Source organism: Mytilus trossulus, chromosome 13 (assembly GCF_036588685.1).
Source record: "Mytilus trossulus isolate FHL-02 chromosome 13, PNRI_Mtr1.1.1.hap1, whole genome shotgun sequence".
In the NCBI taxonomy this organism is placed as follows: domain Eukaryota; kingdom Metazoa; phylum Mollusca; class Bivalvia; order Mytilida; family Mytilidae; genus Mytilus; species Mytilus trossulus.
The window spans coordinates 57,493,273-57,565,361 of NC_086385.1; the positions used below are offsets into that span (position 1 = coordinate 57,493,273).

At 32.0% G+C, this 72,089-nt stretch overlaps 3 protein-coding genes across 3 annotated transcripts; 2 read left to right on the forward strand and 1 right to left on the reverse strand.

Annotated features, from left to right (window-relative positions):
- The first annotated feature begins 5,538 nt into the window (after positions 1-5,538).
- On the forward strand, positions 5,539-12,540 carry LOC134694863 (uncharacterized). Its single transcript, XM_063555962.1, has 3 exons — positions 5,539-5,759; positions 8,276-8,483; positions 9,023-12,540. The coding sequence occupies exons 1-3, from the start codon at positions 5,562-5,564 to the stop codon at positions 12,538-12,540; spliced, it is 3,924 nt and encodes a 1,307-aa protein (XP_063412032.1). The 5' UTR covers positions 5,539-5,561.
- Positions 12,541-25,463: 12,923 nt separating this feature from the next.
- On the forward strand, positions 25,464-34,646 carry LOC134694771 (uncharacterized). Its single transcript, XM_063555824.1, has 5 exons — positions 25,464-25,815; positions 26,681-26,907; positions 27,931-28,138; positions 28,859-29,971; positions 31,828-34,646. The coding sequence occupies exons 1-5, from the start codon at positions 25,539-25,541 to the stop codon at positions 34,047-34,049; spliced, it is 4,047 nt and encodes a 1,348-aa protein (XP_063411894.1). The 5' UTR covers positions 25,464-25,538; the 3' UTR covers positions 34,050-34,646.
- Positions 34,647-58,615: 23,969 nt separating this feature from the next.
- Positions 58,616-71,516, reverse strand: LOC134694855 (uncharacterized). The gene is made up of 2 exons (XM_063555934.1): positions 71,513-71,516; positions 58,616-60,223 (listed from the first exon to the last, which is right to left on the reverse strand). The coding sequence occupies exon 2, from the start codon at positions 60,196-60,198 to the stop codon at positions 59,386-59,388; it is 813 nt and encodes a 270-aa protein (XP_063412004.1). The 5' UTR covers positions 60,199-60,223; positions 71,513-71,516; the 3' UTR covers positions 58,616-59,385.
- Between the last annotated feature and the right edge of the window lie 573 nt (positions 71,517-72,089).

Consider the following 72,089-nt stretch of genomic DNA (forward strand, 5'->3'; position numbering starts at 1 on the left):
AACGAAAGACGGAAATGGTATATCTTTTTAGTGTATCTCGAAATGAATGACAAAAATATAATACAATAATCATACTATGAAAGTCTGGAATTTAAAAGCACATATGTTTTAAATTACATTTTTAACAAAGCATAAAGTTAACGATAAATTTATATTTGTTATCTGAAATAATGAAGAACTATTAATTAATTATGGTTGTAAAAGTAATTGTATACCCCCCTTTTCATGATAGAAGAAAGTGGGGCATTATGTTTTCTATTCTGTGCGTCTAGGTTACGTGTTTTTTTATTAAGTAAATATAAGATTCATGATAAATTGAACTCTTGATATTATATCGCAGAATACTGTTATAATTACATGGTTTACTGAACATACAAATGTGCTAAATACATTCTAACAATTCATGACATTTCATTGATTACAATGTTAAATGAATTTTGCTCATTGTTGAAGGCCGTACGATGTTTTATAGTTTCAAACTTCTATACTATCTGGTCTCTGGTGGAGAGTTGTTTTATTGGCTATCATACCACATCATGTTTTGATGATTAAAAAAGTGTTTGCTAAAATGTAATGCGTTCACGTGATTTTATTAAATTCCTATTTGCCATCTCAGTTACAAAGTTAAGTAGTGAATTGAACGAAGACTACACCGATGTGTGTTTTCAGTTCATGCAGCTACACACTGAATTTGAATAAATTTGAGAACTTGTTGACAGAACTACAACACAATTGTATAATCTTTTCCCTTAATTGGCCTTCAAAAATTCAGTGGAAAACTATAGGGTATAATAAACCACTTCTTTCCTAGCCTTAAAAGCTGAAGCTATTTCAAGATGATATTTTATCTTTTACATTTTTGATGAGCCTTCACATTCAAGCAACCTCTTATATTGCATTATTCAAAAAGGAAAATATTTGTTATTCCGTAAGGTAAAGTGCCCAGTTTCTTATTATATAATCACTGTTCAAAGTTGATCATATTACATGTATATTTATACACAATAAAGAGTTATTTCCCCTTAATTTCTTATATATGAATGTGCTCTGCCCTCTGTGTCATACACACACACAAATTAGCTTTCTCAAAAACTTACATGAGAAGTTTGGCTAATCCTAGCTGTATGTTAAAATGAAGTAATTATTTATACATGCAGGCGACAATAGAATTAAATAAAGAAAGGAAATGGGGAATGTGTCAACAGCAGAGGTCACCAACAGGTCTTCAATGCAGCGAGAAATTCCTGCACCCTGCGGCGTCCTTCAGCTAATATTGAACAAATTGTTTGATAAGAATCACAAGTTAACACATCAAATACTGATGATAAAAAGAAGTGACCACAATGCACTTACACGTGAACTCGTGCTGACCCGCAATGCCATTGACCAATAAGAAAGATAATATCCGGTCATGCATTGGACATAAAAGAAATTTCTCTGCACATGAAAACAAGTTATCTAATTTCAACAATTCATCGTTTAATTAAGTAGGACACTCTGACCCTTTGACCAGACTAGAGACATTATACATTTACAGTAATAATAGCTCACTCTTTTATTTAAGTCGGTTAGTAGTAACCAATTAAACAGAATTATCTTCTCTGCTGTCTTAAATTATTTTATTCCGCTTAATTTTCAATTAGCAAATAAAATTGGTTATTTTGAATCCGATTAAAACCCATGCGTAAAGTATTGTACCAAAATGTATTTTCAAAAGGATCTATAAAATAGATAAATTATTTTTCTGAATTTAGACAATGAAAACTTAGAAAGGAGTAGGTCCGGTAAGGACCGATTTTGGCCCCAAATTTCAGGTTTATCTGACGAAAGATTTTGACCACTTTTTAAACACTTAAATGGCTATTTCATTTGATTCAATTAGTTTATGTGAAATATTTTAACTGATTTAGTCATTAAAAACGATCCGATTCAAGCTTAAATATGAAAAATCTACCAAATTGAATTATGCCGAAAAATGTCACTTTTCATATGTTTTTTTGTCAAAAATGAAAGTGGTAGCATCCACAACAATTATATGTGTTATGAGTTATCATCAAATACAACTTACATTTCCATATTAAGGATGAACACGAATGCGACCACTTTCGTTTTACACAGAAACCATCTTAAATTTAACTAAAATGCTAGAATTGTGAAGATTTTAGTAATTTAGCATGACTTAATGGTGCTAATACCCGATATATGCGCATTGTTTTGTCAAAAACAGCCCGTATTTATGTAGCAGAAGCATTCTTCTGTCAAATAGATTACTTAAAGTTTACATTTTAACAATTTTGTAAACTGCCATATTTTGGGGCCAAAAAGAGGTCTTACTGGCTCCTTTTTCTACGGACATGTATGTCACAAAGACAGCAAAATATTTTATAATGATGCAACTTTATTTGGAACATAACAAACAAGACTGTATAGGGAAATTCACAACTTTCATGATCAGAAAAGAGGCAAACATTGAGCTATTTTTTTTGTTATAGCTGTAATCCTGTCATGAAGAATAAGACGCGATTTTATCATCAAAGTTTTTTTTAAATTAGTTTGATGCTTAAACTCATTGTTTAAAGATCTTACAGTTAGTCAAAGACACTACACTTTTTTCTAAAATCGCACAAACGAAACACTTGACACTTTTAATATCCTTGGAATCTTTGAAACACTATTGGGTTTAAAACTAAACGGGTCAAAAACAAAAAGCATTTGGTTAGGAAATATAATGCATCGTAAAAATCAATTAGAAAATGTTGTATGGAATAACAGATCAACTAAAAATCCAGAAAGTTAATTTGGAACTTAACACATTGGCGGATTCAGGACTTTGCAACGAAGGCCCACTGACTGCCTAAGATGGGACCGCTACAGTCTTGCTTCAGTGATTCCTTATATAATCAACAAATAATTTCCCACCAAAGGGGGTCAAGGGTCCCTACCCCTGGATCCGCCTATGAATCAAGCTGAATGTACATTGTAATAAGCTGAATACTGAAAACATGATACAAAATGTGACAAATTTATACATTACTGTAAAGGGAGAAATCTTACAATGATAGGTAAAATAACAATTGTAGAATATCGTATTATATCAAACCTTACAGATCTAGCCTCAGTTACAAAACTTCCACATGAATTTATTCAAGATTTTCATATATTTCAAAGTCGAAATTTAAAGCTTTGAAATGTCAAAATATCGACTTTGAAAAAATGCATATTTCGTTTTACTATGTCCCTAATACGCTTCTGTATGAGAACTCAAAATTTTTAAATCCGTCTGTCATATGCATTTGTTTAAATATACATGTAGCTGCTTTTTAAGTGGGTAGGTTTGCATCATTACATAATTTCAATTTTATTTTTTGCCTGGGCTTTCATTAAAATTTAAAGAATGTTTTAGAAATAAACAAATATTTTACATTTCAAATAGGTTGTTTATGATAGTATATATGACAAGCGGAGTTCCTGACTAAATACTGTGAATCCTAATTGTTAAACAGAGGTTATAAAGTGTAATCATGGCTTCGATTTCACAACTTACAGAAGAAGAGGGAAATTTCACCAGATTTTTCTTGCTCAACTTTAAAGTGTCACCTGAGATTGCAAGGCGATTCTTTGATGGACTATTTCCACCAACACACCTGGCTCAAATCATCAACAATAGTATGAGTGCCATCATGAAGTTGAACAAATCAAAACGAATCAATGCAGCCCAATTAGAAATACTAAGGGGTGTCCCAGGAACGGTATGGTCTTCATATCTCCCCTCATTGACCAGAACAACACGTAAATATTTATAGTTGTCTAACGCATCTATTTTAATTTTTAAAATGAAGTCTTGATATCTTTTTTGATTGCAGTTTTAATACATCTCTAGCAACTTACAATCACACACCACAATCGGAAATACATGAAATGTTGTTCTACCTCAAATTATGCATTAAATGGACTATCAGTCTTGATGATATCCTTAACCCAGGAGTGAACGACATGATTTGTAACATACCTTTATACAATTATCCGTTTTTTAATGTTTAAACTATAGAGAAACAAAGTGAAGCCCTCTCAGGCCGTAGGTCTTGTGAGGTTTTTCTCTCAGTCGGCGTTCGTCGTCTGTCGTCGTCGTGCGATTTCTTTTGCAAAACAATCTCTTCTGAAACAGCCCTGCCAAAACCCACAGTTGGCCACACTTGTTACTTGGTTAAATAGATTTAAAATGTATCTGACGACCCCGCTTACCAACCAAGATGGCCGACATGTATAAAATTAGAACAGGGGGATAAGATATAAGTTTGGTCTTTTATTTTGAAAACCGCTATCAATAGAAAAAAAATCTCATAGGGGCAGTAATGTTCTGAATGGAAAGCTTCACTAATTATCAATCGTCAAATCTTTCAGACACTCTCCTAGTGGAGTAAATGCCCTAAAATGACGATTTATTCCCCTTTTCTCATTTTGTCTTTCATCTTGGAACTATATCATATAGCTTAATAGAGAAACTTTAAACAGCAAAACTGATCAACAAGACACGATATTCAAATAAGTTAGTATAGCAAAAATCTTTAATCGACTCCTTATAAGAGTTTATGCCCTTTAACGACAATTTTATATATATTTTTTATTTTTGACTAAAATATTAAAAGCTACAAAAGATATATTAACGCTTTAAACAGTTTGAGTTCTGTCAAGGACTGTTTGTCTATATCTTAAAACCGTAATAGATAGATAGAAACTTAAAATATGATAAAAAGACAAGATCCGCAAACAGGTCAAATTCTGCCTGAAGTTAGAAAAGAGGATTGATGAAGATTTTGTTTTACTTTTTTTTTTTTATTGTTTTTAGGAAAAACTAAATCAAATGGTAAGAAACTTTAAACAGTAGTCGATACTGTTGAAGGTGAACGTAGACCTAGTTTAGCCCCACATGTTTTAAAGAGCGTCTTGTTTTTTTGTTCTGTTAAATTGTTCCTTTTAAAATTGTTACACGATGATGACTGTTGTACCCATATTTTGACTATCTTATTTATTATGTCTATTTAGTTAACGCATCATTGTAAATATAACGGAATTTGACGAGACTGTCAACAAAGTGAGAGGTTTAGCGCTATAAAACCAGGTTTAATCCACCATTTTCTACATTTGAAAATGCATGTACCAAGTCAGGAATATGACAGTTCTTGACCATTCGTTTTTTATGTGTTTTGTCATCTGATTTTGCCATCTGCTTATGAACTTCCGATTACATTTTACTCTGAGTTCAGTTTATTTGTGATTTTACCTTTTATGTCCATTTTTTATCTGTAGAACTATTGCGGTCCTTGGTCACACTTGGCTTGCATATAATCAACTGTGACCCTTCCTAATGAAGGAACATCCAGAAAAGGACTTCCTACGCTCGAAATTATTAACGGGTTGTTTTACTTTTTTAATATTGTAATGCTGTAAATTTTGTTAGATGAAAGAACGTTTTGAAAATGTCACTGGTGTGAAATACTTCAGCAGATATAGACATTTTTGGTTTTTTTCTAGCGACCTGTTCCAAGGACTTTGATCTGACAATGATGATATGTCTGTTACGTAATATTGGAGGTTTATCAAAACCCTCCAATGGATGGGATCAACTTCCGCATCCGACTGATACGTCACCGGGGGCGGCTCTTGCTATCCTGAAGTGGTACAGAAACCAGTTGGCCCATACAACAGTTTCCTCTATGGATAAAAAAGAATTCACACTCAAATGGACGAAGGTTGATAACGTATGTTGTAACAAGTAATGCACATTTCTTTGATTTGTTTAAATATAATTGTAATTTAGACATAACATTAACCATGAGAAGTGTTTTAATACATGGGTGAACTATGTTAATTTAGATCATCAAATAAAATATATAATAATAGTTTTATTTGCAAAAATACACCCATATGGGTCAAGCAAACACAAATACAACATTTAATACAGACAGTGAAGAATTACAAATATAAACATAAAAAAAAAAAACATAGTTATAAATGGTAATTAATGTAGCCTTTGATGGACATGAACCTCATTTTCGCAATTCTAATGATTGCTTTAGAAAGTCACCAATTTCTGTAAAAAGCTCAGATTAAGGATTTAAAAGTTGTTTTAGCTTTAAAAGTGGTTGATAATTTGTAAAATCAGGATTTAAATTATTAATCTTTAAAAATAAGCAATCTCTTAAAGTTGAGTTTAGTTTGCAGTATAGTAAAAAATGGTATTCATCATCAATTTTATTACAAAGTTTACATAACCTTTGATCTCTGGGTACATTTTTATATCTTCCCATTTCAACTTCTAGGTTATGGTCACTAACCCTTAATTTAGAAATTAATTGTCTGGTTTTAAAATTTGATTCTTTTAATAAATAATTTTCAATTTTTATCTCAGTTTTTAATTGACTATATAGAAATAATTTCGAACTGTCTGTTATAGAAGAAAGTTTATTCAAGACTTTTTTTGTATAAAATTCATGTGATACCTGTTTAAACTTCATCTTTAAGGAATATTTAATTTTATTGTATGGTTTATCACAAGTTTCAAAATCTTTAGCATTTAATCCAGTCTCTTTAAAAATATTTAGAGCAAATGTATACCAACTATGAAAACCATCATTATGCAGGGACTTATTTAATTCATAGGCTTCTTTTAACAGAGGATTAATATCATTGGTATGAAATCTACAGAAATATAGCATAACTTGTGGTTTAATAAATGAAGCCATAGAAAATCTGCCCAGTTCTGTTTTGGCTGAAATATTACATGCAGTTTTTCTAAGTCCTAGGACAGATTTACAGTATTTATTATGAATCATTTCATAGCAAAATTTATCTTCTAAGGACAAAGTATCACAAACAGAACCATGTTGTTCTGAACGTTTCAAAGATTTAAACATGGATAAATAATCTTCCATTAACCATACCTCACTATTATATAATAAAACAGGTCTTATTAAGACATCAAAAAGTTTGCATGATAAATTAACAGGGATGGATTGAAATGTTAGAAAATCTACTTTTTAAAGCAAATAGGACCTTCAATCCCTTTTTTGATAACTCTTGGATAGCATTTTTAAAATTACCCGTATAGTTTAATAATAATGTTTCCTAAAAAATTGTATTCTTTAGTCTCATTTAATTGGATGTTTTTATACCATACCACAGGGGTGGGAGAAAATTTATTCTGAAACGTCATTACTTTAGTTTTTTTAGTATTAACTGTTAATTGCCAGTCATAGCAGTACTTCTCTAGTTTATTTATTGCATTCTGCAGTCCTATATGTGAACTTGACATTATTACCAAATCTTCTGCAAAACTCAAGCTGGACAATTCAGATTTTTGAAGGACTAAAGGTTTACAAGTATTGTCAAAAATCTGATGTAGATCATTAATAAAACAATTAAAAATAGTAGGGCTTAAACTATCCCCTTGCTTAACACCTCTTTCCAATATGAAGGATTTAGAAATTTTATTATCAATTTTAATAGAAGATTCTGTTAAGTTATACATATCACTAATTACCTCAATATACATGTAGGTAAAATGTTTTTCTTAAGAACAAATGTAATCACTGCAGTTTGGATGGTGCCAAATGAGTATGTTTACATGTCAAAGGATATACAAGGAAATATAACCTATGCTTTCTTACGCGCGCTTGGCGTAATTATAAAATTTTAATCCTGGTATATATGATGAGTTTATTTGCAACCACTTGGTCGATACCACTGTAGGTTGAGATTTATTTCCCCGAGGGTATCACCAGCCCAGTAGTCAGCACTTCTGTGTTGACCTGAGTGATCATTGATATGTTCATAAATATAAATAAACTGTTGACAAAACTTTGAATTTTTGAAAAACTAAGGCTTTTCTACCTCAGAAATAGATTATCTTAGCTGTATTTGGCAAAACTTTTTAGGAATTCTTGGTCTTCAATGCTCTTCAACTTTGTACTTTATTTGTCCCTTTAAACTTTTTTTGATTCGAGCGTCACTGATGAGTCTTTTTGAGACGAAACTTGCGTCTAGCGTAATTATAAAATTTTAATCCTGGTATCTATGCTGAGTTTATTACCAAGCAAAAGTAGTTCAAAAATATGTAATGTTCTCAAAATATGAAAGATACATTATTCCTCTTTAAACTAACTAAAGGCTCTTAAACATAGAAAGACTATGATATATCTGTATAGGGATAGACTATGTTATGTACAATTTAGAGATAAGATTATCTTTCATTACTTGTTTACCTGTCTTGTTTTAGGCACTGACATCTTTAAATAATGGTCAAAGACCACAACAGGTCACTGAAATCTTGAGTTACGATCTTGATGGAGAACAAGCAAAAACATTAGCGAAAGAGGAACTGAAGCAACTGACAAAAGATTATCTGGATTGTGAAAAGGAAAAAGAACAGATAGAATATGAATACACCTACTACAGGGAGAGAAATCTTCCTAAAAACATTGAAGGTTTGTATTTTAATAGAATAAAAAAACACCAGCTTGAAGTTGAAGTGACTAAACACAGATTGAGTTACAGTTAGTTTGATACAGTTTATTTTTTTGCTTCATTTAGCAGTAAATATTAGGTTGATTAATGTCAGTTCTACGTCCAATAACTCAAGTAGGTGTCGACAAAATGAAATGGTGTTTGTTATAACTATACATTACACTTACGACATATACGTTTGCATGTTCAATTAGTATCTTTCCTCTTCTTTAACAACAGACGAGTTTGAATTATTCAAATTTATCATTCTAAGGTTTACCTTTTACGAATTCTGGAAAAAAAAACATCAATAACTTCTGCATACTTATATATGGACCTATTTAAAATTTCAACACTATCAGGAAGTTAATAACAACTAGCAATCTAAATTTACAAATGTCTTATTTGTTGTGCTTTAATTCCTTACCTTGATAATGTTGATTTTTTTATATTTGGAGTTTCTGTTCAATTTGTCAACGACAATTCTACTGAATATACATATGTATATCTAATTTTACAGAAGCAAATGCAGCTTTCGTTGAAACATGGGTAAAAGATGATGAAAATTTTTGTGAGACAATGGGATCAAAACTTGTTTATGATAAAGTTAAAGATTGTAACTGTATTGTGGTAACATCAAATTTAGGATTAGGAAAGACGGCCACAATCCGACATATTGCATTGAAATTTCAACTGGAAGGATTTGAACTTGTCCCCGTAGAATCCCCGATTGATATAATCCAATATAAAACAAATAGAAAACAAATGTTTCTTATTGATGATGTCCTTGGCAAACACAGTTTAAGTCCGACCCTCTTAGGTAAATGGGAAAGATTCAACGATAAGCTAATGAGTTGTTTAAACACAGAAAATGGTTCGAAAAAAATATTGTGTACACTTAGATTACAAATAGCCCTCCAAAAACGATTTAAAACTGCATTGACAATTTTAAACAAAGAAGTCATAAATTTAGAGCACGAATCTAATGCTCTTTCGAAAGAGGAAAAACAGATAATATTATTGAAACATCTACGGAGTAGTACTATAGAAAAAGAAATCAAAACAGAGGAGCTAGAGTCAATGTGTGAAACGAATTATGCATTTCCTCTTCTTTGCAAATTAATTTCAACTAATGAGGAAAGATTCAAAAAAAGAATGACATTTTTTAAGCAACCATTATCGCTTCTAAATGAGGAACTAGATAAACTAAGGAATGACGATAAAACGTTATATTGTACTTTGGTAATATGTATGTTGTTTGACGGTTCATTAAGTAGAAGTATGCTTGATATTGACTCGAATGAAAGTGATGAGAAAATATACAAAATAATGCAAACTTGCGGACTTCAGAACATGTCTAAGAAGGCACTTGGGGAAAGCGCATTTTCTGCTTTAGGATCTTATCTAACAAAGGACAGTTACAATTTCAGGTTTATTCACGATGCTCTTGAAGAGACTGTGGGTTTTCATTTTTGCACTTTCAATCCCAAAGAAATGTTTGAAGACTGCAATATCTTGTTTATTCGAGATAGGGTCAGAGTTAATTCCAATGTAAACACAGATGGCAATTTTGAACAAAATATTGTGATTCTTCGGGAAGATGATTTGAATGAGGATCATGTTAAACCATTATATACTAGATTGCGGACCGAATTAGAACGGGGAAGATTTTCGAATTTGTTAATGAGTGGCCTTTGTAAAAATAGAAACTTTGTAGAAATATTTGGAAACCATATTAAAACAAATCAGAGAAAAATGGAATTGACTGGACCCTTCATGGGGAATAGTTCTGAGCGGAATCAGAGCAACGATCAATCTTTTTTAAAAAGAATTTTCGATATTGCATCAAAAAATGAATTCCAAGATAACAAAGATGCAATAAGTCGAGTAATAGAGGCTTCAACTAAAAGAAGTAAACTGCTGAACTGGATTGTCGCCTTTGGCTGTTATGAATTCTTTACACTTGTCTGGAGCGCGATAACACATTCAGATCGTAAAGGAATTCTAGGTAGAGATGATGAATACAACACCGATTTGTCGCCAGGCGTCAAACAATCTCCCAAACCCTTTTCAAAGTCATTTTTTCCTTTATCTGTTCTGGGTGGTAGTTTGGATATTGTGAAAACATTAATTTCTGAAGCCGCGGATGTAAACTGCTTTTCAGAATTTTTCGAAACACCTTTATATATAGCAGTTAAATCAGGGCGCTATGATATGGTACACTTACTTTTGAACCACGGAGCACAGATAAACCGACGATTATGGTTTGACATGAAGATTCCAGTTTTAGTTACTTCAAACAATTACAGACTAACCAGTTTGATTCTTCAGTATGATTTGAATCAGACCAAACTTCATAAAGCAGTCCGACATAATGACCTGCATATTTTGAGATCAAATATTTCATCCGATATTATTGATCATAAAACGAAGAGCGGATGGACTGTCCTCCATTATGTTGTATTATTAGATAATTTAGAAGCTTTGAAGGTTTTATTTGATGACGGATTGTCACAAAGTGATGATTCTTTTTTTAGCAGAAGACCGACACCGAGTGTAAACTTAGTTGACAATAACGGACATACTGCTCTATATCTAGCAGTAATAAACAACAATATCGAGATACTTTCGCTTTTGCTTCGTAATAAAGCCGACGTCAATATTCGTGATGATTTTAATAGACTCCCTTTACATTACACAACTAGTCAAAGTGTGACACAGTTATTGCTAACTCATAATTCTCAAAACAAGTATGGAAAAGGACCAATATCAGTTTTCAAGACCGCATGTTTAAATATTACTCTACAAACTGCTTTTAAAAATGTTTGTCGCGATAGTGTAAACATGCCAGACAATGAGGGAAATACACCCTTACATTCCGTTATAAACAGGTACCTCATAAAAAAGGAAAGCAGTGATTGTATAGAAACATTGTTAGAGAATGGGGCCAACCCTTGTTTATTCAATAACATGGGCATTTCAGCTTTAGAGTTAAGTAACTGTTGTGATACAGAAGGAAGATACATAAACAATATTGCAAAGTATAAACAATCACTTGATAAGACTCATATTGTATTTGCTTTTGCTACGTTCCTCTTTATTGCATTCGCTATTGGCCTGTTACTGAGTTTTCCATACCCTTATATAATTAATACGGAAAACCAGAATGCCTGTTATTGCAATGGACAAGTCACAGAATCGGACAATATTACCTTGATACAGGTGACGAGAAGCATATACGGTATTATACTAATTTTGTTGCCTTTTTTGTTATTTTCGTTGATAATGTATGACCATAGGTATTCAGGTCACCTGCGATGGTTTTTAATTTTGTTGTTAATAGAATGTGGATCTTTCGTATCGATTGGTGTATTTGTTTACGTTCACTTCATATACAATTTTATGTTTACCTTGACTGTAATAATTATTTGTCATATGTTATCTATAAAGATAATGGAATCTTCAACATATGGGATATTCAAGATATTCAAAGATAGGAAAATACTTAATATGAATTGCTCACAGTTGTACGAATGGTGTGTCCTCTATGTATTTCTTTTTATTTTTGTTGTAGGTTTACTGCCGATAGTTTTTTATGTAAAGATCTTCAAGTATAATCTATATGCGATGCCCGATATAAATACGCTGAAATTAACAGCTTTAAATTGTACAGAATTCAGTCCTCTAAATATATCATGTACTAGTTCTCCCTATAATATTACTTACAAAAGAGATGTCGATTTTTCTGTACAGTGTCGTTATGATCCCAATATTACAAGTTATAACGGTACATTTATAGTAGAATCAGAAGTTATAGACTGGTCAGTAATGGTTCACATCAATTTATTTTGGTTACATGTTATATGTATGTACTTTTTTATATACTGTATATCAGTACTTGGTAAGAAGGTAGTCACATTAACATCTAATAATTTCGTACATAAACCGAAAATACAGATGATTAATTATTCGGTAATATTTTTGTTTTTGTATTTTATCATGCTTTCTGTAATTTATGTTGACAAAGAAAATAAGTAAGGTGTACATTATTTCGAATTATTTCGACAACAATCTATTGATTTAACTGCTTTGAAATGAAAATCAAAGTTGCTTATACCTTTTTATACTCGATACATTGATATACTTACACCGATTGAATTTAAATAGTCAAGTCACAAATCAATATATAAGTCAGAACTAGACGAAAATAAAATAGATTCGCTAAAAATGTCAACGGGAAGAGTAGTCTCAATGTGACGATTCATTACAACAACAACACAAAAAAATCATTAATGCAAACCATGTACGTTTAACATTTGACGGTGAAAAGGATTAGTTGTAAAAAAAATCAAGAATTAGCTAACTTTCTTCATTAGATTATATCACTTACAGTTTGTTGTCTCACCAAAAAGTGAACGTAGCAAAACGCGAGACAAAGGGATATTTTTTTTTTGAAAATGTTATATTTTTGGACAAATATTAATGGCAGGGTCCATAACTGTTTATTTTCCATTTTTAAGTTCATCATTGATCAACAACAAAGACTATATAATAATTCATAGAAAACAAGAGAGAAGACTTCCACATGCTTGAGATGCGATAATTTTTAACACAGCGATAATAATCATGAACAAATACCTGCATTACATTTAGTAAACTACATGAACTTGTAAATGGTTTTAAGTAAATAATTATCGAAGGAACCAGACTTATAATTAAGTACGCCAGACGCGCGTTTCGTCTACATAAGACTCATAAGTGAGGCTCATATCAAAATATTTATAAAGCCAAACGAGTACAAAGTTGAAGAGCATTAAGGATCCAAAATTATAAAAAATTGTGCCAAATACAGCTTAGGTAATCTTTGCCTTTGATAAGAAAATCCTTAGTTTAGCGATGATGTCAAGAGTGTCCTTACTATGTGCAAAATGTTCATTCATTTAGATATTCACTGTGAAAAATTTTGCAAATTTTATAGTTGGTTTAAGTGAACCTAAGAATCAATGATAAAATGTGTCATTTGTTTTCTATTTTTATTATATTGCTGTAGACCTTTATAAGCACATTTGGAGATGACCTTATGTGAGGTTTTGGAATTTGGGTTCATGTTCGGACTTCTTGGTGTTTTTCCATACGAAACAATGTGAACTATTTTGTCCCATAACACCTATTTATCTTTTCATATAAGACTTAAAAGCTCATAAAAGGTCATTTGCCAAAAATTTAGCAGATTATTGATTTTTCTTCTTTTGATTTTAGACCCAAATAATGCCAATGCAACTATAAGTTCAAAGTCCGAGTCAGCCTTTACCTGCAATATTTTTAATTTCAAATATTCCGAAAAGAAACATTATGACCTATCAAGATTTTTAGCTGTTTTTGTTCCTTAACTAATTCTCTTCCGACTTATAGTATAAATTTTAAATTCTTGTTTTTTTTTAATTTCACCTAAATACCTCCTTAATACTAAGTATTCCAAAATTATACATGCTGTGCTTACTTTTGCGATTTTTACGATTTGATTATTTGCATTTAAATTCATATGGGTCAGAAACAAATGTTAGATAAAAGCAACAGTATCATAAAGCTGTTCGAAATTCATAAATCAATTTGAGAAAAATCAGAACAGTTGCCAAAATAGTTTGAATTGCTATATAGACGTTACAAATGATTGAATAATTGTAAGTTGTATACGTCTGTCTGGCAATTTTCATCCGATTTTGACCCGTTTTAAATGTTCTTATAAAAACATTACGTTTTTTTGGTTAGGCCTATTACTCAGGTTTTTAAAAGAATATGTTCATCTGATCGTAATCTTATTTTGATGGTGTATTTGCCACGCATAGAAAGATGAAAATCACTGGTCTGTTATTTCATGATTTATTTCTCCGTAAACCTTATTATTATGTAATTTTCAGTGTGTTATACATGTTATATTTGTCCCTTGTTTTTGAAGATAAATATTTGAAAAAGATTTAATCAGTTTTTACTTTTTCCCACTATTGTCTTCCATGAAAAAAAGTTTAGTTCGATTTTTAAAAGACGCATACCCCGAAATACTTGGGCGACCATACCAAGAATTCTTATTGCGTTAACATCTATGTATGAATGAATGTTAAGTAAAGATGTTGCATGATCTTTTAAATGCATTGCCAACATAGAAAAAAATCGTATGTAAAAAGAAATATACGGATTAATTTCAAAAAAAATATAAACACACATAGCCCACCTTTCGTATTATACAATCAATAATTAGATTACACTCATGCGTTGTCAAATGAAGATCTTCATAGTGTTAAATATATAATACGATGTAGTTTCATTACTTAATAATTAACATAGAAATGTACATAAAACGACATCATGTGTCAAATTGTTAATTTATTTTAAAATATTTCAAATTTACTTTGCTCGTTTAGCGTTTTTCACAATTTTATCTCCATTGTATATATATATCGCATATTGTTAAATGAAAACAAACTATGGGAAGTTTGTCGATTTCGATTCGATATCTTCGCTGCCGACAACCAAGACAGAGGTTTAAGGCCGTTGTTCCAGTTATGGAATGTTTGTCGATATCGATTCGATACGTTCGATGTCAACAACCAAGACAGAGGTTTAAGGCCGTTGTTCCAGTGATGGAATGTTTGTCGATATCGATTCGAAATTGTCGATATCGACAATATAGACAGAGGTTTCAGGCTGTTGTTCATGTTATGGGATGTTTGTCGTTATCGATTAGATATCGTCGATGTCAACAACCAAGACAGAGGTTTAAGGCCGTTGTTCCAGTGATGGAATGTTTGTCGATATCGATTCGATATTGTCGATATCGACAATATAGACAGAGGTTTCAGGCTGTTGTTCATGTTATGGGATGTTTTAACGTTATCGATTCGATATCGTCGATTTCGTTGATATCGACAACAAAGACAGAGGTTTAGGGATATGGAATGCTTGTCGATATCGATTCGATATTAACATTCAAGACAGAGGATTTAGGCCATGTGGACATAACAACATGCATACGAAAAGTCGTGTATCAATATTGACACAACATCGTGTCTTGAACAGACATCAGCACAGGTGCAAACATTTGCAGCGTGAATAAACGTTTTAATGTACCAAACCTTCTCCCTTTTTCTGAAAGAATAGTATAACATCACAACATGGAAAAACACACGATAAAATATCAATTGGAAGGCTTAACTCAATCAAAAAACGTAAATTTACACACTACGAATGAATAAATTTGATCTGCGATACCTGAATGCAAATACATAATCAATCAAATTATTAGGGACAAACATTCAAGGCAAAAAGCAAAAAACCTGTTTATCATTAAAACATGTATATAGAACATAAAACTGTCTTACCTCTGTTAAAAATGAAATATAACTGTTATATGTGTAAACAGCGATGTTAAGGTATTAGATGTAGGCTTCACATATCGGACGTATGAGCGTGAGCTCCGCAGATATGAAAAGACTACATGTGATTTACGTAGAAACAATAATAGAAAGGCGAATAATATCAAAAAGTATATTCAAGCTCATAAGTTAAAAAAAAACCTTTTACTCAATTTATTTTATCTTTTCTCTTGTTCTAAAAAGAGCATTTAGTTTCAATAGAATAGGAAATGTAATCATCTTAAATTTCTAGATACAGTAACACTTTTAGAAAAAGGAGTGATTTATTAAGAATAAAATCTTAATTGTGTCTTTTTTTTCTGTCATCAAATTGATTCCTAATCACTGCTTCTATTTTTTTGTAAATTATTTTATAACTGTTTAGTTTCAGGAAAGGTTCACAGGTACTTTGGAACAGGACAATGTTTTAAGCCCTCCTCCTTTTTTCCGAAGACTGATTTTTTGGTTTTCTGTTTTTCTGTATTTTCTGTATACCATAAACATGCATATACTATAAATACTATCATGAAACAGTCAGCGATATATTATGTCATATTTGAAATAGCTTATTTACAATGTATGATTTTATAATATGAGGCAGGAATTACCTGTGAATGGGGACGAAGACTATGATTTTTTTTGTTTAAAATCAACAATGTTAAAAAGAGAAACGGAAATACCGTAACGTTTCCGGTTTTGGTTCAGTTGTTAGGGATTTTAGTTGTGATGTTATTTAAGTTATGACGTCATATTCAATGTAAAGAAAGAAACGCTGTCATCAGGTAACGTTTTTTCTAATAACAAACCTTTTTTTAAAGGAATTAGTATTAGTTCCTATTTTAGACTGATAAATATACATTTTATTCAAAGTCTCATGTAAACAAGACCAGAAACGGAAGTAGATTTCTACGCCGATCCGGAAATTCATAAACGCGACAAAAAAAAATGAACGATTTTGAGTTTATTAGTACAATGAAAAATTCGGGAAATGTTCCCGATTTTTTTTAATTTTTTTTTAATGAATTTTCTACTGTTATAGGGGACTTCGTCCCCATATAAGTGACAAGCAATGGCTAGTATACCTTTGGAATTGATAATAAATAGCAGATGCACTTTATTTATAGTACATGTATCTTCATGATCATGTTGTACAGAAAAACGCGAAAAAAATTCTCCCAATCTACAAGTACTTGTAAAAGAGAGGACGATACTATTTATTCTGCCAAAGGCGATAATACTTACATTTTTAAAATTTACATTTTTTTATAATAAAAACCTGGATCGATAGTTATGTATGGTCTTAGAACTTTATTATTCTATTTCAAAATTGAAGCCAAATAGTATCATGACCAACTCCAAACGGAGGTTGTTCAGGTAAGCCATGACCACCGTCATTTTACACCAAATTTATGGAACTTTGGAAGTTTTCTCGAATAATTCTCTAAAAAACATTTCTATAGGTTTCAAAATTTATATTGTAAATATACACACTATTTATTTATAGATACATAAAAAAAAATATTTTGTAACCTTTCAACCAGTAACAACGCCCCTAATTTAGCTTCCTTTACCTGCCTTGGGTACACAAAAGACCAACCTAATGCTGGGAAAATTTAATAGTACCACTTTCCCTATACGGAAGTTTTTTTCTTTAACGTAAGTCTGATGACGAAAAAAATATCCGGACGCCAGTATTCTCTTTTTTCTCCAAAATAACCTAACTGAATAATCATAAGCAAGGATGTGCATTCTACCTTAAGGACACAGAGGCATGGTGATTAATTAATTGTGGGAGAAAGATAAGCGACACACACAATGATGTCATCTTAATTAATAGTATAGATGCTGAATGATTTATGGCAAAGGAGTTTAGTGTATTTGTATTTTTTGTGATGGATTGCCATAAATCCGAAATAATCGTTTTTATTTCATGCACGGAGAAACTTACTATATACATGATATAGCCATTTAAGAATAGAAAGTGTAAACTTCAGTGTCCATAAACCACGTGCTTGTAGTCATTAAAAACCAACTGTTATATATGAGTTAATACATATTTCTGAACTCATTAGTTTTTAATAATGATTTGTGAATATTTAACATTATGCAATAACGAGTTTTTTGACAAACTTCCAAAATCAATGATGTTTTTGACAGTTTCTCTTGAGCTCTCTTTGATTGTTTTTTTTGTTAAATTGCTGTCTAATTCAAATAACCCTCATATCATTTAACTTTAGTATTAGAAAAGGTTTCAATGTATTTAAATAAATTCAGACCTTGTGTAAAAGCCTTTCACTCTCAGCTGATGACTTTAAAATAGTTGTGAAAATACAGACCAATGAACACAAGGCTGTCCAGGAACTTGAAGGAGAACATCAAAATCGTAAAATTAAAATCGCATTTAAGTCTAAAATGACAAAATCGCAATAATAAATGCACGCAATAATTTCTGAATTTACAGTATCCTACCTTTTGATGTTCTCCATCAAGTCCCTGGACAGCCTTGTGTCCATTGGTTGCCACTAGTAGGAGGGATTTTGGGTTAGATCAAACCCCACCAGTTAAAACCAATCGTCATTGGTGTTTCTATGCTAGACTAGAGACTTTGAGAGGTAAAAACAACCTTGTTTAACGTGGAGTCACTCGAAATTGCACTTTTTGTGAAGTTTTTTCCCTACGTTTATTTCTGATCCAGAAGAAAACTTTTATTTACAATGTTGAGATCACTGGTAATAACGTGGTCAGCCGGATTATATGTGAAATAGGAACTAGCACAGGTGTAATCAGGAGGTTTCGACTCGAAGTCGTCAATATTGAGATCCTGCAAAACCTGTTTGTAATTGAAAATTATAGTTGCAATAAGTTTGGTATCGGTATAAAAAATGATTGGTACAGACCGATTCTTGAAATAAGGAGGTATTTCCGATTGAACTAATTTATGAAGAAGGATATTGCCTGAGTTGACGCCATCGAGACCTTTGTTGGCAAAGGAAAGATTAAGAACAGATATTTTCTCTTTTTTATCTTTTCCAATGCGGACTGGCTTGCAAAGTCTGTGACTTGCAATATCCGAAATGATAGCTGTAATTTTGTATTAGTTTGAATGAGGGTTTAATACAGTGGTTTCCAAACATAAATTGAACAGAGAACGAAGTTTAGAAAGGGGTAAGGAATAAGTTTCGTGCGAATTTGATGAATACCTAGCAGCTTTTGTATAAATGGCAGCGAGTCATTGATAGAGAAATCATGCAGAGTAGGTGATGTATTATGACGATGACCATGACTGCGTCTACGTCGAGGAGCATATTTAAAAATATTTATCACATTCACCGAGCTACACGACGGACTAGACAGAATACCTATACCATTAATTTTGCCATTGCAACCATGTGGTGTCGCAGTTCCCAATTGTCTAATCCAGTCCTCTTCTTGTCTACGGACAGGCGTCTTTAGATAAGAACGGCAATTTTTATACGTGTCCATGTAACAAATTTTGTTGTAGAAGGGTCTACATACAGCACAAAGATGTTCAAAAAGACCAAAAGAGTGAAAAAGTATAATTTAAAAAATTGCATTTGACTAACGAGTTGAACAACTGATGTTCTTAAACCGTGCTGACTGCCATTGACAATTGCCAAATAATTTGATCACAAGGTGTAACAAATCTGTATTAATTTAATATCAAGTAGAAACAATAAACTTGCGGCAAGGATGATAAACCACAACATGAGGTGCAAATTTGTTTACACCATATCCGGATTCGACAATTAATGTCTCTTCAGTGATGAAAATCTAAATTGAAAACAATGTTCAAACCTATGATTGCGTTGGATAAAAATTGCAATTTTTATACGTGGGCATGTAACAAATGTCGTTGTAGAGGAGTCTAAATACCGTGAGCACAAACAAACATTTTCCAAAAGAGTGAAAAAAAATAGTTTACCAAAAGGTTTTGACTAATAGGTTGAAATGCATTTTCTAAATTTATGGAAACAAATGTAAGAAATTTTACAAAATGCCTAAAAGTCTATAAAATTGAATGCAAAGTACCCAAAATTGAACGACTGGAAATATCAAAAAGACCATTTTATGTCATCTTTAAATATTGCATGCAATTTAAACAGTTAAAGTTTGTTGTTGTAATAGATTATTTACATTAACACTGAAGATGACAATTATTTATTACTACACTTAATGTTTGGATAATAGCGGCTGTTACAAATTTGTCCCGATTTTTTGCAAAGACGAAGTTTAGTGTTAAATCAGGTCTTACCACCAACACTAAAACCACATTTTGTGTAACCCTGACCATCACAAAAAAAATCTTTTCTGACAGCTTTTCTTAAGGATATTTCATTATCAAATTTCACAGATTCAATAGCAATTACGTTACTGTAAAACAGTTCAAACTGATTACTGGTGTAAAGTCTTAGTAGTATTTAAACAATGTACTTGAAACTAAACCATGCTGTTGAATTCTCAATAAAAAGTTCAGGCACTTTACAAAATGACCAGGTTGTTAAGGCCTTTCATAAAATGCCTGTAAACTTTAGGCATATCAAAAGATGCTTAAAAATTCAGTCATTTTACAAAATCCCCTAATATAAAAAATGCTTATAACATATTTCTTGACAATAAATGGAATGAAGGGATAATAAAATTAATCTGATTAGTTTCATATACTAATGATACAATTAACAACCGTGTAATCATTTTCTATCTTATTATATATGATAAAATTTGAAAAGGTGACATTCTAAAGCGGCACATTCATAATTGCAAAGTAAATGCATTCTTCCCTCAGCGTTCAAGTTTTTATATTTTTAATCATTATGTATTGGAAAATGATTTTATTTAGGTAAACAAGACTAAAATGCTATTTTTCTTAACGGTCAGGATGAAGATTTATTTACACACAGGTACTGGTTTAATCTAGGAATAATGTATTTACTTGTAAAAATCGATAATAAAAAAAATATTGACCACTTTCACACAAAACAACAATGACGTTTATGAATATAATTATGTATGTGTTTCAGCCCATATGAGTTTTGGACCATGCGCGTATGATCATGATCATATATAGATATATGAAGATGTGGTGTGAGTGCCAATGAGACAACTCTTCATCCAAATAACAATTTAAAAAGTAAACCATTATAGGTTAAAGTACGGCCTTCATCACGGAGCCTTGGCTCACACCGAACAACAAGCTATAAAGGGCCCCAAAATTACTAGTGTAAAACCATTCAAACGGGAAAACCAACGGTCTAATCTATATAAACAAAACGAGAAACCAGAAACACGTATATATTACATAAACAAACGACAACTACTGTACATCAGATTCCTGACTTAGGACAGGTGCAAACATTTGCAGCGGGTTAAACGTTTTAATGGATTCAAACCTTCTCCCTTTTTCTGAAACAATAGCATAACATCACAACATAGAAAAACACACGATAAAATATCAATTGGCAGACTTAACTCATATGCATATATACTCGAATGTTCCACCCAAATACAAATGTATAGTCCAGGTTTCAAATGGACATGTTCAAACAGACGTCTACAAAGACATTTACAACGATACCGATACCTATATTGACTATTAAATAAATTCATCATAGATACCAGGACTAAATTTTGTATATACGCCAGACGCGTGTTTCGTCTACGCGTGTTTCGTCTACGCTCGAATTTAAAAAAAGTTAAAAAGGCCAAATAAAGTACGAAGTTGAAGAGTTACTAAAAGTTTTGCCAAATACAGCTAAGATAATATATTCCTGAGTTAGAAAAGCCTTAGTATTTCAAAACAATCAAAATTGTTGTTAACAATTAAGTTATAAATATAACCATATCAATGACAATTCGTGTCAGCACAAAAAGTGCTGACTACTGGGCTTGTGATACCCGCGGGGAAATAAATCTCCACCAGCAGTGGCATCGACCCAGTGGTAGTAAGTAAACTCATCATAGATACCAGGACTAAATTTTGTATATACACCAGACACGCGTTTCGTCTACAAAAGACTCATCAGTGACGCTCAAATCCCAAAAAAATTAAAAAAGGCCAAATTAAGTACGAAGTTGAAATATAGGGACTGTATCAAAATGTCAAAACTTACTGAAATAATGCCCTTGTAAGACTTGGTTTCAGAAATAAAAAAAAACATATTCTCAAATCAGGTACATTGTAGAATTGTATACTATTTAAACCCTTGTTCACGTACTAGGATGTTTTTAAGATTAAGGAGTACAATAAGTATAATAGTATATATAATTTATTGTTTGGCCATTTTTACTATTTACAACTTGGACAGAATGTGGACGAATCTTTTTACGGATTATTATTGGCTGCTCGTAGCTTTACCTAAGAGTCAAATGTGTACTTTTCTGTATATTTTGCAAACAACTTTTGCTTTCTTTTGTTTAATAGTCAAAATATGCTTACCTGCTTGTTGCACTTTGGTCAATGTAAAAATAATATTAAAAGAAATATAATACATGTATGTTAAATGATATGTTTGGTGTGCATGTCCATGGTATGAATTACATTGCATATACTATTGTTCTGCTAATATTGTTCACGTTCTATATGGCCTTATTTGATAATTCAATATTATTATTTTTTTAAGCAGATATTAAAAAAAAAAAAAGAACCGATGGTGGACATCAACACATTTATTCACAAGAATGTATTTTGGATAAAAACTAAATGTTTATTTTCATATGTAAATTAACATGTTCATAAAGTCATAACATTCATAAATTTCTCCATCTTGAACATGTTGAACATTTTATTCATGGCAGGACGAGGAAAATGTAAATCAATAAAATGGCAAGTTTTTATTTTTAGAAAAGCTATTACTTGTTTCCTTTTGATTCATTACTGATGTGTATAATAACACACACATATTACACATGTTTAGAAAATGGATTCATTCTTTTTAGTTTTAAAAGTATACCCATCAAAAAAGGCTGTTGATAACAACTATTGTGTCGCATATTTATACAAAATCAATATGTGTATTATAAGGAGATCGTATTATTTTACACGAATTATTTGGTAAATTTGTTGATATTAAGTACAGCATGAGTGTGTTTTTACGGAGGAATATCTGATACGTGTAGTTGAAACTGTTAATTCATGTAAACACGAAACACTTAGAACAATTAGGGATTTTGGTTAAACGTGAAGATTATGTATTTTTTCTTCGATAAGTGATGTTTATCATCTATCATATTAATGAGACATTAGTTCATATATATTTACTTCTCCTAATGCTGATTCAAATGATAAGATAGATACAGGTAAGTAAATTTATTTGCATTTTCTTATTCAACTGTCCAACATAGACTAGTATACTCAATACGCAGAGAAATATATAAAATATGAGGGTCTGTATTCTTTTATTCTAAAATGTATAGGGCCTTTTGCTATTTTCTTAATACTCAAAGAACTAATATTCTCAACCCATTATTTTTTTTGCCTATGTTTCTTACTATTTTCTAGACATGTTTTTGCAGTATAAGCATACAATTCTATATTCTGTATTAAACCCCTTCCAGACCCTCAGATATGAGTAATATGTAGTATCATTACAGTAGGTAAGTTAACATATTAACATATTTTATTGTTATTACCTATGTATCTGTATGAATATGTTGTAAAGCGCTTAGGGTATTTTTGGTATTATATAATGCGCTGTTATAAATACTGTATAATAAAAAATTAAAATAATAATAAGTGTAAAGAGGCCAATTTAAACAAAAACAGAAATATAGAAAACATACAGGTTGTAGTACTTCTCCTCCAGTACCCATACAGGTACAACACCACTTAATGGCTCGTCGTTTAGTACCAGTTACAAATATTTATAAAAAAAAAACGTTTATCACCAATACTGGTTTTCCTCATGATTAATACACAACAGAAAAGAGTTAAGCAATGATAAATGTCCTGTTCAAGAATCCCACCGGACGGCGGTCTTTTTTTATACCTTTTTCACCTTTTTTATTGATAAATATATATGTAGGACTCTAAAGTGCGAAGGGGCGCTAAAATTACGATGATCACGCTAAAGTCCGATGGTATGCACTAAAGTAAAGTGACTCAATACGTTAAAGTATTATAGATCATTATGGTTCGATAAAGTATAGAGGTAAGAAACGTAGTTGGATTATGATATAAAACTGTCGTTTATGCATACTAAAAATGTGCATGCCAGAAAATATATTAACAATATTTGGTTATCAACTTTCAAAACAAATTACAGAGTAGTCGAAGGAGACTTTAGGTTTGCACTCCGTCCGTCTGTCATTCCGTCCGTCCGACTGTCCAACCCTCAAATTAGTTTTTCAAACTTTTTTCTTCGTTCTTGAAGATAACTGATTTGATATTTGATACATAGTTTTATCATGACAAGTTATAGATCAAGGTTGAATTTTATTCTGGTCTGATGATTAAGTCCAGAGTTATCATGGTCCATATCCACTGTTAGAATACTACGTTTTGTATGTTAAACCATATTTATATTCAAAGGGAGGTAACTTACTTTTAAAAGGCATTATATGGTCAATTGTTTGAAGAATTTTGTAATTTTGAATAAACAAATTTTCTGAATGCTATATATATATATTCCTAAACCAATAAAGATGAAATTGGGTGTCGCGATTCTTCTTTTAGATGAAACCCACGAATATTGTTCCACAAAGTGGTAATGACCAGCGTAGTTTATTATGTGTTCATTTCAAAATTACTTGGGGTTATGTGGGGGCTTTAATCGGAAAAACGCCATTTCGGATAAACCGTCCTTCACGACCTTCGGCTATGACATTTTGCAAAATGATGTCCCTTAGACAATTTTTTAAAAACATGTCTGCTTCTTCACTTTTACTTTACTGTGAAGTCTAAACGTTTACAGGCATAATAAAAAGTAAAATAAAATAAGGCCATAATAAATAATAGGTTTGTTTGCCCAAACGCTACCTACCCAGAAAAAAGCTGCCTACTCAAGTTCTTTTATTGTCCTGATTTGAAGAAGTTTTTTTTTAATCAATTAGGCATGAAGACTAATAAACATCTGATACTTCAATTTCTTTTTTTGAAAAAAAAAAGAAAATGCCTACCTACCTACCCACTGTCTCAACCTTTGGGTAGGGTTTGGGCAAACCAAAATATTTTTAAGTGTGGCCTTTAAAGTTGGTTTATTATATACCGAAATACTGAAAAAACGGAAAGTCTATTATCAAATAGCAAAATCATTCGTAGTTGATTGTTCATGGAATAAGGTTATACTAATTCAAAATCAGCTATTATCCCCACTATCATCTTTATTAGACAATCTGAATAAAAAAATATATGATATCTTGGACCCCAAAAAAGACATTCTGACATCCACTCGAAAATTCTAAAATTGTTGTATTTCTTCCTTTCAGCCAATTTCCAAAGCCCTTTTATGTGAAAGGATATACTAGTAATATAAAAAGATGATAACATCATCTTGATCAGGGTATAATAAAACCACAGTTTATATTTAAAACAGGTGATTAATGCTAGCCAATATGACAAACAAAGTTCATTGCTGAATACTTTTTATACGTCAGAGGTATCCACGTTTTATAATGACGTCGATTTCACAACTTACAGAAGAAGAGAAAAACTTCACCAGATTTTTCTTACTCAACTTTAAAGTATCACCTGACATTGCAAGGCGATACTTTAATGTCAAATTTCCACCAGCACACTTAGCTTTAACTCTCAACAATAGTATGAATGCCATCATGAAGCTAAACAAATCCAGAAGAATCAATACAGCCCAACTAGAAATTCTAAGGGGTGTCCCTGGTACTATATGGCCATCATATCTTCCACCTATGACTGCTGGAGTCGGATCAACAGGTACACATGCATTAAAGAGATACACATTACCTGATGCATTCACATTTTTTCAGAATATTTTTAAAAGGTAGACTTAACTAATGAATGTGACAAATTACACTTGTTATGGAACCATGATAAAAACTGTACTCTTCTTTGTTGTCTGTATGAAAAAAAATAATGCTCTAATAATAAAACAAATATAGCATGGAAATTAGTATGGCTGCCAATGAAACAACAATCAACCAAAAAGCACACACACAGATATAAATGCTTCAATTATTAGGTCACCGAATAATGACCTTCAGTAATACATGCAATATGCACACATCATATCATTATAAAAGCTATATGTAGACATTAATTATCATTGGTATGGTCATTATTATGAATTAACTGTAAACCAAAACTCTGCATTTTGGAATTACCAAGGCTTTTCTACCTCAAGAAAAGGTAATTACCCTAGCTGTAGGAACTTTGGGTCCTGCATTTACTTAAACTTCGTACTTTTTTGGCCTTTTTAGATTTTTTTTATCGAGCATCACTGATGAGTCTTTTGTGGACGGTATCTATCATGAGTTTGTATACGCCAATAATCTTATTGAATGACTTTGCACCAGAAAGATGGTAGATATTCCGATAGAACTGTTTTGTTAGGTACATCAATCATTGTTTTTTCAAATAAATGTTCGGAATTTGTGAAATTATATTTTAGTTACAGTTACTACTTATGTCGAAAATCGAAATAATGTTCCAACTCTACATCTTATAGTGTGATACGATAATCATTTTTGAAAGATTAGAGGTTTTTTTCTGAAAAATATCAAAAGTTTGAAATAATTCCTTTGAAATTGACCCGTTCTCTTTTTATTATTTTTTTTTCTAGCGACCTCTTCCAAGGACTTTGACCTGACAATGATGATATGTCTGTTACGTAATATCGGAGGTTTATCAACACCCTCCAATGGATGGGATAAACTTCCGCATCCGAATGATACGTCACCGGGAGCGGCTCTTGCTATCCTGAAGTGGTACAGAAACCAGTTGGCTCATACAACAGTTACTTCATTCGACAACAATGAATTCAAAGACAAATTGACTATGGTTGAGACAGTACGTTTTTTTTAAAGCTCATATTCCTTTTCTTTAGTATTCCTCATCGTAATTGTTATAACCAAAGTACACGTACTCAGTGGCGGATCCAGCTATTAGAAAAAAAAGTGGTTCCCAACCCAGGACAAAAGTGGGATTCCAGCTATATGGCCCCATTCAAATGCATTGATCGTCCAGAAGAAGGGGGGTTTCCAATCCCTGGAACCCCTCTCTTGATCCGCCGCTGCGTACTTGTTTGGTTCAGATAATCTTCATTGTAATACTAACATCCAAAGCACATTTTTTAATGTTATTTATAGATATTTCCGACATGAAACTATAAAAAAATGTTTCAAACAGAATAGTATCGAAGAATACCGAAAGATGTCTCGCATATATATATATATATATAATTAATACGGTAGGGAAAGTTTAAAATTTATTGTTGGACAAATGTTTTCTTCACCACAATTTGGATGCGAGTTTATATGTCACAGGTCATAAATTGCATTGCATATGTAACATCATGCAGCTCCTCGGCTTCTATTTCATGTACCAGTAGTCTAAGATTAATTCACATATTCAGAAAATGACAGGTGTACTATCATGATCTCAGAAACGACTTATGACTAAAGAAACACTGCGAGGAGTACTCGAGAGCAGATAGATTCTGAAAAAAACGACAGACGATATTATGTTAAATGTATACCTTTTTAAATGCACTTCAAACAAGAGCGTCATCAACCTAAATATTTAAATATTTTTTTTTACTTCTTGTCACCTTCTACAGACGGTTTATAACATATTTCTTTAACGAGCCAATCAGAGTTGATGTGTGATTTAATTTCAAGGCAGATTGCGTAAAATATCAAAAGTTGCCAGGTACTCATTATAAACGTGGTATCCTGAATCATGTGATTAGTAATTAACAGTTGATGTTTATTTTAAAAAAAAAAACATAAAATCTGATGTTTAGGGAGATATTTTCCATTAGGAAATATTTCATCATCCTCATCAAGTACGTGTATACCGTTCTCATTTTAGGCTTTGAACATTTTAAATAATGGTCAAAGACCAAAAGAAGTAACTGAAATCTTGAACTACGATCTTGATGGAGACCAAGCAAAATTATTAGCCAAAGAAGACCTTGAGCAACTAAAAAAAGTGTATCTGGATCGTGGGAAGGAAAAAGAACAAATACAAAGTGATTTTTCCCATTACAAGAAAGGCAATCTTCCGAATCTCATCGCAGGTTTGTGTCAGTGTTTAACAGTATAAAAAGTTTGAAGTCGTTAAACACAGGTCGAGTTACAGTTGCATATAGTCCTATGCATATATTTCATTTATAAAAGGAAAACGGAAAATACAAAAAAAGTGTTCATGGTCAGTTGTATGTTCAGTAACTCAAGTATGACTGAATTTTTAAATGTAGTACTAGTCATTACTAAAAATACAAAAATACAGAAATTACCGAACTGAGAGGAAAAGTCAATACGAAAAGTCCGTTATCAAATGGCAAAATCAATAGCTCAAAAACGTCGAACAACGGGTATATTCCTTACTTGATATAGGCATTACATTTTTCTTATGCAGAAAATGCTGGATTAAACCTGATCTAATAACAAGCTTAACATCTCACTTGTATGATAGTCGAACATGTTGTCAACTGTGTGTACAAAGCACCACAACGTGTGAGTTGAAATTGATCATTTTGAAAAAAGACAATGCCCCTTGAAAGTGTGGAACATATTATAGTTTTATGTTTTCATTAATAACTTGAGAATACAGCATATTAAACTATTTGACATGTCAACTTCGAAGATGTTAAAAACAACCAAACATTCTAATTATAGATTTGTTTTCCATTATGAAAGATAATTTATAATCTTATTAACGTTAAAATATGCTTATATAAAGATTTTGCTCAATATGTCAGTACCAAATGCATTTGAATGTATATTTATTTTCACAGAAGCGAATGCAACTTTGGTTGAATCATGGATAAAAGACGATAAATATTTTTATGAGACAAAGGGATCTGAGCTTGTTTATGATCAAATGGACGATTGTAGCTGTATTCTGTTGACATCAAATTTAGGATTTGGAAAGACCGCCACCATCCGACATATCGCAATACAATATAAACTGAACGGATTTGAAATTATTTCCGTAGAGTCGCCAGAGGACATAATCAAATACAAAACAAATGAGAAACAAGTCTTTCTTATCGATGATGTCCTTGGTAAATACGATTTGGATCTGACACTGTTGGATAACTGGGAAAGAATCAACGAAAAGCTAATAAGCAGCATAGAAACAGGACAAGGTTCAACAAAAATATTGTGTACACTAAGATTAAATATATCACTTCATCAGAGATTTAAAAATGCAACCACAATTTTGAACAAAGTAGTCGTAAATTTGGAACAAGAGACTACAAGTCTTTCAAAAGAGGAGAAGCAGAACATATTAAGAAAACAGCTAATGAGAAGTAATTTAGAAACTGAAATTGAAACAGAGGAAGTTGATTTAATGTGTGAAACGAATTATGCATTTCCTCTTCTTTGCAAATTAGTTGTAAACAATGAGGAAAGATTCAGAAAAAGAAAAACATTCTTTAGGCAACCATTATCACTTTTAGATGAGGAACTTGATAAAATGAGTAATAAGAATAAGAACTTATATTGTATTTTACTGCTATGTATGATGTTTAACGGCTCATTTAGTAGAAACATGTTTGACATTGACTCTGATGAATGTGATAAGAAAATATACAAAATGACGCAAACTTGCGGACTTCAAAGAAACATTTCTAAGATTGAACTTGAGAATGGCGCCCTCTCTGCTCTAAGATCTTATTTCAGAAAAGAAAATAACAATTTCGAGCAAATTCACAATGTTATTGAACAAACTGTCGGTTGGCAGTTCTGTACTATGAATCCTAAAGGAATATTCGAAAAGGCTTTAGAAAACGCTGAACAGAAACATCGTCAACACGTATACCAGGATAGTGAAAAGGAAAAAGATCAGATAGATCATGTTTGCTCCATTGCCTCGAACGGAAATCTTCCAAAAAACATCACAGGTTTGTTTCAATATTTATCAATAAAACCAGTTGGAATTGACTAATCGCTCGTCGGGTTACAGTGTAATAAGTTATTTGTTTTTTAACTTCACATTAATTTCCAATCATAAAACGGAAAACACCTTAACGTTTGTGCATGGTAACTTGTTCGTTAAATATTCAATTTAACCTTGATATATTTTTATACAAACGCACACATTTCCGTAAACTGTTGTGACGTTATCATCGTCGTCCTCGTCGATCACAAATATTTGGTTTCTAGAAGAATAAATGTGTGGATCTTTAGAAAATTGTTTCACAAGGTTACATATCACAAACATAATATTATGTGGTATATTGTCTTAGTTGGTGTTTTTTTTTATTAGAGGCCATAAAGATGCCATATAAAACATTGTTCTTGTTTCAAAACAATAATTTGAGTTTAACTCAGTGACCACATATAAATTATTTAGTATAGGGACATGTTTTTTTACAAATGATTTTAGAATGTAGTGAACTAAAAAAACATTAAAACTCCTGACCCTTTGGGTTTATGGGTCACTTTCTTAAATAACAACGGTATGACGGATAAATAAATCAATTATATCGAATATTTTCATCTCACCTTTTGTTTACCTTTGGGAAGTTATGGTCCTATAAACCATTATTGAAAAGCAATACTTGTATAATACTTTCTACAAATCGCATATTGTTTTACTAATTCCAATGCGGTCAAAATTCAAATTCTTTATCTAATATACTTTATGAAACGGAATATAATCTTGTATATATATACTTATGTAAGCCCGATATTTTAGTTAGTCTACATTGAGGTCTAAAGGGTTCAAAATTATTCTTTTTTTTATTTCATTTAAAATTGAAATCTTTGGGATCTTTAATATTACTTTTCCTACAATCAACTTAGACATTTCAATTATGAGGCATGTTTTCGAGTTAGTCCATACTAAGGTAAAAAAGGACCAAAATTAAACTATTTTTAGATTTTGACATTGTTCTTTGATATATCGAATCTAACGATAGATTTTCAATTTAAGAACTGGTTTTTAAATTTGTTCACATTAAGGTCCAAAGTGTTTAAAATTAAACTTAGTTTGGTTATAATAAAACATAAATGCAAGGGGTCCTTTTATATGCTGAATCTTCTCAAGTTTTAAAGTTTGGTCAAATCGGGGTACAAAATTTACTTTTCCTTGATTCTAACCAAAATTGAACACATGGGGTTCATTAATATGCTTAATCTAAACGTATATTTACATTTTGGATTTTACATTGAGGTTAAAATGTACACAATTAAATTTTGTTTGATTTAAAAAAAAAGAATTATTCTGATATGCTTATTCGAACCATGAATTGTAATTATTTTTTGGATATTGGTCCGTATTTAATAAAAATTTAATTTTCAATTTTCAGTTCTTTGACAACATGAAACCTGTGCTGTGTCAAATATGTACAATCCAAACACAAAGCTTAATAAATCTTGAATGTTGTGTCCATGTCCCATCTGTTCATGGTTCGGTATATGATGAGTATCAAGCTGCGTCAAATAAGCTATTTTTTAGTCATTATTATACAGTGCAACGCAGACAATTTGAATTTTTCAGAGTTGTTGTACAGAGATTTGCCCCTTGAAAATGTGAATTACATTGTGTAACCATATTTTGGATTACCATTCTTTACTTGAATATACTTTTATATCGAAATGATTAAAACTTCAACACGATCAGGATGTAAGGAACAACTAACTATAAAAATGCATAGTTATTGTGTATTGTGTCAAATATATTAAAAGCTTGATAATATGAAAACAATCCTTATTCAGAGGCACAACTAAGTTATTCAATATATTTTTTTTTCAGATTCAAATGCAACTTTTGTTGAAACATGGATAAAAGATGATGAAACTTGTTATGAGACACAGGGATCAGAACTAGTATATGAAAAAATAAAGGATTGTAGCTGTGTTGTGGTGACATCAACTTCAGGATTAGGAAAGACTGCAATAATTCGACATATTGCTTTAAAATTTAAACACGAGGGATTTGAAATTATTATCGTAGAGACACCAGATGATATACTCAAATACAAGACAACTGATAAACACGTTTTTCTTATTGATGATGTTCTTGGTAAATACAACTTAAGTCCGACAATTTTGGACACATGGGAAAAAAATAACGAAAATTTAATAACCTACTTTGAAAACACGGGTACAGGTTCAAAGAAAATAATGTGCTCAATGAGATTACAAATAGCACTTCATACAAGATTTAAAAAAGCTTCCACTATTTTAAACAAAGGAGTCATCAATTTAGAATGCGAGCCTTATGCTCCTTCAGAAGACGAAAAACAAAACATATTATTGAAACATCTTCAAAGTCGTAAGCTAGAGGGAAAAATTGAACAAGAGGAGGTCAACGTGATGTGTGAAACGAATTATGCGTTTCCTCTTATATGCAAATTAGTTTCAAGTAATGAAGATAGATTCAGAAAAAGAATTGCATTCTTTAGGCAACCATTGTCACTTTTAAAGGAGGAGCTGAATAAGATGAGTAATGAAAATAAACAGATGTATTGTGTGTTGGTGCTATGTATGCTGTTTAATGGTTCATTTAGTAGAGACATGTTTGACATTGACTCAAGTGAATGCGATAAGAAAATAAACAAAATAATGCAGACTTGTGGACTTCCAAGAAATATGTCTAAGAGAGAACTTGGTGATAGTGCACTTTCTGTTTTAGGATCGTATTTCACAATGGACAGTAACAGTTTCCGATTTATTCACGATGCTCTGGAAGAGACCGTAAGTTGGCATTTCTGTACATTAAATCCCAAAGAAATGTTTTCAGACTGTAATATCTTGTTTATTAGAGATCGTGTCAGAATTTATTCTGGTGAAAACATAAATGAAAGCTTTGGTGAAAATATTGTGATAATTCAGGAAGATGAATTGAACGAGGATCATATTAGATCGTTATATAATAGGTTGTGGACTGAAATAAACAATGGCAGATTTTCAAATTTGTTGATGAGTCAATTTTTAAAGAATAAAAACTTTGTACATGCGTTTGGAACCCATTTAGAAAAAAAAAAGAGCACACTTGGATCCAAAAAAATCTTTTCTAAAGTTAGTTCGGAGCGGAGAAATAGCTTCCATCCGTCTATTTTTCAGGAGTTTTTTAAGACTGTGTCCATTGATGAATTTCGTGATAAAAAAGATGCCATTAGTCGAGTTTTAGTGGCTAAAGTCAACAGAAGTACACTAATGGACTGGATAGTTGCCTTCGGCTGTTATGAATTATTTCAATTTGCTTGGAGCTCGATGACATCCTCAGAACAGAAATGTATTCTTGGTAGAGGTTATATGTCTAAGTCATTCCTTCCTCTGGCTGTCCTAGGTGGTAGCTTTGGTATTGTTAAAGAATTAATTCGCACTGGAGCAGACGTTAACTGTTTTTCCGAGTTTTGGGAAACACCTTTATTTATAGCAGTTAAATTAGGTCGCTGTGATATTGCAAGCTTGCTTTTACGCAATGGAGCACGTTTAAATCTTCGAGGATGGTTTGACATGAAGATCCCAATTTTAGTCACTTCAAACAATTACCAATTAACCCTTTTAATTCTTAAATATGATTTAAATCAGACCAAACTTCATAAAGCAGTCCGACATAACGATCTACATATTTTGAGATCAAATATTTCATCCGATATTATTGATCATAAAACAAAGAGCGGATGGACTGTCCTACATTACGCTGTATTATTAAATAATTTAGAAGCTGTTAAGATTTTATTCCATGACGAATTGACCCAGAAAGATGAGTCTTATCTTGACTGTTTGCAAGTTGATCAAAGAGAATATGTATGGAGAAAGCCGACACCTACAGTAAGCATAGCTGACAATAATGGACTCACTACTGTCCATCTAGCAGTTATCAACAATAATACAGAGATACTATCTCTGCTGCTTCAGCATAAAGCTGACGTAAAGTTCCGTGATGTTCTCGGCAGAACCCCTTTACATTACACAACTAGTGAAAGTGCAAAAACATTATTACTCACTTATAGCGCTCAAAATTAGTGTTTGCACACTAACTATTATTATAACGCAGATGAGAGGAGAGAATACACAAAAAGACTTAAATCACCTTTCATGACAAGATGTTTTCATATTACTGTACTAACTGCTTCAGAAATAAATGTATGACTGTATAACACATACAAGACAGTGAGGTGAAACATCTTTACTTCTGTTATAATAGTCATCAAAGGTACCAGGATTATTATTCAATACGCCAGACGCGCGTTTCGTCTACATAAGACTCATCAGTGACGCTCATATCAAAATATTTATAAAGCGGTATTTTATACAAGCGGATACTAGTGATTGCATAAAAACATCAAGAAGAGAGTCAAATTTATTGAATGACATGTATATATTTGAGTTAATTATGTCTTTCGACTTTCTGGTGGAAAAACCTTTTGATTTTGTTGCATATTTTCCTTCAATCACATTTTGTATGCTGTGATGTTTTTTTTTCAGTTTCGCAAGATATCGAGAGAAAAAAGGTACATGATATCGAACACTGAAGACGCTTTCGAAATTGACCATGTGTAACCGTACAATTCCTCCTGATATCTCCCTGTTCACGCTTTCCTTGCTTCTACTTCACCTTTGCAACCGTAAAAAAAATATTTTTTTCAAATCCTTAGAATGTTTTGTTAAATTTGTGCTGAAATAATACAGCAATATGAGAGCTATACATGTATCCCCAATTATGTTATTGACATATTAATATATAAATTTTATTCATGCGCTGTAAGTTACAGAAAGGTATTTTGATCTGATGTCCTTTGTCCCCCGTCAGAAATTTGAGGTCACGGTCAAGGTCAGGGTCGTGATCGAAATTTTTGATGATTGATTTTGCTCTTCTAGTAACTATAGTAGATTAGTCGACCAAAAAAGTGTTTACTATATAAAAAAAGATGTGATATGATGACCAATGAGACAACTGTCCACAAGAGACCAAGATGACACAGAAATTAATAACTATACCGTACGGCCTTCAACAATGAGCAAAGCCAATACCACATAGTCAGCTATAAAAGGCCTCGAAATGACAATGTAAAACAATTCAAACAAAAAAACTAACAGCCCTATTTATGTACAATTTTTTTTGATGAACAAAAAACAAAAATATAAGACACTAACAAACGACAACCACTGAATTACAGTCTCCTGTCTGACTTGGGACAGGCCCATACGTACCTGATGTTTAAATTTGTTTGAATAGTTTACTGAATATATGAATAAGTTAGACATTTTAATGCGTCACATTTGTGTGTTCCCCTATATTAACTTGTGTTTATGTGTGTTTTTTTTCTAAATTTGTATTCGTTATGTAATTATCAAAAGAGGAAAAACGCAAAAAGAAACATAAAGTTGTCATTGTTTACATCTTTCATATCGATGCATCTTTTCTTTTAGATTTAATAAATACCGACAACAGTATAAAAATGAGGAGATCGTTATAATTGCTAATGAGATAACTATCCACATAAAAGTCATCCATACAGTCTATTGTTGTTATTTGTATTTTTCTTTTAAAAAGATGATTTTGAATTGCTAAAAACATAAGTTGTAAAAATGGTGAAATTGTTGAATATATTCCGTAAACAGTTATTATAAGTATTGTATAAAGTTGTTATCTATAAATAAATTTAAAAAAACTTTTAACTCTGCGTTAAATATGTGATATTTACCACTGGTGCAAACCTACATTCACAAATTAAAATTCACTTTGAAATCTGCGATAAGTATATGTGATAGTTGTCACTGATTCAAAAATACATACATTAATTAAAATCTGCTTTGAAATCTCCGTTAAAAATGTGATATTTGTCAATGATGCAAACAGACATCTCACCAATTAAAATTTGCTTCGAAATCTGCGAAAAATATGTGATATTTGTCACTGGTGCTAAATTACATTCACAAATAAAAACTTACTTTTAACTCTGCGTTAAATTTTTTATGTTTATCACTGGTACTAAAATACATTCTCGAATTAAAGTTTACTTTGAAATCTGCAATAAATATATTTTTGTCACTGATGCAAACCTACATTCACAAATTAATTCACTTTGAATTCTACGTTCTAGTTGTGATATTTGTCACTGGTGCAAAAATACATTTACAAAAACATTTTCTTTGAAATCTGCAATAAATATGTGATATTTGTTTCTGATGAAAAAAAAACACGTTGAACTTCATAAATTAATTTTACTTTGAAATCTGCGTTAAATTTGTGATATTTGTCACTGGTGCAATAATACATTCACAAATTAAAATTTTCGTTGAAATCTGTGTTTAATATAGGATATTTGTCACTGGTGCAATAATACATTCACAAATTAAAATTTTCGTTGAAATCTGTGTTTAATATAGGATATTTGTCACTGGTGCAATAATACATTCACAAATTAAAATGTTCGTTGAAATCTGTGTTAAATATTTGATATTTGTCACTGGTGCAATAATACATTCACAAATTAAAATTAAAATACATTCACATCGGTTGGTTCCAAAATAAGCTGCGGTTAGGTTATAAAATACATAGTCAGATATATTATTTCTAATACAAGTTCTTTTGTGGGTGATGAATAAATGACAGGAAATCAAATCTCACCGTTATAAGTATTACATTTGTGTATATTGTAGTGATATATTTATTTCGTAGCAGTATAGTCTAGGTTTTTTTTATATATGTTATCAATATTTGTATTACAGTTATATCTATATATAGCAGATTATCTCTCGACATATTCTTCCTCATGCGTAAACACAAATTTTCGAATTTTATGATTTGTTACTGATATATATTTTTTTCAGCACAAAACATTTTCTTATCGTTTATCTTTTTTCTTAAAAATATTTTCATTAATATTAATTGATGAAATTAATATAAAAAAACAAGTGATAAGGAAGGTTATTTTGCACTCGATAATGTCTGCGTATTTATATGATTAACTGTGTGCAGGATTTCTTCGCCAACATAACACCGGAATTATCGCTCAAGTTCGTCCACTTTAAAAAGAAAAAGAATAAAAAGGCACCTACGTTTTCTCCTTGATAATTGTCCAGTGTGTTGAAGTGGCGAATTCAAAGGAGACCAGCGGGCGTACGCCCCTAGTTTGATTGGGAAATAAAATAAATGTGCATGAAATAGTTTAACAAAATCTATTCGCTTTGCTCGGCTGTATGTTTTCACTTCGTGGCATTACGCCTCCTTTAAATATCCAGGATCTGTCGCTGGGTGGTACTGCTTTTGGGGCAAATCATATCAAAATCATAAAATATACAAAGTGATACTGCACTCAAATCAAATAACAAAGTCAATGTAGGACGTTTTATTTAGATACTATCGTGTCTCAGAGACGAAGATGATGCCCCCGACGATGCCACATGTTCTTTTAAAATACACAAAGTAGTGCATAGGAGTACATAGGTCTATAGTTCACTGAAGGAGGATTTATCCGGAAATGTTATGTACTACTTATGCTAGTATAAACTACAGACATATCTCACAAAAGAGCATATATTTATAAAATCAAAACATTGACAACATGCACACCTTCAATATATGTACAAACAGATAGAAAACTGAAAAATTCCTAGAATTCAAACTGTAGAATGAGCTTTTCGGAAAGGCTATGCGTTTCTTATCAAACTTTGAAATTTTCGAAAAACTAAGGATTTTCTTATTCCAGGCATATTAGCCGTATTTGGCACAACTTTTTGGAATTTTGGATTCTCAATGCTCTTCAACTTTGTACTTGTTTGGCTTTATAAATATTTTGATATGAGCGTCACTGATGAGTCTTATATAGACGAAACGCGCGTCGGGCGTACTAAATTATAATCCTGGTACCTTTGATAACTATTTGCACCACTGGGTCGATGCCACTGCTGGTGGACGTTTCGTCCCCGAGGGTACCACCAGCCCAGTAGTCAACACTTCGGTGTTGACATGAATGTCAATTTTTTATAAAATTCTTGTTTACCAAACTTTGAAATTTTCGAAAAACTAAGGATTTTCGTATTCCAGGCATAGATTACCTTAGCCGTATTTGGCACAACTTTTTGTAATTTTGGATCCTCAATGCTCTTCAACTTTGTACTTGTTTGGCTTTATATATATTTTGATATGAGCGTCACTGATGAGTCTTATGTAGACGAAACGTGCGTCTGGCGTACTAAATTATAATCCTGGTACCTTTGATAACTATTATGACAGTAAACACTCTAAAAGAATACAAGTTCAACAATTTTCAAAAAGAGCAAATATTTAAAAAAAAATTGAAACCTTGACCGCATGCACACGTACAATATATGTACAAATATTCACCAAAGTGAAAATTTCCTAGCATTCAAACTGTAGCAGGAGTTATCCAGAAAGGTTATGCATCTCTTATGCAAGTAAATACTTTAAAAATGACAAAGTTCAACTGTCTTCCAAAAGGGCATGTATTTATAAAAATCAAAACACTGACTACTAGTACATACGCACTTTCAGAATATGAGCAAACAGCAAGGCAAGTGAAAATATCAAGCAATAAGACTGTAGGACAGACGGACACAGGCAGAACAATAGCCCTCTAACTTACAGTTGGTGGGGGGGGGGGGGGGGGGGGGCATTAAAGCGTTATCAGCTCCAACACAGGAATGGAAAATTTTATGTTAAAGGGGCCATGCATTTTTATGCCCCCGCTGTCGCAGAGGGGGAATTAAATTTTAGCCTTGCCAGTACGAACGTACGTCCTGATTTCCGTTCAATAACTTTAGTTTGACTCAATCAAATGATATGAAACTCAAACACAATGATTATTGCCACAACACACAACCCCCCCCCCCCCCAAAAAAAAAATGTGTCCTTATCCAATATACCCTCATTTTCCAGTGGCACTCCAAATTTCTCATACCATCATCCCGGATGGCCTCTGTTATGGACAAAACTTCTTATTCTATTTATTGTTAACTTGTTCTCGTCCTTAACATGCATGAAATATTTGCCACTGGACGTTGAGCAACCAACAATCAATTTAAATCCTTAGATGTGGATTTTTAACAAATAATGCATGGAACAAACAAATATTTTCTTATGTTACTGAAACTTCATTCAGCAAACATTACATCATTCTTTGTCATTTAGTTAAAGAAAAGGGAAAAGTGATCGAGACGGGAAATTTTGTAAAATAAAATATGTTTTGGCAGAGATGCGTCTTGAGCATGTGACTGTGTAAACATGACTAATGAAATAGGTTTATAATGTAGACTATATTGTGTGCAAATCCTCAGATAAACAACATGCAGAAATGACGAACATGAAAATATGCAGAAAATAGGTCTATTTTTCTAAATACAAACATGCTGATTTAAGATTGAACACGAGGTCTATACCCGATCCTAATATTAAAACCGATCAATTCATTCTGACAACACTGTGTTAACCGGGTCAAATTCAAACTCAATATTTGATTCATAAAAGAATTAAACAAGCCATGCAAGCATTAAAAAAGGTTCAAAATCACTCTAATATAAAAAAAAAAAAAAAAAAAAAAAGATGAAATTAGAGTCTACGGTAAATTTCTTTCATTTGCGGTAAATTTATTTACAAACTTGCATTTTCTTTTGCGACAGAAATATTCTTTAAAATTAGTTAGTTTATTTCCTTATCAATTTATAACCTAAGATCATTTGTAATACATAGGAAGATGGGAAATACACACGCACGACATCGTACGGTATAATAGAGTTACGACGTAGAAGTTGTGGCGACGTTACTGTAGACAATGACGTCGCCGTATTATTTTAATGTTCCGGCCAAAAAAAGAAACTTCAACAAAGAGTAGCGTAAAAACTAGCACGGTTGCTAAGGACTTGCTTTGCACCGATGGATTCGTCTTTCAATTTTGAATCATATATCAATTTAAAAAAAAAAATCTATTGACCAACAAAAAAGAAAATCTTGATAATGTAAAAATATCTGCTAATTTTGATGATTTTCCCTATATATCCTTTGTATTTTTGGAGTGTCATGCTGTTAATTTCAACGGCTCGTATCTCAAAAACGAAAACGGTTACCCCCTTTTTTTATTTAATTTTCTGGTGTAATTTTACAAGCAGAATTCATGCATATGTGAAATTTTAAAAAAATCCATTGTGTAGTTTAATTACGTACACTTCGCCTTAACGTTTTATTACCGTTTTTGTTAATTGAGGCTAAAACATGATGAAATAATTTAGAAAGGGTATGAAAAAGGGTGCTAGTAATACACTGTCCACTATGAAGTTATCATGACGATATATATGTGTTCACGGACCTTATACGTTCGTTCTTGTTTAACAGTTATATAGGTCATTTTCAAAAAATGTCGAATTTTGAAATTGAAAAAATTATTAAAAGTTACTTATTCATTTTGCACCTATATGTTAAGATAAAAAAATTAACGACGTTTTTGTCTACAATTGTCTATCCTGTTACTGTAACCATAGCAACCTTAGTAACAGGATAGACATAACAGGATGGACAAATTTCATCGTTTTTTATTGCTGTTGTGAAATAACTACTCCCTTTGGTGAAGTGATTATGTTTTTTTATTGTGAATTTGGTTTCCAACACGTTATTGCACTTTTTACAAGTATACTGTTGGTGTAATAAATCAAAATTGGTGGTAACAGCATAGACATGAAAAAAGTACGCTCTTTTTTTTTCACTTAATGTCTTGAAATTTCCTTTCTCTACACTGTCGTTCAAGGAACGAGGCGTTTTAAATGTAAAAATTACTTTGCACTTTTGAGATCAACACTGACTGATTCAATATTCATAGGGAGAATAATTTAACGGCTGATTTAAGTAGCGGTAACAGGAAAGACATGAACCTCCTGTACGCTGATTCAATTTAGTTTGTAGATAATATGTTACATAAAATGATAAAGAAGCTACGATTTTTCGTTAGAGTAATATTTAACGGTCTTAAAAAGTCCCTTTTGCAGATATCAAGGCGATCAGAAAATCGCAAAAAAATCATTTGAAATGTGTTTTTCTGACACTGTACGTAGACAAATACCCCCAAAATCGGTCTTAAATGCAGTTTAATCTTATCAAAACTGAAATTTCCATTAGAAATAAAAAAATTAGCATGGGTGTACTGAAAATACGACATTTTTTGAAAATGACCCATATAAAAGCAGTGTAAGGGAGGTAATGCAATTAAAATTTAAAGAATACAGTTATATGTTTGATTACTTGATTACCTCCCTTACATTGCTTGTTTTCCAAAGTTTCAAGAAGAAATCTTCAATTGCACAGTATTGTGCAATAGATTTGTTAGATCTTTAACCACATTTGTTTTGTGACATAAACCTATATTGTGTCAAAAATTTTATCTCAATCCAAATTCAGACAGTATCAAGCTTGAATATTGTGACCAAATTTGCCCCAACTATTCAGGGTTCGACCACTGCTGTCGTATAAAGCAGCGCCCTACAGAGCACCTGGTCATAGCTTGCTGTTCGGTGTGCCGAGCCAATGCTCTGTGTTGAAGGCTGTACCTTGACCAATAATGGTTTACTTTTATAAATTGTTACTTGGATGGAGAGTTGTCTCATTGACACTCATACCACATCTTCCTATATCTATATGATTAATATGTATATAATGTGAAATAGTATACGTCATATAGAAACAGAAACCCAACAAAGACTAATAAAAATCAGAAAACTCTTAGACATTTTAGAGGTCAACAAATGACACCAAGAATAATATATCACCAAGCTGTGAATTGCCTAGAATATATACAAAATGAAAAATAAGACTAGTATCTTAGACTATAACATGATTAATCACATTTCTTAAGCCAACATAAATGAGCTATTCAAACGAAATAATACTTTTTTTATTGACGGTATATAGTGAGATGTATATAATTAATTGTCAAATTGGTATATGCACGATTCGTTTATCTTATAATTTTGAAACAATGACAAAACGGACACACCTAATGTTTTGGGTTTTATTTGGAATATATTTACACCGTAGATGCATAAGTTTATACATCTCATGTTACATGTATTAATGTATACTAAATGTAAATAGTTATCAAAGGTACCAGGATTATTATTTAGTACGCCAGACGCGCGTTTCGTCTACATAAGACTCATCAGTGACGCTCATATCAAAATGTAAAAGGGAGAACTCTGTTTATGTTTTAATATATAGAATCTGCGGAATTTAGTACGTGGTAGAAATATTCGGCTGAATAACCATCAATCCCATCACATGATATCTTTGCTCAATGAAACATTGTGTATGTGCCTGTCCCAAGTCAGGAGCCTGTAATTCAGTGGTTGTCGTTACATTATGTATGTGCCTGTCCCAAGTCAGGAGCTCAAAGAAACATTATGTATGTGCCTGTCGCAAGTCAGGAGCTCAAAGAAACATTAAGTGTGTGCCTGTCCCAAGTCAGGAGCTCAAAGAAGCATTAAGTATGTTTCTGTCCCAAGTCAGGAGCTCAAAGAAACATTACGTATGTGCCTGTCCCAAGTCAGGAGATAAAAGAAACATTAAGTATGTGCCTGTCCCAAGTCAGGAGCTCAAAGAAATAGTATGTATGTGCCTGTCCCAAGTCAGTAGCTCAAAGAAACATTATGTATGTGCTTGTCCCAAGTCAGGAGCTCAAAGAAACATTAAGTATGTACCTGTCCCATGTCAGGGGCTCAAAGAAACATTAAGTATGTGCCTGTTCCAAGTCAGGAGCTCAAATAAATATTATGTATGTGCCTGTCCCAAGTCAGGAGCTCACAGAAACATTATGTATGTGCCTGTCCCAAGTCAGGAACTCAAAGAAACATTATGTATGTGCCTGTCCCAAGTCAGGAGCCTGTAATTCAATGTTTGTCGTTACATTATGTATGTGCCTGTCCCAAGTCAGGACCCTATCATTCAGTGGTTGTCGTTACATTATGTATGTGCCAGTCCCAAGTATGGAGCCTGTAATTCAGTGGTTGCCGTTTGTTCATGTGTTACATATTTGTTTTTCGTTCATTCTTTGGACATAAATAAGGCCGTTAGTTTTCTCGTTTGAATTGTTTTACATTGTCATTTTGGGGCCTTTTATAGCTGACTATGCGGTATGGACATTGCTATAGTTGTTAATTTCTGTGTCATTTTGGTCTTTTGTAAACAGTTGTCTCATTGGCAATCATACCACATCTTCTTTTTGATATCCTTTCGATAATGTTATTTTTTCAAATTATAGAAGTGAACACTGGGACACCACGGTGAGAATAAGAAGAGAGAACTTTGGGATCTACCAAAATTTTCGAACCTGCATGACGGGCCAGGAGCATATATAAATAAATATATTTAAGGAATGACTGTAATATTTTTTTCTGTCTATGAAGAAATAACATAAAAAAAATTGGTGCACACTGAATAACGCGCGTAGCGGGTTATTTAACACATTTTTTATGTTATTTCGAATAGACAGAAAAAATATTACAGTCATTTCTTATAATTTAATTCTAAATTCCATTTTAAACCGTAGAAAAACACGAAAAAAACGTTGATGACGTCACGATCACATGACTTAATTATGTCTATGGGCTGATAACAAAATAACATCAGCCAATCAGAAGACGCGTTACTTCCAAAATTAAATTATTGTTAAATAAGTGAAAAAGAAAGACTAATGTTTTATGTAGCATTGTCCTTATCATCTCTGTAATATTGTAAAAGTTCTTCAAATCATAAACTGTTCATCAATTTTTCCATTTTAGGTTATCTCTAAACATGATGATGCCCTTTTACATTAAGACATGTTTTACAGGTCAGTGACGTCATTTTGACAAGTTTGGGGGAATCGGAATAGTTTCTCTAATAAGCCGGTGATGCTCACCTGATTTATGTTTTAAATTGATGCATGAAATAATGCAACTGGTTTTTTTTTATTGCTTTAGTTTCATAGATATAAGTCAAAAACTGCATTTTACCTCTACGTTCTATTTTTAGTCACGGCGGCCATCTTGGTTGGAAGGCAGGGTGATAGGTCACAATTTTAACTCACCTGGCCCGAATGGCCAAGTGAGCTTTTCTCATCACTTTGCGCCCGTCGTCGTCGTTAAAATATAAAAAAAAATACAAAAATTTCCAAAAAAAATTACAAAAATTCACATTAAAGGGCAACAACTCCTTAAAGGGTCAATTGGCATTTTTTTGTCATGTTGACTTATTTGTAGATCTTACTTTGCTGAACATGATTGCTGTTTACGGTTTATCTCAATCTATAATAATATTCAAGATAATAATCAAAATCCGAAAAAGAAAAAAATACCAATTCAGGGTCAGCAACCCAACAATCGGTTGTCTTATTTGTCTGAATTTTAGGGCAGATAGATCTTCACCTGATGAACATTTTAACCCCATTGTCAGATTTGCTCTTAATGTTTTTGTTTCAGAGATGTATGCCAAAATCTACATTTTACCCCTTTTTCTATTTTTAGCCATGGCAGCCATCTTGGTTGGCAGGCCAGGTTATCAGACATATTTTTTTAAACAAGATGCCCCGACAAGGACCTTTGGTTAACTTTTGCTTAGTAATTGTAGAGAACATGTTAGTTCACAAGGTGAAAATCCGAATGGAAATGTGTCATCATATCCCCGAGTCAATATTTCGACTCCAAGCACCAGTCTTAGCTGTTTTTCTTTCTCATCATGTTTCATGCAGTGTACATGTGCTTAGCGTTCTAATCAGTAGATTTAAATTTAGGAGTCTAGTTTCACTTTGCTGTGCTTGAAAAACTGACAGGACCACCAAGGCTGTTTTCAAATAGTTTATAAGAGGCTTGGATACAAAATGATGTATGACAATAAAGAATGTCATAGGGACCTATTTTGTATTTTGTTTGTAACTGGTAAAATAAAACATATATTTAAATACAGACTTGATTTGACTGTTGGACATTAACCATTAAATGTTAGAAACATACACCCTATACACACTAATACTGCATTCTGAGACTGATAAAAACCACATGAGAATAATCTACAAACTTGACAGCAAAGATACAGAAGAAATATTATAGACCAAGAAATTTATAAAAAGACTTGAAAGCAAATTTTCTCAGAATGAAAGAAACATTAATTTAGTGTAAGTGTGTTGATCACTGCAGTTATAACTAAGTTAATGCTGTTAAAATTGATGAAAAGCTGCAACCCTATCAAGTCACTGAGAAGTGCTACAATGTTTATATATAAGCAGCACATAATCAGTAACAAGAAAGGCTGTTAACTTGTTAATTTTTGACAGCAGTACTTTTAGAAGTTAAAATGTTTACTCCAGATTTTTGAAGAAAATAAGAACTACACAAGAGAAAAAAGAAAACTGCACTTCCATTATACCAGTACATCAAGCCCTTATAAAGAAATTAACATTCTCTCCCTAACTACTTTACATACAACTCTCAATATTACCCTCATCTACTCATTTTTTTCTTTTTCTCCCTATAGAACATATATCCATACATACCACTCTCATTATTTACCCTCATCCTTCCTCCATTTCTCTCTTACCCATACCAACCTTAACCACCTATATTAGCCTACTCTGTGTGTTAAATATCCCCATGAAAGGGTTAGTTGATGAAAAGATTTTAATCATGAAGTACCAGGCATGGAAGAATGAAAAATTTCAATACCTAAAAGAAGATCTAAACTTTTCATTTTTTTTAATATTGAGCTAATTTGGAGCTGTAGTTTCTATTTCAATATTAAATGGTTATCATTATTTTAAAAATTAAGGTAACAGCCAAAGTTACAATAAGCCAAAATGTGTGATGTAAATTTTGTTTAAAGAAATTATCCTTGGATAACCATTTTGCAGCCAAAATATGTATTTAATAGAAAGGTGTAAAAAATATTTTAGAAAAAATGAAAACAATTATAAAAAAAAATTACAATAGGAAAGTAAAAGTCCAAAAGTAAAAATTGCCAAAAGTTTTAAAAATGCCAAATGGTAAAAAGTACCTGTCTGCTAATGTACTAGCCAGCTGGCCTGAGGGTTATCTGGACTTTAAGGTGCTAGTTCACCGAAACAAATGGCCGCAGGAACCACCAGTTTCTTCCTTTCGGAGTACCAATTTTACAGTCTCTGATTTGACTAAAGCATGACTTATACAGCCAATATGAATAAACCTGACCCATTTAACAAATTAAAAAACAAACCACCCAATTAAAATTTAGATAAAAAGTTAAAAACAACCCCAAATTAAAATAATGATAAAAATTTAAACCTTCCCCAATTAAAATTTGAATAAAAGGAAAAAACATTTAATAAAATTTGGATAAAAAATTAAAATCATCACCAATTAAAATTTGAATAAAAGATAAAATCATCCCCAATTAAAATATGGATAAAAACATAAAAACATTTCCAATGAAAATTGGATTAAAAGATAAAAACATTCCCAATGAAAATTGGATTAAAAGATAAAAACATTCCCAATTAAAATATGGGTAAAAAGATAAAAATTAAAAACATTCCCAATTAAAATTTGGATAAAAACTTGTACCAGTTAAACGGATACATGGTACACGGTCTGACCAAGTCTCCCTTGATCACGGTCCAACTGAGTGATCGAACTCACTCAGTTCATATCAGTACTAGCAGATGTATGGTACTTAGACCCCGACTCAGTCGCAGTCTGACCAAGTCACCCTTGGTCACGGTCAACTGAGTGATCGAACTCACTCAGTTCATACCATTACTAGCAGATACTTGATATGTATGGTACTTAAGACCACGACTCGGTCGCAGTCTGACCAAGTCACCCTTGGTCATGACGGTCCAACTGAGTGATCGATCTCACTCAGTTCATGCATGGGACAAAGAAAAGGTTTAGACCACGACTCGGTCGCAGTCTGACCAAGTCACCCTTGGTCTGACGGTCAGGGTCCAACTGAGTGATCTATCTCCCTCAGTTCATATCAGTACTAGCAGATACTTGATATGTATGGTGGGGACGTTACTATACCTAAATGGGAGGTATAGTATCTGTGAACCCTAAACACAGATGGCGACTTAACTTCCCATACATGTAATCAAGTATCCAATGCTATTTCTGACAAGTTCATATGATGTTTATAAAATAACTAATGAAAAACCTGTAACAATAATAAGATAAAAACATTGCATCAAAGTTTCCTGTGGCAAGAAGTGAAATATTTCTTTTATACAAGTTCAAATGTACTAAGTAGTCCAGTAATAGTTGGTTTCCTTGAAGGTTTTCAAAATGCTCAAAGAAGAATGTCGACTTTTGGGTAAATGCAAATTATATGTGACAGTAACTCAACAATAGAGTAAAACCAAAAAAAAAAAAGGCTATGAAAGAGTCAAAGTACAGTCTTTCCCAATAAACGATAATAACTAATGGTATCTTATTATTTTTGCCTTGCAAGTCTTTGCATGAAAAATGTCACATTTATGTCATTCAAATGCTAGTCAGATTACCTCCACATAGCTTTGAAATAACAATCAAATGTTGATTATTGTTTTAAGACAATGTACCTTTAAAGTTATATATTGTGCACAAAACAACAGGTCATGATATTCTTGATCCGAGGTTACACAAGGGTCGAATGACAGACAATGTTATTACTATATACTAATAGTACAAATTAGTAGGTACATCTTTCATGCTGTAGGTGTTAAAAAATATAGGTCACTGTAAGCAAGTTGTAAGAGATAGCGCCAATATAACAAAACATGATACAATTTCAAATGCAGCAACCCCTATGGCCTGATCTGTGTAAAAAAAAAACAAGCAAAAAAAACCCACTTTGAAATGATTACCATTGAATTTTAAAAAAGTGAACCTCAAAATCGACAGGAATCACCATACCCCAAAACATAATTCAGCAGATGGAGAGTTGTCTCATTGGCACTCATACCACATCTTATCATAGTCTCATTGTCACTCATACCACATCTTCTCATATCTATGGAATGACTTTACCCTAAAGGGATAAATATAACTTGAAATATTATTACAAGCAAATACCAGCTTTCAGTCTTGTGTGGTCTAACCCAGCCAGGGATTTAAACTAAAAAAAACTTCCTCTCAAAATAACTGAAACAAGGTTATTTCTAAAAAGTGGAACAAGATATTATTTTAATAATATTTTAAAGCATAAAAAAGTTCAAATAAATTTTATTTCTTAAATTGAGAAGTGATTTATGAAGATAAGATAAGATAAGATAATTTTTATTAACCAATCATGGTGCCCAAAATTTGAGCTATACAATCAAATGAATGAATTACAAAATAAAGCACAGAAAATGATTAGAATGATTAAAGTACATTTAGACAACAAAAAAACAAAAAAAAACCAAAAAAAACCACAAGAATACACATTTACACTAATTAACCTGATATAAACCAAGTTATTGACAAAACATAGTTGTTATGGGTGCCACTGTGACCTGGAGAAATTACATAATTCCTCCTATAGTACTAGGTCTGTGTAGCGATCACCTTATATAATACTGCTACTTAAGACTTAAGAATATGGCAATATTGAAAAAAAAACATCCTGCTTTAGAAAAACCTCATACATTGTAGGAGAGAATCATAGCTAGGTGTTTAATTGTTACAGAAATTTCAACTTTACAATCGTTATGAACTAGTAAACAGGGAAATAAGTTCATGTTATTCCACTTGATAATAGTAAATAGTAAAACAAATAATAAATTACATTTTTTGTGACTACTAAACAGTAAAGTAAAACAAAATTCTATAAAAATATACCATTCCTTCTAATGCATTATGAAATACTATTTGACATTTCTTTTAAACTATTGCAAAATAATTCACTTACTAAAATCAAGAGGAGCAATGTTCAATTTCATGGACAGGGTGTTAAATATTATTTTAAAGCTTAGGAGAAAATATACCAAGTAACAGGATTTACCATTAAATTAAAAAACAAGTTAATCTTCTTTTCTACAAAAAACAAGAGTTGTCTCCAGGAGTGAGTGAGTATTTGCATTAAGCCTTATCATGAAATACTGTTACCAAAGTACCTACAAATATGGGAGATAACTCACTAAACTAAAAATGAAGTCAATAATTGGGAGGAAGGGGCGTTTAATATCAGATAATAATGAGAATGGAAGCACTTTTGTAGATGATGATGACATAAATATAATTTGAAATCCCCATGTCAGACCAATCAACTTAATGCATTATCTAGACCTGTTTACAAGCCCAATTTATTCACAGAACTATAATACTGTATATTATAGCATATCTAACAACAAATATATAACAATTATATATAAAACTAATACATTCTAATTTCTTGCAGACCTTCCATGCAGTGAACAAAACTAGCTCATATGAAGATATAAACAAGTGTATTACCTCCCCTTAACCCTAAAGCTCAGCCTGCTAGTTTCCATTCCTCACAACTTATGCTCAGTTTGTTAAATTCAAAAACAAGTTAAATCTTCTATTTGCATTAGCCTAATATTGTGAAATATCAAAATAGCAAAAGTACCTACAAATATGGGAGATAACACGTTAAACTCTAGGAGTAGTTATCTGGAATTGGATAAGAGTTGTCTCATTGTCACATCTTCTTATATTTATATACCTATAAAAGGATGGTAGAGCTTAATGACAGGAGTAAAACAATATCCCCCCCCTCCCCCCAACTGAAAGGGCATAAAAATAGATTTAAACCAATGGCAGCTGATTGTTATCAAACGTCACATCATAGTCTTACATTAAACACTTAGTACATGTATTAACTATTTAAAGACCATATAGGGGGGAACTGTAGGCCTATGAAATTCGAATGTAATCAACATATCTGGTTTAAAAGAATAAATCTTTACAACTGGTTCTCATCCTCTTTCTATCTCTCTCTTTAAACATATTTGTATTATACTACATATTTTTTGTCAATAAGTGTTTCCAAGTTCCTCAGATCAACAGAATCCATTCTTCTTCTTTTGCTTCAGTTGATTTTTAAATTAACAAGCACGCTTTGTCTACAAATAGAAAATAACATTTCATTCAAAACAAACTAAAATTCACAAAATAATATAAAAATGTTGATGTCAGAAGATATTTACATTTTATCCATATATGGGGTAACCAGGAGATAGAGGCTAAAAATATTCTTCATATGAAGCAGTTCAGAATTGTATTAAATCTTATGGCATCTTTTAAGTATGAAATGCCACCATTGTACTTATATTTTACTTCAGATTTGTTTGAAATAAACATGTCAATTTTTTCAGGCACCATGGATTGAAAATGTTCATTCAACCAAAGATTTGATGGATAAGGACAATATGCCTTAAAACTAGTCTAACCCTGCCACACTTAATGTTAATGTTTGTTGCTGTGTTTTGTTCATTATTTTGGACAGGAATAAGGCAGTTTGTTTTCGATTGATTTTTCTTTCTTACAATTTTCATTTTTTGGCCCATTTATAGCCGACTATGTTGTATGGGTTTTACTCATTTTTGAAGGCAAAATTGTGACCTATAGCTGTTAATTTATATGTCATTTGGTTTCTTGTGGAGAGTTTTCAAAATTGCAATCATACCACATCTTCATATTTTTATATCTGTAATAAGGTATTGTATTATAATAGAAGCAATAAACTAGAACCGTTCATTATCTTTAATGTTACCTTGAAACAAGGATTTATTGTTACAGTCAACATACATACCTTCAAGTTGGTATTATTTTACATTCAGGTCCTACTTTCCTTCAGTAAATCATTTACGTGTTTTTTTTAAAATATCCAGGATAACTGAAAAAAAATTGAATCCATAAAATAACTGTGATAGTTTTAAACACTTATTGAAGGCCATATGTTGACCATTAGTTGTTAACATATATATCTTTTAGTCTCTGGTGGAGTCAGTTGTCCCATTGGCAATTATACCAATCTTATTTCGATATCTATACATGTATATGGAATTTAGTCAATTAATTAACATCTAATCATAGCAGTTAAATTAGATACAATTTTGCTAAAGTGGCATATAGGTCCAATGGGCCAGGTGTAAATATCAAATTGCTATGTATATACATGTAATTGTTTAGATGTATGTTATGATTCACATGTCACTATATATAATAAGTAATAACTTATAACTTACTAATACATAACATTTTATCTAATAAATATAAACATGCATATTATCATGGCATAATAATACTTCTTAATTTACTCAGGCTAATTCTTGTGAATTTTTATAGTTTTTTATTTTTAGTTTATGCATGATTTTTTTTTCCACCTATGAATTCTTATTTGTAATACATATTTTGGTCATAACTGTTAATTGTGACCTGTGGAGAGGAACTGTGAACCTTTCCTTTTCTTTCAGGAGCACCATTGTTAAAATTCTACATTTTGTTGGGTTGATATTTATAGGGGTAATCAATAATTGTCAACCAAGTGTACAAAACAGGGCATACACTTTTTCAGACCCCTATACCCTCCCTTAAAAAGTATACATCAACCATTTTCAGATTTCAAGACAAGATTCAATCATTCTTTTTAAATTTAAGATCAAGTCTATTATAGTTAAGTTTAATATAGAAACTTGCATTGAAAATAACTGAAACATATCGGACTGTTTTATTTGATAAATAAAAAAATGCATACTTTAAACAGAATATCAAATTATCAATGAATATTTTTGGTGCTCCATGTTAATTATCTTGTGGACTTATGTAATACTATATCCAAATGTGAATTTATACATCAAAATCATAACTACTCAAATGAAATGACTAGACATATACTACATGTACCTTATGCATATTTACCTTGTCTTTTGAATGTCGAAGCTTAATGCAGACCCAGTTGTGATGTTCCTCATCTGGGAGATTAATCAGTATATAATCATTCTTCCTTTTTACAAGGATAGGTTGACATATTTCTCAATCCCAAACCTGGAGAATCAGAGAATCTTTACTCAAGCTTTGTTTCCTTTGAATCAATTGCAGACCAAGGCTGACGAGTCAAATCTACCAAAAATTTCATATCAAGAGTTTTCTTCTCCTAGACATCCTTTCAAGGCTGATGACCATCATTCAGCTGGCTATTTAACCCATAACTGGGGCAAGGGTGGTGAGTGCTAGGCATGTGCGCATGTCGATCGGCCTATACACTTCATCTCTAGGGTCCTTGCTACTCCGAGATCCTCTACAGTCAAGCCTAGGACACTAGATCCTAGTTACCATGTGCTGTCACGGGGAGGCACTGTAGAAGTCTTGTTAGTGTAGAGGCTATGTACTGGAAGGAAAGACTTACGCACTCAGCTTTCTTTTCACCTATGAATATAAGCTATCCAGCGGCAGTGTAAGAGTATGACTCCCAACCACACTAGACGCATACACAAACCTGTGGTAACACCACCAGCACACAACAAAAAGGGGTCATTATTTCAAATTTAGAAAAAAAGGGGTCATTATTTCAAATTTAGAAAAAAGAAGGTTATTTATTTAAATTTGGAAAAAGAAATGATTATTTATTCAAATTTAATAAAAAAAAACCGAAGGATTATTTATTTAAATTTTGAAATAGGAAGGTTTATTTATTTATAATTTAAAAAGGAAGAATTATTTGAGTTTTAAAAAAGGCAGAATTATTTATTTAAAATTAGAAAAAGGAATGGTTATTTATCTGAAAACTAGAAAAGAAATTATTTATTTAAATTCCAGAAAAGAAAGTGTTATTTATTTAAATTCTAGAAAAGAAAGTGTTATTTAAATTCAGAAAAGGGAAGTGTTCATTATTTTGAAATTTATAATGCATTTCATCCAAAAGTACAGGGTTATTTGTACTTCACAATCTTTAAAGCAACTAGATACAGTATCAGAACAGTGTGAAATTACAACACCAACACATTACTTACTTCCCCTCCTTACCCAGCAACTTCTTCATCTCTATTACACTAGGCCGTGGGGTAGCCCTCCCTAACCTCCAAGACCTTAAATACACTGGACTCTCATGGGTTTACCCTCCCTGACCCCAAAACCCTTAAAAACAAGTCCCTGGACTCCCATGGGGTAACCCTACCTGACCCCCAATCCCTTAGAACAAGTACCTGGATTCCCATGGGGTAACCCTTCCCGACCCCCATCCATTAAAAACAAGTCCCTGGACTCCCATGGTGGTAACCCTCCCTAACCCCCAATACCTTAAAAACAAGTCCCTGGACTCCCATGGGGTAACCCTCCCAACCCCATCCCTTTAAAAAAACAAGATCCTGGACTTCCATGGGGTAATCCTCCCTGACCCCCAATTCCATAAAAACAAGTCCCTGGACTCCCATGGGGTAACCCTCCCCAACCACCATCCCTTAAAAACAAGATCCTGGACTCCCATGTGGTAATCCTCCCCAAACCCCAATCCCATAAAAACAAGTCCCTGGACCCCCATGGGATAACCTTTCCGGACCCCCATGCCCCTAAAAATAAGTCCCTGGACTTGTTTTGGGTTAGCTATTCCCTACTCCCCTCCTTGACCTTTAATACAAGTGCCTGGAGTCTTATTCTCCCTTTCAACAGACCATAGTCTCCTCCAAGACCTCTGAGCTCTTAAATTCCAGTTCCTGGACGTTGCCTCATTCCACCCAACCTGCTCCGAAGCTCAGTCCCAGGTCAACTATACATAGAGCTGTTGCTATGTGGGACGAGGGGATAATTAAAGAAAGCCAGGATGAAAACATTAGCAAGCCAGTATAAACTACCTTTTATTCTATACATACAGTGTTAATGGTTGTGGGTGTCATGCTTAGTGAATGTGCTTTGGTATTGTGATTGGGTATTGTGATTGGGTATGGTGATGGGGTATCGTGATGGGATATGGTGATTGGATATGGTGATGGGGTATGGTGATAAGGGAAGGTGATTGGGTATGGTGATTGGGTATCGTGATGGGATATAGTGATGGGGTATGGTGATTGGGTTCCATGTCTAGTTTATAGGTAATGTTCTACTGACTTGCTAGTGTTCAATTTTTAAACATTTTAAAAAAAAGTAAGCAACGTATTCATGTTGCAATCATACCCTATAATAATGCAGTATTGTTAAATTCAAGTTGTTCGAAGTCAAAATCTCAATGAAACACTGAAAATTAAAATTTTCATACTTATTTAGTTATTGTGAGCTAAATTATGATATCGAAATTTAGAAAATGGAATGGTTATATATTTATACAAATAAGGAAAAAATGAACAGTTATTTATTTTAATTCAGAAAAAGATAATTACTAAGATATATGCCTTTAAAAAAGCATTTTTACTCTTTATGAACAATTACATGGATATCTTTTAATGCTTCTTAAATAAATTTTAGTGATTTGTTTGAATTTTAATGAAAAAAAAATAATTAAAATTACCAAATTTTGTTTGAAATCTAACAAATTTGGTTTTTATCGTTAAAATTTAATAAATTTTGGTGATTTTGTTTAAAATTTAATAAATATTGATGTTTTTATTCAAAATATGTAAAAGGAAAGTTCCCGTGAAAATAATGTATCCATTACTTCTATCATGACATAATTCAATTACCCCTTCCCATGAAAATAATGTATCCATTACTTCCATCGCGACATATTTCAATTTCGCCTTCCCATGAAAATAATGTATCCATTACTTCCATCACGACATAATTCAATTCCGCCTTCCCATGAAAATAATGTATCCATAACTTCAATCACGACATAATTCAATTCCGCCTTCCCTTGAAAATAATGTATCCATTACTTCCATCACGACATAATTCAATTCCGCCTTCCCATGAAAATAATGTATCCATTACTTCCATCACGACATAATTCAATTCCGCCTTCCCATGAAAATAATGTATCCATTACTTTCATCACGACATAATTCAATTCCGCCTTCCCATGAAAATAATGTATCCATTACTTCCATCACGACATAATTCAATTCCGCCTTCCCATGAAAATAATGTATCCATTACTTCCATCACGACATAATTCAATTCCGCCTTCCCATGAAAATAATGTATCCATTACTTCCATCACGACATAATTCAATTCCGCCTTCCCATGAAAATAATTTATCAATTACTTCCATCACGACATAATTCAATTCCGCCTTCCCATGAAAATAATGTATCCATTACTTCCATCACGACATAATTCAATTCCGCCTTCCCATGAAAATAATGTATCCATTACTTCCATCACGACATAATTCAATTCCGCCTTCCCATGAAAATAATGTATCGATCCATTACTTCCATCACGACATAATTCAATTACGCCTTCCCATGAAAATAATGTATCGATCAATTACTTCCATCACGACATAATTCAATTCCGCCTTCCCATGAAAATAATGTATCCATTACTTCCATCACGACATAATTCAATTCCGCCTTCCCATGAAAATAATGTATCCATTACTTCCATCACGACATAATTCAATTCCGCCTTCCCATGAAAATAATGTATCCATTACTTCCATCACGACATAATTCAATTCCGCCTTCCCATGAAAATAATGTATCCATTACTTTCATCACGACATAATTCAATTCCGCCTTCCCATGAAAATAATGTATCAATCCATTACTTCCATCACGACATAATTCAATTCCGCCTTCCCATGAAAATAATGTATCCATTACTTCCATCACGACATAATCCAATTCCGCCTTCCCATGAAAATAATGTATCCATTACTTCCATCACGACATAATTCAATTCCGCCTTCCCATGAAAATAATTTATCAATTACTTTCATCACGACATAATTCAATTCCACCTTCCCATGAAAATAATGTATCCATTACTTCCATCACGACATAATTCAATTCCGCCTTCCCATGAAAATAATGTATCCATTACTTCCATCACGACATAATTCAATTCCACCTTCCCATGAAAATAATGTATCCATTACTTCCATCACGACATAATTCAATTCCGCCTTCCCATGAAAATAATGTATCCATTACTTCCATCACGACATAATTCAATTCCGCCTTCCCATGAAAATAATGTATCAATTACTTCCATCACGACATAATTCAATTCCGCCTTCCCATGAAAAAAATGTATCCATTACTTCCATCACGACATAATTCAATTCCGCCTTCCCATGAAAATAATGTATCAATTACTTCCATCACGACATAATTCAATTCCGCCTTCCCATGAAAATAATGTATCCATTACTTCCATCACGACATAATTCAATTCCGCCTTCCCATGAAAATAATGTATCCATTTCTTCCATCACGACATAATTCAATTCCGCCTTCCCATGAAAATAATGTATCCATTACTTCCATCACGACATAATTCAATTCCGCCTTCCCATGAAAATAATGTATCCATTACTTCATCACGATTTCATCAAAATCTCGAAGATCGCAGGTTCTGTGTTTCTCAACCACTATCCAGTCTATCAGAAACATTCTGAAATTAAACTGAAGAAAGGATTAAAATACCTGAAAAAAAGTATTAATTATTATACATAGATATTACAGTGTATTTTTTTTTTTTTTTTTTATATATTTTTTTTTTTTTTTTTTTTTTTTTATTTTATATAAAAGTAGAATGTTTGTCACCACCAAATTATCAGAGACCATCTTTCCAACACATTACTTCAAATCAAAATTAAATATATTGCAGGTTACTTTTGATATTAATTAACAAACATGAAATAATAAAAACAAATTTTATGTTATTTTTTATCACAAATCTGCAATGTTTTGTGTTTGAATCCGAGTGCCAATAAAATATCTCAATAAAATGTTACTTTAAACTTTCAGGGGAAAAACTACTGACCGAAATATTAAAAAAAATATAGACTTTTGCATAAAATACCAAGTAATGTGAGGAAACCAATCGTATGCAGGAAAAGCTCAGTTGTAGTGACATTTATTCTCAGTATTACTAGTGACAGATAAGTACTGAAACTGGTACTTACAAGAGATCTTAAAACACCTCTACAACTATAACCTTCACTGGACAATTGTAAGTTCTGAAATAAAACAAGTATCGACGTCATGCAGTCAGATAAAGCAGAGGTATCTACTGCACCAACTGTAGGGAAAAAATATTTTTTACAAGTGTATAATGTCATTATGTTTTACTTTACTGTACTGTCAACTCCAGGATTTTTTTTGGTTGGTGATTGTCATATTTCTTTGCTTCTGTGATTTTTTTGTGTGTGATTTTTTTGTGTGTGAATATTTTGTGTGTGAATTCGTTGTGTGTGATTTCATTGTGTGTGAATTTTTTGTGTGTGATTTCATTGTGTGTGAATTTTTAGTGTGTGATTTCATTGTGTGTGATTTTTTGAAAAGTGTGTGAATTTTTAAGTCAGTTGTATTGTATGTTTACTCAATTTTGGCTCCTCCGTCGTAATTATTGCAATGTTAACCAATTATGTCAATAAAAAACCCAAATAAAACAAATACCACTGGTTTTCAATTTGTTCAGGTTGTCATAATGGAGTGGACCATTTGACTTAACCAGGTTTTATAGATTCCCCCTTTTTGAATTTACCATGAAGTCTATGTAAATAGATATGGCACTATGGAATGATTTATAAGGTCATATTCAAAGAGGAGACCCTCAAGGTTGATCAAGGATGTCAAGGTCAGTCATGCCCTTCAGAACGATGTTCATAATACAGCATCTATACTAAAATAAAAACCTTTAAAAAATAATATTGGTATGAAGAAAAAGTTATGAAAATTAAAAAAAATAGATTATGAAAGCTAAAGACAAAACAAAAATTGAATAAATTCATTAATATTGACTTTGAAATCTACTGGAACAGTTATAAATTTAATCTGTCTCTAAATTTGACATTAACCAATTTTTCCTTAAATAGTAATTTAGTCCTAGCTCAGAAATACCAATCTATTCTGAAAATTACTAGAATTATAAAATTCCTAAGTAACTTCCCTCCACAGAACAGTACACAATACCCTTAAGATATCTGTCTCTCTGCTCTCTATTATTATCTCGTTCATTCATTCATTCATTCACACATCTTCCAGACAACCTATTTAGGAAGTATCATGTTAGTTATCCCACCCAGGTTAGTTCTTGATACTTTGTGAATAAAATGGTTTAATATTGATGTACCAGACATGGAGGGAAGATTAAACAAGAAGTTTCATTTACCAGGTTTCCAGGTGTATGGTGCATTCAGAGCTAATTAAGAAAGGTTTTATTTTATTTTACATTTTACAAAATAGTTTAGAAAAAATCCAAATTAAAATAAGTCATGTTTATCAAAAAGAAAAAGATATTGTAGGATGGCAACGAAAACTGGGAGACCATAAACATCTGACCGTGGGAATTTGAGATTTTTCTGATCTCTGATCAATGATTTACTGATTTGTTTCAGTTGTACATTGTCTCTACATCTTCTATATAGTTTTTTTCTCTCCACAAAACAGATCTTGTCTTGCTGATAATTTTTTTTAAAAAATCACAAATTTTTCTCTCTCTATAATAGTTTTTATTCTATCTCTCTATAATATAGTTTTTAAATTTTTCTCTCTATAATCTATTTTTTTCTATCTATAGACTGTATATGTCCAAAATATGGTAAAAAGAAGGTCATTAAAAGGGTAACAACTCCAAAAAATGTTGACTGACAAGGTTGATGATCTATACCAAATTTCTTCTATGTTTTTTTTTCTAAATCTGATCCATATCAAATTTGAAGGTGTGCAATACTGATAAAGTCAAGTGTGTTGAGTTCTGTGAATGATGATGTCATGTGATAATTACAAGTTTTACCTCGGGCGAAATTCTGAATTCTCACCGAAATCACTAGTGATTCTAAATGTTTTTGCTGTAAAAAATTAATACTCTATTTCTATGATTACTGTACATATGAAGGTCTCTGATATCCTAATGATGATAACATGCTACAACAACATTATACATCTACCTTTGGTAACATACAATATCTGACTTAACTAAAAATTGTATAAAACAATCATGCTTTTATTTACACATATATACATATATATACAAAGAAAGTAAGGGTAGAGTGCTTGGGTAAAGGGGGACTCGGGAGTAAGACTAAGGGCAGGTTTACTTCTATCTATTTATAGTTTTCATTTTTGCCAGAGAATTCCTAAACCTGTTATGACCTATTAAAAGACCAAACCGTCAATGAAGTGTTCATGATACAATCATCACTAAAACATCAACCAACCGATCAATCAATACCATCAGTCATTCATTACTTGTCAAGTAATCTGGGGGCAACTGGTCATAAGGGACAAAACTAACAAAAATACCAATGTGAACCTACTACTCTTCTCAACGACACACAATACTAAGCTGAAACATCCGACACCTCAAACTGTACCCTCTAAAGGTCCTCCAAAAACCATTCAGACAATGACTCTTCATGAAATGCCTCCTGAACCAAACTCTCCTCATAGCTGCTCTGCCTTCCTCGTCCCAAATCACAACTCTATCCTGCTCATCAGTAAAGACCTCGTCATCCTCTAGAGACAGCTCATCCACATCACTTACACCTTCTTCTAAATCCAAAGGACCACAGCAAGGTAAAACCCTGGAGATTACATACTGCATCTGCAGATTTCGACCCTCACTTTCCAAGTTTGCGCCAAACATCTGCAGAGTCTCATCATCACTCTCCAACCTTTGTTTTACCTCACTATAATCCTTGGATAGGGCCTCCACCTCCTCTGAAACACCAATAACCCTCCTTTCCAGATCATCCCACCACTCATCAGCCTGCTGCTGCTCCTGATCCCAGGTTGAGAAAAGGTCAGCATCATCTGTGTCGAAAACCAACTCATGTTCCTCTTCCTCCTCAAACACCGCTGTATCGTTTTCAACAGTGTCATCCAAAGTAGAAATGACTTCTACCTCAAATGGCATTGCTGAAAACAATGCAACACGGGGTGCTTCCACCAAACACTGCTCCGGGTCAGCAGCCCTTGGCAGCTCAGGAGACTCTACCACAGGGGAAGGAACATCACGACACATACCTTGAACCTGGGGCGACCTCTCTGGCTCAACACATGGTCTAACCGAAGGACCATACGGACACAGACCTACTAAGTCTACGAACTCTCTCACTATACATAGTATACCAATCATTTTCTGGCTTTTCTTGTCGTTTTGTCTGAAAATACAGAAAAGTAAAATGATCTTAGTGATGTTTGTTAATTTTATAGACAACAAAAAGTTTGCAGAGCCCAGCCTGATACTGCAGTAGTCAAACCCTGAACAGTTTGCAAGTTGGACAAAAATTCTTGAAAAAGGGGTTGTGGTTGTGAGAGAAAGGGGAGATCTAAGCGGGGTAAGACTTGTAGTTTCAAAGGACGTTTGATAAAAAAGAAACATATCCCTATAAATACCAATAATGAAGGTAATAATCAAAATGTTCTTTCATTCCCCAAAACTTGGGAAGATCAGTTATTGATTGTGTGTTGAATTCACGTAAGGTCCAGGGACACATGTTTGAGTTCAATATACAAAAATAGAATTTTATGGGGGTGTATGTTTTCTAATATTCCTCTAAAAAGATATTATCCTGGATTTGATGATTTTTTTTTTATTCTGGTCAAGCAGATGACAAAAAAAATTCTAAAACCAGATTTCCCCCATAACTTTAATAGTGTTAAATATTGAAGAAAAAAAATTGATTGAAAGCGTTGAAAAAAGGCGGAGCTAAACTGTGCATTAACAACTTTTCAGATGGAAGTTAATGCAGTGGTTTAAGCTCCTCCACTTCTTTGCTTTTCAAACAAGAAGTTTTCTATGGCGGGATTGGAGAGTGTAACAACTAAAAAAATATTCAGTTAACACACTCTACTAAAAATAACATTGTTAACTCACCAGAAGATCGAAGGAAAATTTACCATTTTAATATGTTACAATACTTTATATAATAATTTGCAAGTCATATTTTGTGTGTATTAAATCTTCTGTCATATCAGCATTTTTTGTCTTAATATTATACATACAAGAAATATAAATCAATAGAAAAACGGAAAATTTAAAGAAAAAAAACCACTTATAATGACCTCAATAATTGTTTGGAAACTAGAAAAACGTTTCACGGTTTTGGCACCTTTTTGACCCCTAATTTCTGAACGTTTGATGCAATAATCCCAGCCTTCCCGTTGTGTTGTGATAATTTGCCATACCATTTCAGAAAGATCCATACACCAAAACACTATAGTATAATAGTCATGATAGTCCCAGATAATAATGAAATAAAGAAATTGTTCAAATCAATTTTTAAGATTTTATTTCTATTTCTATTGTAAATTCTTAACTATATAGCATAGGAATAAAACTGTTTTGTCCTTGCAAAAAACTTTCCATCTCCAGCATGAAAGTTTTTGTCTCAGTTAAGGGGGCTCGTGGGTCTAAATCAACTTTTTTTCCTATAAATATAGGATTTTGCTATTTTTTTATAATAATAATAATAATATGGGGTCACCGTTCATATATGCTCCCAATCTTCCTCAGAAAGAAGCATACATTTTTGTTAATGTCCTTTTTTTTCTGTTGAACTAATAGGAGGTAAATATGGAGGTAATATCGAAATAAAAAAATACTAAATTACAGAAATCACTTAAATTTTACAATTATTTAGTTTATGTACAGCTTGTTTGAAAACAACATTACTATAAAAAATATAGGTCACCGATGAGTTAAAATGAATATTTCGATTTAAACGTAAAAAAAATTACATTTTTGCACCAAAGGGAGATAATTTGGAGCTTTTTCAATGATATGCATTTTTAAATTCATCTGTGGCCAAACCAAATCAATTTGTATGGGTGATTTTTGTACATATTATAAAGTAATAACTAATAGAATAATAAATAAAATTTGAAATGAAAAAACTTTTTTCCTGAATTTTTTATACCTGCGGGCCTCCTAAATAGACAGGAAATATTTTATTGTTTAATGGGGTCTTCAAATATCACTAAAATTTATCACTTTCAACCATGTTTTGTCAATATTTATTGGGGGCTGTTGATTGTTACTAAATTTTCACACCTAGGATTGCCAGGTGACAGACACAATTGTAACTTCATTTATCTGTAAATTGTTTTATTTAACTTTTAACACGAATTTTGAATAAAAAATATATTGATTTATATTTGTTGAAATAATAATTTGTTGATTTTTTTTATAAATCTAAAGGCGGTACTTAACACCCAACCTCGGTTTGTTGTAATATACACTGTGTATCATGGTAGTCAGCAGTTATCAGTACTATATATATATAACCAAGCAGAGTGACCTTACACAGAAATGAAAATCTGTGTTGTGTTCACAAAAGATCAATGTGTACTTCAATCTAAAGATTATTGTTGTTTTAAGAAATGATTTAGTCGTAGGTTGATGATAAGAGATGTCTCATATTTTCTCAAAACAAGAATGATTACTAAAAACTTGTTGAAGAAGTTCGCGCTCTTCTTATCCTATATAATTCTATATTCATTGCAACTCTTTTTCCGATAGAAGACCACTCACAGTGTGTGTGTAATAAGTATAGCTGTTTCAATAATTGACATTGAAATCTTTCGTAGTGTACATATGTTATTTTGGGATATTTTATTCCGAAAACAGAGTTCTCTGCTAGAGTTTACGAAAATTTGCACGCCGCGAAAAAATAACCTGCTATATGGTATTATGTGCAACAGAATTGTTCCTACAGTGGCTTCCAGCCTTTGAAATAAGACGTCTAAATGTTTTGTTGACAGTTGCTTCCAACCTTTGAAATAAGACGTCTAAATGTTTTGTTGACAGTTGCTTCCAACCTTTGAAATAAGACGTCTAAATGTTTTGGTGACAGTTGCTTCCAACCTTTGAAATAAGACGTCTAAATGTTTTGATGACAGTTGCTTCCAACCTTTGAAATAAGACGTCTAAATGTTTTGTTGAAAGTGGCTTCCAACCTTTGAAATAATTAAAATGTCTAAATGTTTTGTTGACAGTTCAACAGTTTACCAAGATGGAAGCTAAAACAAAAACTCAAGACGACTCACTTCACAATACTTTTTCAAAGGGAAATAACTCAGTTTTTTCAAATTAATTTATTATAGCAAAAATGTTTCAACTTAAATACCATTGTCTTTTAAAAGTGATGAATAATATTAATATTATCAGTAAATACTGGCATCCCTTAGGAGTCCATTGTCAATTCGGATGATTTTGACTTTTTTGTAGGTCTTTCTTTGAAAAACATTCTTGCTGTTTACAGTGTTGTTTATTTACCAAATAATATTAAAGAAATCGATAATTTAGAACTTACATTTAAGACCAACTGTTCAAACCATTTTCTAACTGAACAGAATAAAGATGCACGAAACTAATGTTTTTTTTCTTCTTCTACTGAATGCATTTTCTGTACTTATTCAATATTTAAGCTGCTATATTTAACTGTATTATGTATTTTATTTTGTATGTATTTGTCCGTTTTCTATTTGTATTAATATTTTTTTAAGGCCTCATGGAAGATTAACATGTAATTGTAAAATGTGTTACCTTCGTTAAATGAAGAATTTCATTATTATTATTATTATTATTACTGTATATTTCTATTTTTAATAATATTCAAGATAACCAAAAACTGCAAAATTTCTTTAAAATTACCAATTTAGGGTCAGCAACCCAACAACGAAGTGTCTGATTAAGCAGGGAGCATTGAACTACTGCAAGTTTTGGTTATCTGACTGATTTTTACATATATCCATATTGGTGAATCAAATTTTCCCAAATTAAGTTAAGAGGGGGTGGGTGGAGAGGGTCAGTAATCCATCATTGAACATTTGATCTCATCCCTTATATCTTGCCACTAATTAATGTTGTTGTATAGTTTGGAGTAGTTTGAGGGTTTAAATTGAGGATATTAAAATTACAAAAGAGAGCTGCTATATTAATACCAGAAACAGACCCTTTTGCTCCTTCCAAGCCCTTATTCAAACACTAGTTGACAGTTGAGGAGAGCATAACAGGGGCGGATCCAGCCATTTCAAAAAGGGGTGCCTGACCCAGGACAAAGGGGGGTTTCAATTATATGTCCCCATTCAAATGCATTGATCGTCCAAAAAAAGGGGGGGTCCAACCCCCCGGACCCCCCCCCCCCTTGGCATCCGCGCCTGGAATAAAATATCACACAAGTTTTTGATGAAATTAAAATGAATTAAAAGTAATGCCCCATCATGTCTCATTACTAACAAATTCATCATGATTCAGACAGAAGATCATACCCTTGGGAGAGTTGTTATTCAAGGAAACCTCAAACTTCCTAAACCAAAAATAGAATTGTTCTAAAAATCTTTTGTATATTCTGGACTATTCTTGTGGATCAATTTGCCAATAGGGTAAAGAAATATTACAAATGTTAATTCTTTCAAATACAAAATAACAGATCATTTATTGAAATCAACCTGTTGAAAAATTGAGAGCTTATTGTCATGTTTATTTTTTCATCACATTTTATCAAGCTTTATTGAACTTTTTATCAGACTTGACTTTTATACCATAAATGTATGAAATATGCATATGTTTGCATTTTGTTTGAATTTTTATATCAGTATATTATTATCTAACAGTGTATTGTTCTTGTGGTTGTTGCAGTAATTGGAAAATTAGTGTTAAAAAATTTGTGAAAGAAAATCAAATATTCTTGAAAATTTTACAATCAAAATATAAGTCCGACTCTATCAATTTTATACAAGTTTCCCCCATAAAAATGCAAAAAGGGTAAAAATCAGTATTTAAAGGCAATAAAAGATGAGAAAGAATAAAACACATACATCTGACTATATAAAGAAAATACTAAATATATACACCCATTTCATCAAAATCAATCAAGTACATTAATCTTTGGTTTGACTCCTTTGAATTAAATTTGAGCAAAAACTCGAAAAAGTTTAATATCTTTATATTAAGCTGAATTAAGCAATTGGTTTTTGATTAAATATCCAAAGCAGTTGATAGATATTATTGGTTATATAATTGATCAAGACAATATACAAGGGAGACAATTTTAATATCATTTCAATTAGATAGAGTTATCTCCCATTGTATTTCTACATGAACACTGGCTAAGTGGATTTCATGCAGAGCTCCAGTTAAAAATTTGAGAATTAAGAGTTTTTACTCATAATTTTTAATGTAATTGAGTGAAATATTTCTTCCTTTTGCATTATCTGTTCAAGTTCACCCGCTGGCATATTCCTGAATGTATTTTTTTTCTCATAGTTTTCAAATTGAGACATTTACTCTGTTAGGGAAAAGTTGATTCATTGTCATGTGTATGATGTGGCAGTATTATAGCTCTGTGAATGTGTTAAAACAATTTAACATCATTCATGGAAAGTTATTTTAATCACCCAATTTTAGTGACATAAACCAAATTATTGTCCCTATAAATATATGATCATAATAATGGATGGTTATTTGATGACTAGTGCCATTGCACACAGAGTTATTCCTTTCTCCATGAATGAACCAATAATATGGGTGAAATTTCTATATTCCTCAGAATAATTAACAGTTTTGAGACAATTTATATAACTATCTCTATGGCAAGAGGTGATTTTCTATTCTGCGTAAATTAAAAGAAAATTTTATGAACTGTTGCCGATTTCTTATCTTACAAATTATTTAAAGATTCATATTTATTCGAACTCAGTTCTGCCATTTGTAATTTCTTGACCCATATTGTTTTGGTTACATTTTAACGTTAATGTAAGTGACCAAGAATGTCTAAGTACATGTAGTTACTGTTGCTTTTGGATTGCTCACTTTTAATGACGAAAGTATCTTTCTTAAAATTAAAAATATAACAATAAATAACTAATTTAAGCAAAAATAATTCATTATTTAGGGTAAATAACGCACTTAAAAGCGGCTAATAGGGTTGGTGAGGCATAGTTTTTATAAATTAATGGGTTCTCTTTTGAATGAATTGGGTTTTCAAACACTGAGGAAAATTGAACCATAGAGCAGAAAACAACATTCAGCCATTACCTTCTCATATTTTATTTCAAAATTCTATCTCAAAAATTTTATTTTATTTACAAAAAAGTGGTTCTTTAACAATCTATGCAAATTTAGGCAGTTTTGAATTTTATTAAATAATTTTTCAAAAAAAAAGCCGTCAGCAAATCTATATGTAATTTTTAAAAAAGAAACAACATTGATACTTACAAAGCCATAATTTGTACTGATTAAAGAGGGTATTTGAATTAAATTTTTCATTATGTCAGAAATTTCAAATTATTTTACAATGTACATGATGCATGTTGTTTCAAATATCTTCTGGCAATGTCATACTGATATCCAGAAATCAACGCCACTTTTCTCATTTAAATATTATACTAATGAAATCGGATACAGGTCACTGAAATTATATTTAATGATCTGGATTTTTGAAAAAATGTCTATTTTCACTTTAATTTAAGTGATAGACAGGTTGCCGGGGCAGAAAATAAATATACACAACAATATACACCATTTAAACGAAACATAATGACTTTCGTTACAAAAATCAAGGTTCCTGAGCTATTTTGAAAAATGAAGCGAGAGGCTTTTAACATTGCAGTATAAAATACAGGCTAAAATGGCTGAAACTTCAAATTTGCAAACTTCTTGTTGAAATTTGGCTAACAAGGTCATTAGAAAAATAAGTTGCTGGGGTGAAACTTGAAACTTGGATGTCCAAAGAATAAGCCAGTCAAAACCTTGTACATCGTATGTGTAGTCGTTTAACTCTAGGTTCACATGCCAATTTTTTAAGAAGAATAAACTCACGAGAACATGAAAATTTCACTTATTTCTCGTTCATTGCTTTGATTTTGACCGCCTGACAACTTTGCGGAAATATCAGAGTGATTATAAACAAGGACTCTGTGACGGGCAACTTATAACATCCGTGTTTTAAAGATTTTAATGATATCAAGCCAGTCTAGTTCAAACTATAATCACGTGGTACAATTCTCATTTACATATTACGAATATTAATGAGCAAAAGCACTACTAATTTCTGGCTATGTATCAGAAAATTCTATCTGAGTTAATATATATCAAAAATTGACATTAAAAATGTATTTTTTCAATAACTTCCATGAAAAGATATATTTAAAGAGCAACTCTAGATATTTTGTTAAAGTCATATGTACATGATGCATGTTGTTTCAAATATTTTTATTTTGTTTACAATTAAAGAACCTGTATGTCAGCATTCTCACATACTCAAATTTGATTCTTTCTTTTCATTTTAACTGCTTCAAACCCATTTATCATTTTAAGTTTTCAAGGTTAAAACAAGTATGAGCTAGAGTGTGCTGGTGTTTCATGAACATACATTTTTTTTGTTTGTAAAAAGTTACTGGTAAAAGATCATCAAGTAAACTTTAATTGATTTTGCCATGTTTAATATTAGTTTTTAATTTGTTGTCACAGCAAAGTTACCAATCACTGTTGATACTGACATTAACAGAATTGTTCTATTTTTAGTCATGGCAACCATGTTGGTTAGCAGGCAGGGTGTCAAGACACATTTTTACACAGTATTCATGAAATTCTGTAGTTCAGATTCAAAAGAGTTACAATGACAAACAGCTGCAGTAGTATTAAGTAAATTTATGCAAAAATTCTTAGTTCCAAGGGACATAACCCCAAGAAAAAAGTTGAATCAAAGTTGCCTAAAATTCTGTTAGTAGTTTTAGAGAAGTTGTGATGACAGGAAGAGAACATATAATATAAGTAGTTATTAGAAAAAACTTATCCCTTAAAAATACTATGAAATAATAGTCATGTATTTGAATTAAAGCGAAATTGTTAAAAAAAAAATGTCTTATAATGGGAAATAATTAAACAAATTATCATTGAAATTTCCTGAAATATTCAAGTCAATATCATCCTTTTAAAAAGAAAATCATCATGAAACAAAGGGAAGAAAACCAGAAGTAATTATAAAGATCCTAATTGTGAAAATAATATCATAAGGTTAGTGAAATACATGTAAAAATGAAGTATTTTCAGATCTCAGTTCAAATATAAATTTAAAAGTAAGGTAGAAATATAGTTGCAATACTACTGTTAAAAGTAATAGAAGAATTTGATTATGATGATATTTTTAACTATATAAATACTGTAAAACCAACTAAATATCGCAAGCTATTTATTTTCGCGACTTTCTCGAGTAGAAAAAAAAACGCAAAATTAAATCGTCGCGAAAAGGTAAAACTTTGGTCTTTCCCTATTAAACCATAAAAGTGAATAAGAAAATTGCAATTAAATTGCCGGGAAGTTGACTAGATGGGTATAAACGCGAAATAAAGTATCCGCGAAAGATAAGTTGGTTTACAGTAGTTTTGTCTGATGACAGAGATGTAGTTGATTATATGGAAATCAGATAAATCATAGCATAGCAATATATTGGAACAAACGCATGTTTAACAGCTGGATAGTATTTACCTGTGAAATGTTATATGTCTTATTAAATCAAGTTGTAAGTCATCTTTTCATATAAATGAATATATATAAAAAATAAGATTCAAAGAAAAATTTCACTATGAAATAGATTCAGAAATATATTATATTAATATCTTTAAAATATAAATTTCTCATAATTACCTCCCTTTGATAAATTATGCAAATTTGTTCTACCTTTGTGAAACATTTCATTATTATAGTCAGGCATATATTGATTGATTGTAACTGACATAGTAGTTAATGGGTGGCAAATATATATCGTACATTCTATCAGAATAACACAGATAGATTTTCACTCCTCTGGAAAAAATCAACCTGTGAAATACCATGCCTGGAAAAAAATTACCAGGACAAATGATCCTCAGGATAAAATATCACAGAGGAAGAAACAAACCGTTACAGATACACAAAATATTTGCCACTCCCATACAGAAAAAATGATCACTAGGCCAACTGCATTGCTCAACTGGCCACCAGTTGAGGGCTAGCTGGCCAACAGTTGAGCAAATAGTTGAGGGCCAGTTGAGGGCTAACTGGAATTTTGCCATGCAAATTAGGTAGCCCTCAACTTTCAATGCTCAACTTTATGCAAATTAGTTGAGCAACGTTGAGAAAATATCATAGTTGAGGGCTAGGTGTCCAACAGTTGAGCAATTAGAGTTGAGGGCTACCTGGCCAACAGTTGAGGACCAGGTCATTAAAAGTTGAGGGCTAGGTGGCCAAAAGATGAGGGCCAGGTCATTAAAAGTTGAGGGCTAGGTCTTAAAAAGTTGAGCATTATGTGGTAATTGCAAACTGATGTAACTACACATTGTAGAAAAATAAATATAAATTGTGTATTTTTATAGCCAAAATACTGCTGAAAGATCTCAACTCACAACAGACTCACAACATGAATGCTTTATCCTTGTTTTTTAGAAGTTATCTAGCAAATAAAAATAGATCTCTAGTTTTATACCAATAGTAAAATAAACATGTCTTCTGTCTTACACATTTTAACAATATATAAATTAATGCAAAAATATATTGTCTCAATTTTTCTTCACTGTTTAAAGTTTATAATTTTAGAAAACACTTTAAATATCACTATTTTGAACTAAAAGAGCATAATTATACACTTATTCAAAATGGTGGACATCAAATCTAATCCAATGTACTTACCAAAAGATGTTTCCAGAAATATGTGTTAAAACATCAATATTCCTAAATCCAAGAGTCATGTCATCAGAAGAATACACTGCACTTTTCAAAGTCAATTACAGTTATTTGTAACTTTTAATCTACATTCATTGTAAAATTCATATTTTATTCATGAAAGCTAGAAGACATCTTTGCTTGCCATGTGTATGCACAAACCCAGTTCAAATTTTAAATGTTTGAGGTTCTTTTGGGTATTTTGACAGTGTGATCACTTTGAGAATTGCCCCTAATAATAACTGTTAATTACCTAAATCTTGAATATTTGATATATCTTATTATAAAAGAAATACTGTTTGTTTTTTTATCTTTATGTCAAAGACTTAGTTAAGTTAAAATACAGTAAAATGTACAAAAACATGCGCCTCCCATTATTTTGCCTCAAACATTGTGTACATTTATAATAGTACTTCCTGTTCATTTGCACTAAAAACTAATAAAACAGATGGCACATAATATTTATATCACCAGGTCATATTTCTAATTGCTCAACTTTTGCTCAACTATAAAAAAAAAATCAAAGTCTGAACGCTCAACTTTTCCTCAACTACAAAAATTTCAAAGACTGAATGCTCAACTTTTCCTGAACTACAAAAATTTCAAAGTCTGAATGCTCAACTTTTGCTCAACTACAAAAATTTCAAAGTCTGAATGCTCAACTTTTGCTCAACTATATGAAAACATATAGTGCTTTGCCAGGTTTGAGTTGAGCTAAGAAGCTCAACACCTAGCCCACAACTATTTTGCCTAAAACAGCTAGCCCTCAACTGTCCGCCACATGGCCATCAACTAGCCCTCAACTTTTTTATCTGTAGGGGAGCTAGCTGGGCTTCCAGTGGGTTAGACCTAGCAGTGGCTGATCCATGAATTTTCATAAAGGGGGGAAGGGGGCACAGACTACTTAAGAGGGTTGCTTCATTTTATATTCAACCAAATTTTCCCCAGCAAATGTTTGGCAGGGGTGGGATCCCTGGCCTTTACCCATAATCCACCTCTGCATAGGGGAGTTGACTCTTGAAATATCAGCTGAGTTTTTCTCGCATACTAATAGTAAAGAGAAATAATAGTGTGGATCTGAATAATGATCAATAATGAATATTCTTGAATAATTCTTATATTTGTCAACAGGTCAAAATAAACATGTTTATCAAAACCTTATGGAAATTAAATGAGCCAAATCCATTTTAGTCAAGTTGGGTACCCTGCATAAAGAAAAAGACTCAAGCACACCCAAATCATCTTTCATGTGAGTTTATTTTATTTGACTGATCTCCACATACATTGAAATTAGCTGTGAATCAAGGGCTTTATAGTAGTAAAATTTAAATGCCACCTTTGGTAACTTAAGCACGTTTAATTCGTATCAACAATTAAATATAAATTCCTTGTAATAGAGTCGGCCATTTTATATTTTCTGTCATCTGGATGTTTACGTTTATTGGATCATTTATCACTCAAATATGTATTAATGTCTAGGGGTGATTTCTTATAGCATATACAGAGATTGACATCGACAGCAGTATAAAATTCACAGGAAAAGTTGAAATACATAATTATACTCTTTAATCTCAGGGATTTGCATTGTACTCTAGATTATGATATTTTTACCCACTCATAACTTGTACTAAATTTAAATGATGGGTCTTTTTATGAACTGTTTAACTATTTCATTGTCAATTCAATGTTTGTATTTGCCATAAATTCTATCTTTTTAACTTCAAACTAAAAAACACGTCTCACTTACTCAGTATTTCTCGAATTAAGGGAAAGAGTTAAATTTGACATGCGTGACAAAATCATTTCATTAACCAATCAAATTGCAGCTCTAAGCAACGTAAATATGCCCCGGGTATATATTTCACTACGGTTGAGTATCCCCGAAACTTAAGGAGTTTTAAAAAACAAAGAACTAATAAGTGATTTCTTTTTATAACATTCCAGATTTAAAAGATGCACAGTGAAAAATTGTACATTTAATGTGGTGAGGACACCACAGGAAACACGAGAACAAGCCGAAACAAGGAGCGGAAACAAGAATCAATTTATAAACACGAAACAAAAATAGCGAAAACACCAAAAACCTATACATGTACATTTGTTGTGAAATTGCCTGCACCCTCGATTTTGCTGCTACGTATAAATATTCTCTCATCTGCATTGATTTCAGTAAACGTAATTTAGAATTCTGAAAAAAATATTTAATTAAATAACGAAACCGTCACTGTTAGCGATGGCTTGGACGTAACATGACGTTACTTAAAATTACGTATTATCGAAATCTGCCATATATATAGATTTGGAGAAACTGACAAAAACAAAAC

Coding starts and splice junctions, on each gene's coding strand:
- LOC134694863 (XM_063555962.1), top strand. CDS start 5,562: ATGATGATATGTCTGTTACGTAATATTGGAGGTTTATCAAAACCCTCC. Junction 5,760..8,275: donor AATGGACGAAGGTTGATAAC/GTATGTTGTAAC, acceptor GTCTTGTTTTAG/GCACTGACATCTTTAAATAA. Junction 8,484..9,022: donor TCTTCCTAAAAACATTGAAG/GTTTGTATTTTA, acceptor CTAATTTTACAG/AAGCAAATGCAGCTTTCGTT.
- LOC134694771 (XM_063555824.1), top strand. CDS start 25,539: ATGACGTCGATTTCACAACTTACAGAAGAAGAGAAAAACTTCACCAGA. Junction 26,908..27,930: donor AATTGACTATGGTTGAGACA/GTACGTTTTTTT, acceptor TTCTCATTTTAG/GCTTTGAACATTTTAAATAA. Junction 29,972..31,827: donor TCTTCCAAAAAACATCACAG/GTTTGTTTCAAT, acceptor TTTTTTTTTCAG/ATTCAAATGCAACTTTTGTT.
- LOC134694855 (XM_063555934.1), bottom strand. CDS start 60,198: ATGATTGGTATACTATGTATAGTGAGAGAGTTCGTAGACTTAGTAGGT.